Genomic DNA, 68,367 nt, shown 5'->3' on the forward strand with positions numbered 1-68,367 from the left:
CCAACAATTTTGAAAGGAGGCCACCCAAGGATCATTCCTGTGAAGTTTGATGTAATTCCGTCCAGTTGTTTTCAAGGAGAAGATTGTTTTAGAAATTGTTGACGGACGTACGACACGACACAAGACGGACGGCGCACGACGGACATACACGGTCACAAAGCTCACCATGAGTCTTTATAATGGTAATGATCAATATTTTAGTACTTTTCTTTAAAGAAAATAAAAACGTGAATGGAATGTTAACAAATTACTGAGTGCATGCCTCTCAAAGCCTATGTAAAAGTAAATATTAAATACGCCCGCAAGGAATAGCATTATTCTGTTGTATTTCAATGTTGGTTAAATGACTTATCACGTAATTCTTTGCAATTAATTCTTACGTCAATCTGAATTGTGTCAAGTTGATACCGAAATCAGAAAAGCGTTTCTTCGCAAGTGTCCAAGTCCAAGTCCAAGTCAATTCATGACCTTTTTGATTCTCCATAGATATACCGTTAAATGCACTATCACATTTCCAAGCAGGTTTAAATAAAACAGAAAGATAATTAAAGTACATGTGTAAAAGAAAAAAGTAGGCTGCAGAAGCAAAAATATTATACTGAACCAAAAGAAACTTATTCCATCTCAATTGTAATCTAGACTGCTGGCTGGAACTAGGCTTCACTTGACAAGTAGCGCAATGAATAAATATATAATCGTTTAAGAAATATTTTACCAATCATTTGTATTGCTAATTGTTTAAGAAATAATATATCTCATTTAGTGATTTGTCACCGAATAAATCATTGTTTGGAGTTCAGATGCGAAGGAAGGGTTGCGCCCTCGTGATATAATAATACGCATCTGAACGAAAAACAATGATTTTATTCAAGAGCATATCACTAAATGAGATATTTTTTCGATCACGATACGTTACCAAGGACTTTAAAATCGTAGAAGGTATTCATTAAATATTTGCCCGTTTTCAATCAGTTTCTTTTCCAGAGCGCCGCTATGCCGTTTGACGCTATGACGTAATAAGTGTGACGTCAGAACATACCGAAACTAGCTAATCTCTTGCAGAAAAGTAAACATTTTACAAAATTCTGTAGAATGAACAAAATAAAAATCGTAATTCAAAAATCATACACAAATCTAACAAATACATTTCTTACCTCAATCGAGCAAAATCTACCAAGAATTTCGTCTGACAGTCAAAAATGTTGTGTACTATGCATATCTAGTCCAGTCTATTAGTAGGGTTATGTCCCTCCAATTTGGATTTTCACGGGACTCACGACATAGCCGTGAACTCATGCGATTTCGATTTTCACAGGAATCACGACATAGCCGTGCAATCTGATTACTTTGGCGCGGATGTGAATTGGACAATTTAAGGCCCGTTATAATGTGTTTGGGTATAAAATATAAATTAGTGTTTTGAAAATATCAACTTCCTTCTAACTGAACCAAATTAAATAAAATTGCATGGACATTAAAGTTTTGAAATACAGAAACCATGAGAGGTGTTGTATGCGTAAAATTTGCCATTTACCTCAATAACTCAAACATTTACAAAACCTGCATTTAAACTACAGATATATTGAGGCCCGTGTGTCAGTCTGTGACACTTCTTGAATGATATGCTATATACTCTTTTCAAAACATTGAGTGCAAATGAAGCTTTCGTTTCGTCTATTTATGATTACACAAATCGGAATACCTTTAAAATCCTTCATCCCACGGAAATTAGAGCTGTAGTCTCTAATTGTTGCAAGATAGCACAACCTTGTAAGTAGAGCCTCAGGACTAGGGAACGTTTTTAAGGCTTATTACAGCACCTTTGTTTAGTAAAATGGACACGAGGAAATCAGTACTGAACAAAGTAAAAAGTGATATAAAGCCTGAGACTGTGTGAAGGTGAAATCAGTAAATAAGTGTTTTAAGATGATTGGATTAAGCTCTCCATATCATGAAATGTCTGTTAACAGTGACGACGATGACGAGTTTAATGAGGACGACGTCCCTTTAGCTGTCCTTTTTTATCAGTTTCGAAACACTTTTGAGGACTTCTAGTCTTTCAAACAAGTTTTGCCAATAGAGGTTGACTCCGATCAGTGGGAATGTAATTTAGTGGAGTCATTTCAGAAACTTCTAATAGTTCACAAGATTATGTTGATGAGAGTGACTCAGCTAAATGCATGCATTTTTCTAACTATAACTAAAAACTGGCATGGGTATCTTCTACAAATCTAACTGACAAAGAATCTTTACCGGTATTCCAACTGATGTCTGGTCATGGAAAAGCGGTATATTTTTAATTTGCAACAATATAAATGTGTGCTTTCGTGTTCCCGTAAATCCAAATTATAACGCATGCACTGAGAATTTTATTTTTAAATTAGTAATTCGATCTCCTGCGAACATGCCATAATTGAGTTAAACATTCATTTCGACAGCATTTCGTCTATTTTATACACTGTGTGCATTAGCTTAGACTCTTGAATCGTTTCATTTTTATGTGTGGTTATATATAATTTATAACAAATGAAAAACCTTTCAAAAGACAAATACATGTTTGTAGAATCTTTCCTGCATTAAATATGACAATTGAAAACTGATCCCAGTAATACAGCCAATCTGATGTAAGTCAAATAAGACTGTTCCAAACGGTGTCAAGATTTCTATTATGTTCGGGCACAAAAAAATATTTAGCTAAATTGTTTTGTGATTAAATTAGGCAGTTGTAGACTGTCCTCATAATCATTTTATCGAACTACATATTCCCATTGCATGTTATAACAAGTACATGTTTTAGGTAATTTACACTTGCAACGTGATAATTTTGAATAGAAATGAGGTTTCCTTATGGAACCAACAGACACAAAATGTGTAATGTCAATCATTTAGGACTGTCCAAAAAGGTGTCTCAAGATCTGTATCATATTCGAGCACGAAAAGATAATTAGTGAAAATATTGTGAAATTAAATCACACAATTGCAGGTCGTCTTCTTAATAATTCTATTGAACTTAATCACATTGTCTACAGCAGCAAGTGCATGTTTTAGGTATTTTTCATAATGCAACGTTATAACTTTGAATAGTAAGGAGGTTTCCAAAACGGCACAAAATGTGTGAAAATTTAAAATTTAAGAGTCATTGTGGAATTTCAGATGTACTCGCCGGTTCTTACAGATGATGAAGTAATTTAAAGTTTCAATAAACGTTCTGTATTCATCATCAGTTACAAACAACATCTTACAATTAGGAATAGAAATGATTTGTTAAATATTTCTTACACGATTATACAATTATACATTGCACTCCTGGTCATGTGAAGCCTTCACCCGGTAGTCTAGATTACAACGGATATGGGATAAGGTCTGTTCCTCTAAATTTGTTAACCGCTGAACCGGACAAAACGAACACTTGATCCAAAAGACGTACTTTAAGAGGGACTTTACTAAATCATAGGCATTCAGTACATTTGTTTGGCCAATAATGTAACAGGTTGATAATTTTGTAACCAAAATGAACTTCAAATTAACAGACAGTTTTCATGAATAAACAATCTAGATAAGGTATTTTAAATGAAGCATATTGATATATAAACTTTGTACGATACTGTAAGATATTTTAATGACAACATTTATTGATAGTGAATTAGATATAATTTGGAAATTTTTAAGACAGTTACCTGCCAGGATATCTGACGTTTTTCGTCACAGTGCCTTTTCCCACTTTCTTTTTCTTTTGTATTTTATGAAGACATCCTACAAAATGAGGTATAAAAACAATGCTATAGGATGCTAAAAACATATAACGCTTTATAGGACACTTATTAAGAGGTTATATTTGTTATCAACTGTCTTTAAAATGGCCGACAAGGATTTCAACCTTTAGTCAAACTTCCAAAACTTCCAATGCCTCTATTAATATCAGTTGCTACTTCTTTACAAGAATCTAGGCAACTTCCACACTGCGGCTATACTTATGGTATTCTTGATAATGATTTCACCAACAATGACCTCAAAGTTTGTCAGAATTTGAATTGTCTTAGATGACAGAATTACAAAATATTAGTTTCTAGTTTCTGGAACAGCATAAAAAAAAAAACACAAACAAAAAACAAACCCCCCCCCCCCCCCCCCCGACTTTCAAGTACTTTAAACTACTAATTATGCAATAATTATATCATGTCACTAATACAGGTTTTCTCATGGAACGGTCCATATTTATATGTTTATTTTTTTTACTGGCGCTCTACTGAAAATAAACAACCAAGACCATTGAATTTTCTTTAGCTTATGTTAAAAATCTTCTCTGTATATATGAGGTGGTGCCAAGGACAGTGGAATAAAATAATACATAGTAACATTTACATTTGGAACTGACCTTGAACTTTATGATATAAATAAAATTATTTAAAAAAAACGGACTTGGAAATGGACACAATCTGCCAAGCTCCATAATTACAAAAAGTATGTCTGACTCAAATAGTGTAGTTGTATTTTCTTACTGTAGTGCTCATCTTGATTTTGACATTAGGTATGTTAGAATCATTGAAGAAATTGACAAAAGTGACTCTGAAGCAGATGGTAACAGGGTAAATAAAGTTATAGTCCCACATCTAGGCCAGTGTTAAATTATTTTGGAATTCCAATAAACAATTACAGTTATGTGCATCAAAGACAGGCCCTAGAGTCAAATACAATCAGTATGAAACCTGATACTTATAGTAATATTGATAGTTATATTTCTCAAGGAGATTGTGAAGTTTTAAGACCTAGTAACATCTGTGCTTAACTAGACATCTGGAATCAACGCACCAAGGTATATTTCCTTACTGGATCATTGAGATTGAAGGCACTGGAGTACTATACAAATACTAAAATAATGGAGCACTATGATTTGCTTGTAACCAGACTTAACCAGAGGTTTTGTGGTGGGAATCAAAGGTCAAAATTATTGTCCATATAAGAGACTCGTTCTAGACTCCAATAAGAAAGTGCGTCCATGTTTGCAGATGATGGCTAGCAGATGATTAGAAAGGCTTACCCTTAACTGGATCCTACTGCAGAACTTATGACACTCCATAAAATTCATCGAGGTGTTTACTAGAAATGTATTATGGAAAACTGCAAAACCGTTGTACAGGCAGTTGAAATAATTGAAATGTATGGATGTATAATGGTCACTCATATGCGAAATGTACCTCCGCCTTCCTGCACCACAGCACTAGCGTATAATGTGCGTGCTCTGAGATTGCAAACAAGCTTGTATTCACACTGGCCATAGCTTTCGCAGAAGCGGTGGTTCCAACGTTGCGGCAGTGGAGGACTCGTCGTAGAAGCGGTGGATAAATATGACCGGTTGACTAGATTATGGTAAGTTTTCTAGTGAGATTTAGATATGATGTAAAATGTGGTAAGCATTTTATTATACAATTGATATTGTTACTTGATACTTTGTACATATTTAGGGAAAATGAAGTTAAAGAAATCTTTCATGCGTTCATATCAACAATAATAATTGAGGTGTATTTGGTACTAAGGAATATGTTATTTCTTGGCATTAGATATAGTAACATAATTATGGTTCAAAACATTAAGCTTATTTTTCGGAAGTGCAAATCAATAGTATATTTTTACTCAACATTCAGTTTCTATTGCTGTCTAATATCAAAGTGATTTCATGGACCTACACCAATCAGAATCCCGGTAAAAGTGCTGTTTAGTCCATTAAAGGAACAAGATACACCGTACTGCGTTGTAATTGTGCCCACTGCACAGGCGTTGGCCGAGCATCTATGCGATAGGACTCGTATGTTGTTGATTCAAAGACATTGTCTGACGGGAACTTCAACAAAAAGACCAGTCAAGTATAGAGTCTCCAGCCTATAGGAGTTTGAGCTAATAGAAAATTGTTAGTTTGAAACATTTAGTGATTTGCCAGATCCCTGAAATTGTCTAGCTCATAATTAAAATCATTAACAAATCATTGGTACACGAATCATTTAGGCAAGGTAGCCAGAGGAAAATTCTATATATGAGATATTTGGTCTCACCAGCTCTACATCGTTTGTCAGCTAGTCTAAGACATAGTCACCTTAGCGATTGGACCCAAACCATTGTTCAAGATACTAAAGGCGTAGGCATTTCCCTGGGTCATATAACCAGTATCCTGACAATATTGTAATACTTTTTTATACCTTTAAATTGCTGTTTACAGTGTATTCCACGAGGCCGTGTCTACACTGTTTCTCTTTTGGCTAAGTCTGTTTCAAAGTTGTTTTTTCCCCTTTTATCATTAAATGTTATTCGTATGATATAACATTATAGTAACAGTACTTCCTAGTAATTTCTTCACTTTTGTCAAAATACTTTTTGTTCGCAATAGTTATATTTCACTACAAATTTAATGTTTTAATAATTTCTAGGTTACAAAAAGTTACATTCTCTGTAACTTGAAAAACTATATTGTACTTTGAAATTATGGTCTTACTGCTAACCCCGCGATTCCATGTATATTGTGTTTCTCATGTGGCTTTACAAACTTCGTAAGATCTTGGGTCATGGTAATTTTCCAAATGTATTTGAAAAGATTATCAAACGTTTTATTAAAAGAGGTTACGACCCAACTGTTTTGAGACATACCGCATGTTTAGTATTCAACCCGTTTACAGTTGGACACTACGCTTCCCTCTTTGATTACGTCTGACGGAAGAGGGGGAGGACTCTATGATGAGCAGTTTTTAAATCCTACCAGGACTGAACTGTTTTGATATTTGTCTTCTGGCCTGTTTCGTCGGGCCCTTAAGGGTGTTTCTCTTGTTGCTCTGTCTTCTGAAAAGACATTGAGTACATACGTTTTTGGTTCTTAAGGTTTGCTTTTTATATATTTATATACGAGCATTTTTGTGTTTTACATGCCATGCCTTTTTGTTTCCATTACGTGTGTTAGAGATTCACCTGGAGGGGATTACTTTTATTTACACTGTCCCATGTCTTTGGAACATGGTAGGGGTTAGAGTGAGGTTTGGTGCGCACCATAAACCGGTTTAAGCTCCCCAGTGGTGTTTTTGCCACTGACCGTTCCAAGGCGGTGTCCCACTGTGTTCCTTTGTTTGTTCGTTTTGTCCTTGTGTGTTGACTTAGTGTGCGCACGTGTGTGTATGCTTATTGTTCGTCTTGTCCTTATGTGTTGGCTTTGAGTGTGTGTGTGTGTGTGTGTGTGTGTGTTGTTCGTTTTGTCCTGATGTGTAAGCTTTGAATGTGTGTGTGTGTGGTGCACGCGTTTGCGTGCTGGGGGGTTCGTTTTGAGGAGGCTGCGCTTTTGGTGCGTGGCATTCCCTGTTTGATATTTTTCTTTGTTTTTAGTCCGTTTCAAGAAGGTTTTAAATCTTTTTATCATTAAATGTTTATCGTATGTACAACATAAAAGAAGTAGTACTTTCCTTTTTGTACTTTACTTTTGTAAAACAATTGGTTCCTGTTCGAAAAAGTTTCACTACAAAATCACGGTTTCAGTAACTACTAGACTACAAAGGGTAATATTTTCTGAAACTCGAAATAATTTTTTATACCTTTAAACTGTTGTATTACATCGTATCTCACACTGTGTTTCTCTTGTGGTTTTTCTTTTTTTCCTTTTATCATTAAATTTAATCGTATGATACAACATTATAGTAACTGTACTTCCTAGTAATTTTTTCACTTTTGTCAAAATAAGATTTGTTCACAAACTTCTCTACAAAATTAAGGTTTATATAAATGCTAGATTACAAAAAGTAATATTCATTGTAACTCTAAAAACTACTTGTACCTTTTATTGTTGTCTAACAGCACACCCCACGAGACCATGTATTGTGTATGTTTCTGTTACAGCACAGTCTGTTTCAAGATATCTTTTTATCTTCAATTGTTATTTTTTATAGAACATTATATACGTTGTACTTTCTATTAGAACTTAACTTTTGTCATTTATTACTTTTTATTGTTCGCAAAAGGTGTACTTCATCACAAAATTAAGGCTTCAATAATTACTAGATTATATAAAGTAATATTCTCTGTAACCCGAAAAAAAATTGTCTTACAGCATTAACTACGAGGCCATGTTTTTTTGTTCTTTTTCTTGTTGTTGTTGTTTTTCTTGTGTGGCTCATTCTGCTGTTTCAAGCGGATTTCTTTTTTATTATCAAAAGTTAATCATATATTCTGGTGGTTTTAGCCCCTGAAAAAAGTTTATGAGGGCCGGAATGTTAATGCTTGGAGACAAAGACTTAAGTTTAAACATCCCTGGTTCATCTGGGTGCTGTCTGCAAATAATATAAGACCATTATATGCAAATTATAGAGGTCAAAAGGTCATGCGTTAAAACTGATATTTTCACATAATTTTCGGCACTGATGTAATGATTAATAAATATTTTCACATAATACAGGATTTGATTTACAATTAAAAGTTTAAATAAACCATACACTTGTATCAAATTAATAAATTATGACTCACACTCGAAAACGCATTGTATGCTCATATATAAAGGTTAAAGGTCATATGGTATATATACAGAACAAAATAGTTAACAGCATTTGATAATTTTCCAATATCTTTGCAAGTTCTGTAAATACAATTTTGAAATTTTACATACAATTAGAACAAAGTGTTGTTAATAACATAGTAAAATTTCCAAAATATTAAATGACGCCAACATATGATATTATTCAATTTACTAACTCACCCCATTAGTAAATAAATCAAAAAATTACATAAAAGCTGTGTTTTAGTAAACAAGTGAATACCATTTGCAAGATACTAATATATTTTTCTAGCGAATGGTTTAATATGACACGAATGGTGAATGCTGCTTTTTGAAAAAGCAAGCTAACGAAGTTATTTCATTATCTTCCTAAGATACGTTTTCGTCTTTAGTATGTACATGCACATTATAAACATTTTTGTTTACTTTTTAAGACCTGTCAAAACTTGGTTGAAATCGTAAAACGAATGAATATTATATCTGAAGTCGTGTTTTGGTTTTGTTGAAAGTTCGGCATTTTATCAATAATATATTGTTCTGAGTGTACCCTACTTTTCAAGAAGTATTTTATGTTATTTTTTGAAGAAATTTGCAAACAAATGTGGGGGTGGGGGGCACTTAGCTATTTTGTTCTCTATGTATTAGTTATATAAAACTTTAGAAAAGCTTTAATTTTACAGATTAAAATCGTCCCAATAAATCTTTATGTAATATTTGCATACATATTATCATGAAATACTGTAGAAGCTCACCTTCTGGCAAGATATATTGTAAAGTTTTAATGTTTCTTTTCGTTGCTTTATTAGCTCGACTTTTCGAAGAAAAAGTAGAGCTATTGCACTAGCGTCGGAGTCGGTTTCGCCTTTGGTTAAAGTTTTTGATAAAGTCAAATATCTCTGTTACTATCAAAGCTATTGACTTGAAACTTAAGCTAATTATTTACTATAAAAGTTTACACTAGGAGAAGCAATTCCCATAAGTCTGTTTGAATTCTGAAGGAGTTCTGACCCTTTCTGACTAAGAATGTTGGTTAAAGTTTTTGATAAAGTCATATATCTGCCTCTTTTTGACTAAGAATTTTGGTTAAAGTTTTTGATAAAGTCATATATCTCCGTTACTATCAAAGCTATTGACTTGAAACTTTAAATAGATATTTACTATCAAAGTCTACACCAGGAGAAACAAATTCCTTAACTCTTATTTGATTTTATACAGAGTTATGCCCCTTGTTAACTTAGATATTTTTAACTTAGATTTTTTTATTAAAGTTTTATTAAGTTTTTAGTGGCAAAGCTCTAATTCAGAGTCAAGCAATGAGAAAAGTCGAGTGCGCCGTCTTACGGGCAGCTCTGACTTGTTTTAATTCGGGATGTGACTTCTTAACCAAATATTTCTGATTTCTTGTTAAGATAATTTCCTTTATCTAACTAATGCAATCAGTTTGATCATACAGATGCTTCTCAGTTTAAATGTCACAAATATTTGTTAAAGGTCGCAGTAAGTGCTATGAAGTATAAATAAACATGATCATATTGCCAACTGAAAAGACACATAACCTTGCATATAAAAGAGTATTATTTATCGACTTCAACAATGCTTACTTTTATTGATAATCCATTCAATCACATTAATATTTGAAAGAACAGAAAGAATTGACAATGAATTATTCTTTTCTCTTTTCAGAAGAGAAGTTATATTATTTCATTCTATGATAAAAATTCGCCATGTATCCGAAACAAGGCTTTAACACAAATAAGCGCATATTCTTTAGAAAGATTTAGGATATAGGCTTGTTTAGTTATGTAAGCTATATAAACTTGAATACATTTACCACGCAGAATAGAAACGATTTCGATGTACAATTTGTTGTCTAACCTTCTATAATTGCATTTAACGGAAGATATTTCTTAAAGTGGCACATTAAAACGTTTAATGTAAAGAGCATTGTTGGCTTAATATGACAAAAAAGGTATAAACTGGTATAGACAGTTTCCTGAACATTGTATCTCCTCTCATTATGTGAAATCAAATGTCAACTTGATACCTTGAATAATTTTTCACTTATGTTCAGGACAAGCATAACTTAGTATGATAAAAGAATGTGGTTTGTTGGTGTACAATTCCTTAAATTGTTCTCTTTAAGAAACAATCCCTTTAATCATTTCTTGAAAAATCTTTTAAAATGTATTAAATGGGGGTAATTTAAAAGTGACAAGCTGTGGACCTATAAGAGTTATGTTTTCTTTTACAATAAATGTATCTATCCCTGCATGCAGTTTATAGAAACTTCTTTTCCCATTTGCAATGTTCAGGACAAATAAATTTGATAAAGGGAGATAACTGGAAAAAGTAAGTCCTACGTAGAGATGGCAACACTTCCTGTCAAAGTTCCTTGTCATGATGTGAAAAAGTTCCAAAAAATCCCTAAGGTAATTTTGGAGTTGTCCTAACACAAATATTAATTAAAGGAAGATTATAATGAAGAAAGCAATGTTAAGTTATGGTTCTTGTACACGAGAACGTCTCTTAATGTCCTCTAATTTTGTATGCAGATTGAATAATTCTCTTCAGCACTTTTAGAGTGATAGCCTGGACAACTCAATTAGATAAAATAAGATAAGTCGAAAAGGTTCTTGTACACGGCCGTTTCCCTTAATATCACATATTTTTGTCTTTGTACGCAGTTTCCGTCGCACGTTTACGCCAAAAGCGACTAAGGATGATCAAAGTAGATGATTGGTAAAATAAAACAATATACTGTTACCAATGCCATCCGTCTAGGGGCATTTTTTTACAAACCGCATGCAAATACAGCATTGGGGGCATATGTATATAATGATAACAATATGTATTATATAATTAATGAAGAGGTATGTACTGTATGGCCATACGTATATAAATTATAACTATATATACGATATAATTCATGAAAAGGTATGTACTTTAAATTTATCTGGAAATCTATAATTGCTGAATGCTTTCAAATGTTAATATCTGCATTTTAAAGAACGAATGTGATTTTATTTTTATATTGGTAAGAAATAAGAAATGAAAATGTAATTAAATAATATTATAATTGTATTATATTTAAGGATAGTAATTAATATTGAGAAACAAGTGCATTAGTCCAGAACTAATGAAATGCAATATATTAGTATGGTACTAATGAATAAAACAACAGCGAAAGCTAATACCAGTGTTGGTCAATGCAGATCTACACTGCATATTAACGTATTGTATTGCAGTCATAACAACGGTGTGTTACCTATATTTACAATAAAGTTGTGACTTGCGTCTGTGTTCATATTCTGAAAATGTAATATTGTTAATAGTTTATATATATATATATATATCTATCAGAACCAATCGTAATTTCATTTTTGAATTAGTTCTTAAACTGATGAAAAACACAATTTGTTATACTATATGATATAAAAGGGAAACAATATCATCTACAAACAAAAAGGAAACTTAATTTGGGTGCATGTGGCCTTGACCTTTGCACATGTCATATTGTTTATAATGGTGAATATTTAAGTGGCGTCGGTGGAATATACCAACAAAAATTGCAAACCGATATATGTATTATGTAAGGATGATGTCGGCTGTACGTGGGAGTCGCTAAAAATTGTACATGTACTTGTAAACTCATGTTTACAGAACAATATTCAGTATTGTCAAATTATTCGTTTATGTGAAGTAAGTAGAATAGCAGCATAGGGCAATGAGCTCATATAAACTTTCGGAGCAATGTAACTGCGTTCCTATATGAAAACACATCTAGGTTATCGGTATATAACACAACATATACTTGTTTTGATATAAAAGTTTTAAAAAGGTGATGTTTCTTGTTTAATGTGGGTAGTTGACGAAGGTCCCCGCCTGTAATGGATGGAACAACTTATTTCCAGCGGAGCCAACGACAGGTGTGATATTTACCTTCGCAGCCTCCAGTCTAGGCTGATAGTGCTGGAAACAGTAACAGTGCTGAACACTTGTCGAGATATCAGCCGCGACCTTGAATTAAACCCGGACCACTGGAGTTGTAGCTCAGCCTGCTAACCACTGCGCCATTCACTATTTATCAATAGAGTGTTTTAATGAACAAAGGACATAATCTAATTAAATAACGTATGTACCAATAAGCTGCATCTGGCGAAAGAATGCACTTTAAAGTAATTTACATCAATAATTATAATTCAAAAGTCATTTAGGGATGCTTGTTAACTAAGAACTGAAAAACTTAATGCTCATTCTGTAACTTTGAAAAGTTTGTCAATCTTAAATGGTAGACAGTCATTGCTCAAAGTATGGTAAATTGTGGAAGGGGGATTTTATTCATTAAAATTATGTGAAAGCGACTTGTAATAAGAACTCACAAATATAAAAAGAAATCGAATTATACCTGTGTTATGCAGTACATTTTTTCAAAAGTAAATATTAGTATCGGTACATAAGTTACCATGAAAGCATGCTGAAATTAAACAAGAGCGCCGCCTTGCGGGTGCAGATGCTCATCTGATTGATTTTGGTCTCAAAGTCTGTATAATGGAAATTTTGTCATACCCATGATATTTTAAGTCTAAAAGGGGTCGTAATTCTTGCAAAAAAAAAAACAACCAACCATTTAGAGTTACTGTACTTGTTGTGCAGTCAGCTGCAAATGGCGAATAACTGCTCCACGTTTTAAAACAATAGCTTTGACTGTTAATGAGAAAAGTTGACCTAAACGCAAAACTTAAGCAAGAAATCTGATAATTTCTAAGTTCAAAAGGGGTCATAATTCTTGCAAAAATCAGGATGGAGTTTTGTTTCTCGCTTTACAGAGTTCGTTTTTGATGATTAACAAAGGTTGCAAGTTTTAAAGTAATAGCCTATATAGTTTAGGAGAAAACCTGACCTAAACACGAAACTTGAACAAGAAATCTAACATTTTCTATGTCCAAAAGGGGCAATGTTTCTTGTTAATATACAGAGTCAACTTTTTATGGTTAACAAGTGTTACAAGTTTTAAAGCAATAGCTTTGATAGTTTAGGAGAAAATTGACCTAAACATAAAACCTAAATAAGAAATATGATATTTTTTAGCCCAAAGGGGCCATAATTCTTGCAGAATGGAGTTATGTTTCTTGCTGTGCAGAGCCAGCTATTAATGGTGGACAAGTGTTGCAAGTTTTAATGTAATAGCTTTGATAGTTGAGGAAAAAAGCTGACCTAAACATAAAACTTACTTAACCAGGCAACGCCAACGCAAAAGCCGATGACGATCAAGTGATGACAATAATTTTTCAAAAAAATTAGATAAGCTAAAAAGGAACCCTATATTCTATAACAATGCTTAAGATAGCTGTGTTAAATTATATACAAAATATACAGACAAAGAGAATATACACCTATCAAAGATCATATGTTGTAGTGTACATGATATATATTAATGATAACGTAAGTGTCAAGGAGCTGAGGTCTGATTTATCAAGTACATACTACTGTTTGCAGGTCAAATTGCCCTTTCGTTTTTTCTTAAGTCGACAGACTTGTACCTTTACGTCACAAAAGCAGCGATGCTGAAGCTACTTTTGGATCTCGTCTATACAGGTAACTCCGCCTTTCCGATACGAGTAAAAATATTGAATAAACTTGTTTACATCGGCTGTATCACCGAGAAATGATGATTTAAATACTCATAAATACTGTTGGAGCGGGTGTTTAACCGGATTGTAACAGATGTATCAGATCTATTCATTTAGAATTTAAATGAGTCTTGCCACAATGCACACTACATTTAGGTAGCGTGGATATGAAAAAAGGGCAATCTCTTTTACATTACAGGCCATTTTCTGCCTAAATTTCAGTAACTTTTGCTGCAGAATTTTCTTTTAAATAATGTATCTCGTATTAAGTTTTCACTATAATTATAAAACGTGCCTGACTAGCTCATCATTGATTGAAGGGCATAAGTTCGAATCCCGGAACCGACCATGCCTCTTTTGTTGAAGAAAGTCGGCAATTTCTTACGAAATATGTGAGTTTTAGTCTAATTTGACGCGATCCTAGGAAACAGTTACGAGTTATTTTCTCCACTCGAAAGAAAATGTCCACGCTAGATTTGGCTAATATAAGATAAATTCAAATAAAACTAATATGTATCAAAATGAAGTCAAAATAATTGTACTTAATAGTTTAATATCGTTTATTTTTTGTCTAATCGATATTCCCTTTACGTAGACAACGTAAAATATCAAAATGTAAAATCGGGCTTCCCCGAGGTTTCATTATTTAGACTAATCAAAAGGGGGATTCAATTCCTCATTAATCTATGTAAAAGTTATCATAATTCCCCTTAACACGATTAATCATGATAAAGAAGGAGTAACAACCGTTTTGTACTAAGCCCGCTAATTGAGAAGTGAAATCAACGGTTTTCCCTTGATTTCACTTCTCATTTCGCGGGCTTAGTGTAAAACGGTTATTACACTTTCTTTATTTCATATAAGTTGCCATCTTTTTGCGATAAGCCCGCGATTTCGTAATTTCTTCCGATCAGTCGAAAGTGCTTTCATTCCGACAGCTCTTGTTTTAATTAGTCTCTTATCGGTACTGTTGTGTACACTGTATGTTGAGGACGACACCAGTTATAACACATGCTTTAAGTGTTTTAATACGTATATTAACGCTTCAAGTAAAGCACAATCAATTTTAAGTGTGATGAAATTATATAATTACATACAACTTGCAAGAATGAGTTAGTTGTAATATCCTTAGGTATATTAAAAAATGTTTACATCAGAACTTTCGCTCAACTTAAAATGTGCCTTGAATACACTTGCGTAATCTTTTTCTGACAGAGTGAAGTTCAAGAAGAAGAAAGAAATGCTTCTATGTTCCTAAATATCTGCTTAAAAAAGCATGTCTAATTCAAACTATGTTTTAATTGCTTTTATGTTTAAAAGTTGATATCAGGATTGAAAAATAAGATATTCAAATCCGTAAATGATGTGTCAGAATATTGTCAAATAAGTGTTTATTGGTTGGACATTTTCGTTTACACATGAATAGAAAAAAATCAAGATCAAATATGACCAAATGTGAGTAAAATTAAAAAGAAATATATCAACAAGTATTCTTTAATTAAATACCTAAGTAATCATAATCAAACTACAATATTTTTTTTGATTTGGCTGTACTTTGTTAATATCTTCCTAGGACTATGTTTGACGATTATTCTTCCTCATACGACACATTACTAAACAATGTTATTATGACCACTTCATTTAGGTAGGCTCAGAACTATTGCCATTGAAACATTAAAATTAATTCACAATAAGTCTCTAGAAAATTTAAGATCTCTAAAGAATGTTAAAGATTCTTCTTGTAATTTCAGGTATGTAAATATGTTAGTAGTTCCCAGAGTGAAGACTGTCAGGTATGGCAAAAAAACAACAACAACAACTTAGGTTTGAGGCTGTCAGGGTGTGGAACATGCTGCCAAATGAAATCAAGACAACAGTCTGCCAAATGAAATCAAGACCATTGATAACTACAGAGTGTTTGTCAGACTGGTCCGCACCTGAACTGGCCTCAAATGCAAATGTGCCATATGTTTATAGTTCCGCTTTAGTTGCTTCCCCTGTGTGTCTTAGTTTTTTCTTACTTTAATTTGTTTAAGTTCTTTTTGTGCTTTGCTTGCTTTGTCATCTGTAATGCATGCATTTTGATGATATCAGCGCTTTTAATGTACTTCTTAATTTCTGTGTGTGTGTAATCCTTGTTTTCGTTTTAGCTTTAGTTTTAGATGCTGTATGCTGGTGATGCAAATGTCTTCGTCAGCTATGCTTTAAGTTGTTTTTACGTTGCTTTAACATGTATGTACTTTCTTCAGTTATGTTGTTTTAATATGAATTTTGTAATTTGTGACTTTTCTTATTTGCTCAGTGTCAGTGTATGTGATAATTTGTGATCTGTTCTTATTTGCTTAATATCAAATGTGTTTTATTTGCTTTAAGGTATTAGATCACTAATAGTAATGTTTACAAAATGGCCTTTGCTTGGTATATTCTGAAAGGTAACCGTGTTTTGCACTATTCTGCAATTTTTAAACAACTTTTACCATGCCGTTTTTTATAAATTTTGTATAACTTATGGTATCTCTTCGAGCTCAAGTAGAGACAAATTTCAAAGTGATAGCCACTATCCAAAACGTTTGCAGAGAACTCATTTTACCATTAATTATAATAAAAGAAACATCAAACTATTGGTAAACAATTATAAAACACAAAATAAATATATCAATATCATTTTTTTCTATGGTGCCTCAAGTTAACGGATTTAATGAGACAGAATTCATACTTCAACATTAAAAAAAAAGGTCGAATGCTGTGTTTCTGTTTTGAATTTTGCTTACTCCATTTAAAAATAACCTTAGGGCAGAAGTAAAACCTACCTAAATTTAATATATAATCTAAGAGTGAAAGCAAAATAGAGAACTTTCACCGCATGTAACTCAATATTTTTAAAGATGTGTAACTCTACCCCTTCTGTTTTAGTAGTAAATTCACTTTGAACACCAAGAAATAGCTTATAAGATTCATCTTTTTCCATTTTTGTACAAGAAATTAATAATAAGTCTTAAAAGAAGTAAAAACTTACTAGAAAAAAAGGAAAATAAGAAGAAAAAAATTTGGTCCCAGTAGGGCTTGAACCTACGCCCCCCTAAGAATTGCAGTAAAAGTAGGTTTATGGTAGGAGTTGAATACTCTTCAAAAAGGAGGTTCTCTATTAGTGATCTAATACCTTAAGGTGCTTCAACATGTATTCAATTTCTTACTGCTCTTTTATTTACTTGTGTTTGTCGGACAATAGTATTATATCTTCCTGTATCTTGTATCTTAATTATAATAAACACTCATATTTACCATTTGCAAACAAACACCTAACAAAGCGTCCATACCTAATTCTTAAAAGAAGCAATGATTGGCATAAAATGAAAACATGCATAATAACAATATTCATAAACACGCTTTAACGAAGCTCATATGAAACACTCATATATACATGTAACATTTAACATAACTGATGATCGACAAACGATAAAATTATTAGTTGTGATATGCAATATTCATAAACAGGACCTAACAAAGCTCATATTGAGCACCCATGAACAACACACAACAGAAGTAATGACTGGAAAGAGATGAAAATTATGAATAACATCAACGAAGATAATACAAGGAACTCATCACGGAGTAATCAATGATAAAATAAAACAAATGTATTATAAACAGGAAATGTAATTAAATACATTGGTACAATTAAGCAAAAAGAACACTTACATAAGTTCAAAAAAAAGCATTAAACATTCAAAATTATTTATGATTTTCAAATGTTTTAATGATTCACACATTACCAAACTGTGAATACTGGACAGGTCATAATTCTAACAAGCAGTCGTCGGGTGTTGATGAATTTGAAATACTTCCGAACAAATGATGTAAACATAGAAAGTTCAAGATAAACTAAACCAATAATTGAAAAAAGTATTATTAAATACGAAAAGGTACTTATAACTAACACTTTACGAAACCCTTATAACACTCTCGCAAAGAACACACGTATATTCAACAGAACTAATTATTGAAAAAAAAAGATGATAAAATGCATAACAGAACTACCTGAATATTAATATAAATCATTCATCAGCAGCATTTCACGAATATCATGAAAAAAACAAAAACAGTTGTACAAAATGCTACTGATGGACGCCTGTACAATATATAATATAAACTGATAAATTCTGCTAAAATAAAACAAAAAAAAACTTTCAACAAGCTTAATATTAAGCATACATAAACACAACTGAACTAATAATTAAGTCTTACGTTGGATTCTTATGAACTTGTTTATATTCATGGAAAACTTAATGGTATCAAGATTTATTCGTGAATATCTACAATTAATTAGCATCATTTGTTTGACAGTGTTTGATATTTGCTGTGAATTGATCAAGTCGTAGCAACTAGATATCCTAAACAATTCCTTTCTTATAGTCTGTTTCATAAGCAATTTGTCTAATGGCATATATAATTGCATCTATGAATCACTCCATAGTGACAAGAGCTTGCAACCGTGATAAACTATACAATCATGTGATTAACTGTGTATTGAATACCTAATATCATATATTGGTGTTCATTTACTTTATTGATAACTGTTGGAGTACACAGAATCTCGTTAAAAGAAAAGAAAAAAAAGTTGGAAAAAATTGTTTGCCAAACAAGTCTCTGAAATAAGCTTCCAATCATTTTTTAATGATCTCGATTATGAACTAGAGATGGTATTTTTACTATTCAAACAGATTCAACCCATACTATCAAAGTTGAAACTATTCATTTTATATTGATTTTTCTGAGTTACAAATACAGCGAAGAACATTTTATCTCTATGCGGGCTTGAAAAATGATTTGTCACCCAGGTCATTCACACTGAAAAGCAAGTCTTACTGTACAGTAGAAAAATATCCATGACTGTTCAGTGATAAACTACAACTATAATCTATTAACTAACTACTATAATCTTCTATAAAACGGTATAATGCTTGCCAATTTACCCACGCTTGACGGACGCATAGAAACATATGTAATCAACAATGGTGGTTAAATCCATGGAACATTATGATAGAATATTAACATGTTTTGTAAGTCAATCTATTAGTATATGGTAAACAAATATTAGACGATTGTTAATATTGCCACCCTACAGGTGTATGTTTTAATGTTAATAGACAGTTGTCTGCATAAAGAGTCTGTTATAGATCAGAGTGTGTCGTATCGGCTTTAGACTGCAAAACCTTGGCGAAAACAACAGATTGATGATCTTTTTCTTTGTCATTGTGAAAGCATGTTTTTAAAAAATATTTAAGAAAAGACAATACAACAATTTATCCAGCGCTCGTTTTCCTACTTCATTTCGTAGCGCACCGTTAAAATTAACTACAGGCCTAACGGAAACAATTTGCATTGTTGTGGCGAATACAAACCTATCACATAAAATGGATGTTGAAAAAATTGACATGCTTGAAAAATCAGGGTTGATTTACTGTAACCGGAGAACAAGTATGAAAAGTATCGAGTTTAGTTGTTTACTTGAACAATGTTTTTGCTAAAGCTTCAAAAACAAAAATCTAGGCGAGTAGGTCATGGTAAATATTTTTTACTGAAATCTGTTAAAAAAGTATACAGGTGCTCCAAATCTCTCTGTAGCTTCGTAAAAGTAGGTCAGATGGTCAGGGTTAAGAATATTAAAGATCATTTTTGAAATATCTATCAAAAGTTATACAAACGGTCCAAATTTCTATACTGTACCTTTGCTGTAACTTTAAAAGCAAGAAAGTAGGTCAGTAGATCACAATTAAAGACTATTCAAGATCAGTATCGAAATCTGTATCAAAAATTATACAGGTGGTCCAAATTTCTATTAAACATTATACTTGTGGTCTAAAAGTCTTTGTCATTGCTTCAAAAATAAGTAAATCTTAGTAAAACAAGGAACCACCAGGGTGTGGCCTATATTGACCCAAGGATCACGATCTGAACAATCCTGGTAAAGAAAAAATACTACTACATGATGCTACATAGAAATATCAAAGCTCTAGGTCATATGGCTTTGGACAAGAAGATTTGTGCTCAGGTGAGCTTAAATCTGCAACAATTATTTCAGCTCTTTAAATTCGTATTTCATAACAAATGGTGTTTTTATTTATATTTTTTTCAATTATTTTTCACTCGGTCACATTACTGATGCAAACACTACACATTGCTTGGGTGTCTGCATTTGCTATGTCTATTCACTTGAGGTTCTGTATGATGGTGGTCAATTTTGAGTTCAAGCTTTTCATTTCCTCTTGCATATCTCTCATTTCTTTCTTCAGTTCCCTTATTTCTTTAGCAGTCTCATCCTGTTTAGAAGAAATTAAAACATGTGAGTGATCTTGATATATCTGAAAGTTGAAGTTAATGATGAATACAAATGTTCTTTTTGGTAATAATGGAAAAAAAAGATTGTAACTTTTCATAATTATCCATGCTTCCCGGTTTCTGAAAACCTCTAAACTAACAACTTGCTAATGCGACATTTCGATTTACATACATTATTTACTTCCTTCAGACAAAGAATACTTATAAGGTCAAATAAGTATTTAATTGTGCACCAGTCACTTACAAAACACGAGTCGCTAAAAAAGACTATAGCTATTTTCTAATTTTGAGCATAATACTGGAAACACTGTTATTTAAAACAGATAATTTAAAGAGAATTGAATGACCAAACTAAGAAGCACATGTTTCTAGAATACAGTCAGTATACAAGTGAACCTCACTGCCTCAAAGTCCAAGGGACAGAATGTTTTACTTCGAGATGACTGGAAAATCATATGTTGCCGGTGCTTTTTGCGAAATGTGTTGCCATAGCCTCCAATATACTATCGTAACGAAGATGTTTACTTACAGGGTAAACTTCTCCTGAATAGTTAAAATAGGTTTGCCTGACGGCAAGTGACCGCCTACGATAATCAAAAGCCATCAATTTGACCACCGTTTCTCATAACAGTATACAACAATGGTAAAGAAAAAACAAACAAGGAAGCAGAAGCTTAATAGGAGACTTTTAAGACATAGTTTACAGTAAAAATTAGATTAAAACTAATACAGGAAAGTGCTCATTTGTTTCATATGCACCGATCAACCGATTTAAACAGTTTAATTTATAACTAAACATCATTGTTACAGTTGCTTCGAGGAGATTTACCTGAATTAAACATTTTCGCTTTCGTACACAGATATTCCAAACATAAATTTAGTCGTAGCTACTGATATTTTATGTAGAAAACGAAGGGACACTATTATTCCGTATATATTTCAAAAAAGAATAGAAGAAGACTTGTTCAAAGTGTTCCATTATTTTCAATATTAATGTGATCAGCATTTAAAGGCATATTGGTAGAGTGACAATTAGCTGATAAGTGGCTTATTTAAAGACTTACCCAACCACGAAACCTAACAAGCTGAGTCATATACCAAAATGTTCGGCATAGTCTGAAGTTTATCAAAATGCCGGGCTATTAGATGGCAACTTGTGGCGTTTTGAGAAATCCAAGATGGCCGCCAAGATGGCCGCCGAAATCTCAAAAGACACCTATCTGTCTATATAGACAATATAACGCTACAATTTATTAACTTTTATTTGTTCTTTTGATATAATTAATAGAAATACACATAGTACATTAAATTAAAGACATATTAACATCAAAGTTAGAAATAATATATGATTTGTGACAATTTTAAGCCGAAAATATGGGAAAATTTGGGGTAGGGGGTAGTATTTATTTAGATATTTTCTTTAATTTCAGTCAAACATTATTTTTTTTTAAAATTCAAATGCTAGTTAAGACACAGGCAATTGCAAATAATAACAATTGTATTGAAAAAATACATTTATATGATTATAAGGTGATTTATATGTGGCTGGTGTAATCTAAAATGAATCTCATCTAAGGTAAAATTTTGCAAAATGCAAATATATGGTTTGCTGCTCAATGCTACATGTATATCGCAAATCACTATGCATTATGCATAAATGCAACAGTTAACTTAATACTATAATGCATCATTTAGTGTAAGAAAGTAAATAATGAAACAATGCTTTTAAAATGACTCCCTGTTTATGTATGCAAAAGCGTGACTTGTGGCGATTAACTATTACCTATTGTAATAATGGGTTGCATGAACACAATAGCCGTGGAGGTAGGGCTTTAACTTTACATTATAGCAAATGTAAGTTAATATGGCACCCCACAAACACAATCTTCCATGTACCTTTTCTCTATATCTTTAATGATTAAGATAGGATAGAAAAAGAGGACTTTACCAGCCAGTAACAGGACATGGGCAATAAAAGCGGATAACAAACTAACATACAGAAACAAATTGAGGCGAAGCCAAGATTTTTTCTTTGTGTTAACAGTTTTCGTAACCTATGCCCCATTATCAGCTTGTAAAATCCTAATTAGCCCTTACCATGCTAAATTTCTATAATGGACTGGTCCATCTTAAGATGTGGACAGTATCATTTATCATTTGAAAGGATGTTTACTGAAAATTTTCTGACTGGATAGCGAACAGTGCAGACCATGATCGGACTGCACGGATGTAGTCTACACTGGCCGCAAAGACAAAATCAATCGTGTCCAGCATGGTAGGGGTTAAAAATGCTTTAGCTGTTGCATGACACTGAGAAAGAACATAACTCTTAAGTGAAACTGTGATTTATATATCATCCTCATCATCACTACAAATGTTTGCCAGCATTGTAAAGAGATTTTGGCATATACTTTGACTGTCCAATGACCCTTCACACTGACATGCTGATGTGCAAGTTTGTTCATTTGAGGAACAAACACAATCATCCTTGCACTGATTATCACACGTGCACACCATGTCATTGAGGAGCTCTGGGGGAGACATTGGTTGTGACATTAATTGGGGAGTGTACAATCCAGATCCAGACTTAGTGTACCCAAAATCTAATGGATCAGGCAAATCAACATAAGGTGTTAATGCATTTCTCCAAATGTAGAGTTGGTACACGCATCTCAACAAATGTAACAAGAAGCTGTTACTTGTGGGAGGCAGTTTTCTTGGCTTTACCTTGCCAGCTTGAACAAGAAACCGTCTAAGTAAGTTCAAAGACAGACATTTGTCATGACCATAAAGAAGTCCGACGAAATAGGTAGCTGCCGATATTTGTGTTTGGTTAATTTCGGTTGTTTCTCCAAGACTGGCAAGCCCCGAAAGATTGGCAGCATGTTGACAGAGAATATTATACGCCTTTTTCTTTCCAATGCCATAGAAGGCGGAACATGTGTCGCAGCCTGTCATGCAATAGACAGTCAGCAGGATAGATCTGTTAGCTGGTAGCAATTTTGAATGTATTGTATGTACTTTGATGTACCTTGTATTATCAGAGTGCATGCCCTTAGTGCCTGTTCTAAAGTACAACTCTGACAATCCAAGGCAACTATAATCGTGAACAAGTAGTACCAGGACATCTGTGTCGGGACTGAATAAGACAGCATTCTTTGCACCTTCAGAGGCGGCATGTACAAGATGCAGCAACATCCTAGTATCAGCCTCTTCCTGTGTGGAGAAAAGGGATTTGTCATACGCTACATACGCATTTGTCATTCTAAGTACTTTGTCATAGAGACCACCTGAGACAAAGACCTCTACTCCATCAAGAAGAAGGACATGAGAATTAGCAGCAACATACATTGTAAATAGCTTCGTTAGTTCAGATTTGGACCTGCTACTAGTCAGGACACGTTTCCAATCTCCAATGACCATGTTGGGCTGGATTGAGACAGGGGCAATCGATAATACATTTTCACCACGTTTTTCTTGAGTTTGCATCTTCAAGCTGTTCTCATCATACCTGTCAAAAACAACATGTACATTTAAAACACCTGCACTCAGTCTTAGGATGTGATCCCAAAATGCTTCAGCCATTTGCTGGTAAGTGGCTTTTGACATCCTTGGTTGCAACATCTGTATAATGGCCATACCATCAAACACAACAGAATCAATATGTGATATGTCAGAACAATTCCTGATAACATTTTCAGGTCTGGCAAGATTTTCTAACTTCTGCATGAAATCTGATTTTTTGGTTGAACACATCGTACCATCATCTGCAAACAAACTTAAGGGAGCTGGGGCATTCTCGAAGGAAACAACACGTTCCAATGGAACCTTCTTGTATGCATTGATGGCAAGTAATCTGAGGTACATCTCTTCGCCATTGATGTTAAGGGTCTTGTTTTTTAGTTTTACTAATGCCTTTGTGGCTCCCATTGTCTTTACCTTTGTTCGAGGCATTGGATCAAAGAATTTTTTCTTCGGTGGCTGTTCGCCTTTCACCTGAAATCGGTCACGTACAAAATTGTGCAACATCGTTTCACCAGTAATGTGACACCCCAATAGGCTTGCAGCAATCTCTTGTGGGGCTGGCACACCGGTGGCCATGTTTGTAAGGGTAGATGGGGGTGAAGTCAGACAAACGGGTCAATGAAGGTATCCTCTTCAAAGAGCTTAAGCATTTGATCAACAGACTCATTGTATGCTTTCCTATGGTAAGGAGTATCTGTGTGATGTTTCCCAGGGTCATGGTGTGATGGTTTCTGCCCTGATTGAAACTCCATTGCATACTTGGCTGTTAATGGTCTTGATAGGAACCATCGCATCAAAGCACTGTCATTGTGTGTTATTCCAACTATTCCACCTGATGATTTCAGACTTTATTTCTGAGTGACCTCCAATACGTAATCAATCCAAACACAATTAAACGTGCCATCTGTGAGTTTTGCTACGAACTTGCCTTTCTGAAAACTATATAACAGAGTATCTGGCAGACGGTTCATGTTCATCACCATGTAAGGCATGTACCGTGCATACACAGTGCGGTTCGAACAAAAGAGAAACGGCAACAATATGGTCTTACTGTACATATAGGTATCCCAGAGTGCATGCCTTGAAGCTGCAAGGTAGAGTTTGAGGGGCAAAGAAACATGAGTCAAGTAATCATCTCAGAACTGAAATAGTGGTGAATTGAGCCTACCTTCAGCACGAAACATTTTCAAAAGTGGGCTGATTGTCACCTCGATCTGGTTGCCGATTTCAGCCAACACTGTGTCAGATCCATTTGATCTAATGTTGAGAAGCTTAAACTTCTCAAAAAGAGACAGCGGGATAGTGTGGCCATAGTCCTCTGCCCATCTGAAAAAATTAATCAACAGGCGCCTGTTTAGCACTTCGTCAACCATAAGCAATGCTCGAAGTGCCCGATCAAAGTCTTTGCCTGACAGTATATGATCAGCGGTGTTTCGAGCAAAAACGTCTGACTCAACCAATAAGTGTTTCAGCCCTGCATCACCATAGATAAATCCGATACCACCAAAAGGACTCATCAGAAAATGCATTCCGCCCTCAATTGGTACAACACCTTCAAATTCCTCAGGTCTAGACCACACAATTTCCAGAGCTTTGGTCAACAAACCCATATCAAATATTACTGGACACACAGATTGACCCAATGCATTTACTTGCTCTTTTGTGCGTTTAAGTGTTGTGTAAACCGTGTTTGGATCATTTGGAAGTGCCATGATGATTGGATTATACACAATTTCAGATGGTTCTTGAACTGAATCAGGAAATGCATGTGTTTGAAAAACAGTCCACGGCGGACATTCAGTGGTTACTAATCGATTAATGTTATACATTAACTCATTTGTGCGTATCTTCTGAGTTTCGGCGGGCTCGGATGGTTTGAGTTCGCTGATCTCAACTGGAGATAATGGTGGAATTGGCCTGCTTGTAGGTTTCTTGTACACCAGAGTATTTGATAGTCCAACACCTGCAACATTAATGCTTTATTAACAAATATGTTATTACAATGAATTTACTGTCGCTATCGAATTAATCTTATCGTTTATTGATCACCTAAATAGTATCAATTTCATATGCTCACATTGCTAATGTCAAGGAAGCTTGCAATATAATTATGCAGTTACTTACATGAATATCAAACATCCTATATTATGAAATGAACATGTTCTTTTACTGTCATGTCATTTTAAAAACATTGCTACTTATTATTACTTATTATATCAATATTCTTGTATAATAATAATAATAAGACTCATCATCATTATTATAAAATATAACTGTTCTTCTTATTATTATATTATATCGATAATAGTAAAACTAAAATATTACTCTACGTGTTATTTTATTATACCTGGTAGACTTGATAGATTGATTGACCGTTCTGACACTCTAGGTATGCGCTCTGATGCACACCGGTTGCTTCCAGTTACCAGGATACTTGTCATGGCATGTGTAGACTGTTTCCCACTAAGCATTGCTTCGTTGTGGTCCCAGTTGTCCGCTGCAACTACGATTAGGTCATCATCAGGTCTTTCTTCCCGTGACATATGAGCAGGGATAATTGCACCTTTATAAAAAGATCATGATTACACTCCAGCCAAACATGATTACACCTTAAAGAATTTTCAATGATTATTGTTATTGTTGCTGTAAAATTTCATTTGTATTTAAATAAGTATTGTATAATTATAATGTTATATAAGGAGAGAATTTCAAATAAGCTCAGAGTTTCCTACTCAATCCTGTATACCTTTGTTATATATAATGTACATATTTTACATGAATTGTGATTAATAAATATTGTTTACACCAAATAATTATTAGACTAAGTACATTGTATATTATTAAAATGGCTGTCATCCGTTCACGGAAAGCACTTTTATATGAAAGGCAGTCTGCAGGTATTTAATAAGTGGTCGGTTTGACCACCTGTGAATAATGACCACCATTACAAAACATGTCTGCAAAGACCACCATTTTTAACTCTTGTCAGACCATTATAACATGTTGATAAAGACCAAACATTTATGAAACCATTGGTGATCTTTAAATAGAGATTTAACTGTAACTGATATTTGACATGAGATTTATTATTATATATACCTGAAAATGTCTTCTTCTGCATGGATGATGCATGTAATGCTGCAGATGTTAAGAACTGTCTATATTCGTTGTAAGACAATGTGTATCCGTGACTGTGTAAATCCTCTATCAGTTTCTTACTCCCGAATGAGTGGTGGAGATATATGGATAATCCGAGGTGTTTGGGAGTTATCACATGTTTAACTAGATATGTGATATCTGAGCACACAGATACTATTCTCTGGTCTGGATCATTATGACTATCTTCTAGTTTTGAATCAGAGGCTACCCAATTTACAAATTGGAACAATAAAGGATCTAAGAATTTGACCTGTTCGTTAATGTTGATCTCATCTTCAGAAAAGTACATATTGTCAAGGCCATGTGATTGCTGAATTCGTCTTCTCAATATAACAGCTGCTTCATACAAAACTGTGTTTTCATTTGCATTTTCATCTATGAATACACTGGATAGGCATTCTTCAATATCATTCTGTTCGGCTGCCGACTGAAAAGACTTCTGTAACTTGACATACTTTGCTAACGCTTCATCAACATCAATCTCTCGTGAACAAACGAGGTCGGTGGTACCTTCCCGTTGAATAAACATAAGTTCCGGCCAAACTTTTCCAAAGGCAACTTTTAATCTGTTAGTGCGCATCATCGAAACTCCAATTTCCATTCCGTGTTTTTCAAAAAGTTCAATCATTCTCGATTTTAAATCAGTCAATTCAAGTACACTTCGTTTTGTTTCAATCTCAATATGTTACTCATTTTTTAACTGTGTACATACTTTTTCTAAAATGCTCTGGTCAAGAACTTTATCAGTATTTAGGCTAGGCAAATTCAGCAGATACTTAGACAAGCAATTTTTGTTTTTACTGCCCCTATGATATCTAGCCTCCACAGACACCAAATCTCCTTTACAACTTAACAATCTTGAGTGTAAGTTCATGTCATTTTTTGATGAAGATATATTTAACAGTTGTGAATACATTTTAGAATTTTCATCAATTGATCCTTCAACCGTTGACCATTTAGAACGATGTTTGGTGCTACACTTGCACCCACATATGAAACAATTTTCTTTCCAATTAAACTGATCTGACTGTGACCTGGTATACTTTGGTGGTGTCGCAAGATCACTATTTGACGTAGAGGCACCATTTTCTACATCTGGTTTGGAATTAAATGGTTTTATATATATAAATTTTGTTCGACAGTTTTTATGATATGACAATTTTACATCACCATTTCTAATGTTGTCTTCATTTGCGACAATATTTTGTGATATTTCATTATTTTGTTCCTTGCAAATAGATAGCAATGTATCAAACTTAAGTGGGTTTAGTGTTTGTTTGCCAGTTGAAGTAAACTGCTTTTGACAAAAGCAGCAATAGTCTGAAGAAAATGTAAGTTTTCGTTTCTTTTCCATGGTAGTTGGCCTCCCCACACAAACTGCAAATTAAATGGGATAAATCTGAAGAGCATCATTTTATGCTAACACCGTTTCAATTTACCTAATATGCAGAATTAATCATGCACATAAATATGTGCCAAACATCATTTCTGTATTATCTAGAATAACCCTGAACATAGGAGCTACTTGTCTAACTTAAACATCTCACCACATGCATTTTAGAAACAACATTATAGATCTAAGACTAATAAGTGCATGTAAACAACATTCAATGATGACACTGCAAATTTGAATATAAATCTATTCTAAACAAAATTCCCTTAAATATTGATCCTTATATACATTTATGCATATATAATGTGTAAAACCACCATAACTTACATTTGGACTAGTATTTTGGTTTGTGGCAAACATTTAAAACTTTTTTCTACATTTTCAAATTTTCCCTCCATAAAACTTCAGGTGTTATAGTAAACATGGTTCCGTAAAATAAGTCCTACCAGTAAAAAGTACCCCTTGAAATTAATCCTACTGTATTTTTCAATGGAGTTGATAGGTTTAATAGATTTAAAACGTAATGACAGAATGTAACTTACCGGTAGATAATTGGTTTCACTTTTCATACTGCTTTTATTCTGTTTGAATAGTTAAAATATCATCAATCTGAAATGTCCGGTGTTTGACGGCGCGCATAGCTTTAAAGAGATCTATTTAAAGCAGAACAATGTTTACCAAGAATATTTCTAGGTTTTTGTTAAAATTAAATTTAAAACATATCATTATCTAAATGACAAACATGTAAATTTATAAGGACTATTCTACTGTGGCTGCTACATCGGTAAAAATTATACCTAAGATTCATTTTAGATTACCCCACCCACCTTTAATTGTTCACAATTCTTTATTACTCTGCATATCTTCACGCAACTGTTATCATTTGCAGTTGCTTTTATCTTAACTTACATCTAAGTAAACAATAAGTGACATCTGATTGAAAAATAACACAACCTCATTGAAAATACCACCCCCTACCCCCCAATTTCATCCAAAATTTTGACTATAAAAGTCAAAATTCAAATATAAATAATCAATTGGGTGCTGAAAAGTGATCAAATAATACAAATCATGTGTACTCATATCAATTATATTAAAAGAACAAATAAAAGTGAATAAACAGTTGTGTTATTCTGTCTATATAGACAGATAGGTGTCTTTTGAGATCTCGGCGGCCATCTTGGCGGCCATCTTGGATTTTTCAAAACGCCACAAGTTGCCATCTAATAGCCCGGCATTTTGATTAACTTCAGACTATGCCGAACATTTCGATATATGACTCAGCTTGTTAGGTTTTATGGTTGGGTCCAAAACAATTGGACCTGATTGTCACCCTACCATATGAACTAGTCTGCAACAACTGTTGGATTTATGAACCGAAACCAATGCAAAGTTGAGAAATTATTACTTTAACAGTGCCAGTATCGAGCACACAAATCAATGCTCATTTTACGTATCGCTGACGTTTTAAATATTTATAAATATAAGTTACTGTTTACATACGCTATGAGTAAGTTGTTTAATCTTTTCAAACAGTATAGTGATCTATAAAAGTAAAATTTGATTTAATGTTTTGTTTTTCTTTAAAGTAAAGACAAATGGCTTTTATATCATCATTAATCACCACGTGTTTTTTTTTCCAGATTCATAACATATCTTCAATTCCAGAAATAATATCTATTCAGATTTAATGTTTATCTAAAATTATCCTGAAAATATTAAATGTTTATACTTCCGCAACACTGAAGTGTTCATTGTGACGACCATGGGACGACCAACCCCTAGTTTAATATCAACGGAGTCCCAAATATTCAATATTTAAGATGCAAAAATGGGAAATTACAATTAATTCAATAATTATCGTTTCCTTTATTGTGAACAATATTGTGAATTTTTTTCATCCGGGCAATTTCTGTCGGATTGGTGTGAGAGTTTGATTACCCCAGTGCAAAAAAAGTGCCCAAAGAACGAACCAAACAATTACAGAGCAATTTCGATAATGAATTGTCTGAGTAAATTGTTCATGAAAATCCTTAGTAACCGTCTTACATTCTGGGCAGAAAGTAACTGTGTAATAGATGAATCTCAGGCAGGATTTAGGCGAGGCTATTCCACTGTAGACAATATATTTAATTTGCAAGCTATAATACAAAAGTACTTATCGAAAAGGAAAGGACGTGTTTATGTTTTCTTCATTGATTATATGAAAGCATATGACAACTGTATACATACTCAGCTTAAGAATAGTTTAGTACGTAAAGGTATTGTTGAAAATAGTAAACTTTTGTTAGTATTTAAATCAATGTACGGCCAGCTGAAATCTTGTATTAAAACAAATGGCGGTATCACAGACTTTTTCACGTGCGAAATTGGTACAAAATAAGGCTGTGTTAGTTCGACAATTATTTTCTCACTTTTTATCAATGACTTATCAACTTTCTTAAAATCGAAATGTGGAACTGGATTTTTTATTACAAATGACATACCGGATGTATTTGCACTGATGTTCGCAGACGACGTGTCAACGGTTGCAGAAACTGTTTTAAAACTTCAGCATAAGATTAATGCCGTCAGTGACTTTTTCGATGAAACAGGGATGAAACTAAACTTAGAAAAATAAAAAATAATGGTTTTTCGAAAAGGTGGTTATTTAAGACGAAACGAGAAATGGACATAAAAAGGGAGAGAAGTCGAAGTTTTCTCTTGGTACAAGTATCTCGGTTCATTTTTACACCGAAACTTTGTTGGTCCAAAACCCAAGAAACTTTGGCCTTACAAGCGAATAAAGCTGTAAACGCAATATTTAAATGTGAAAAACACTTTGGTTATTTAAACCATAAAGACGCATTTAAATTATTTGATGCAACAGTTAAACCGATTTTAACATACTCAGCAGAGATATGGGGATATCAACAATGTTCAGTTATCGAACAAGTACAAGTCCATTTTTGTAAACGACTAGCGTGCTTGAACCAAAATGTTGCAAATTTCTTTGCCCTTAGTGGATGTGGACGATATCCGTTGTTAGTAACTTACATTTCAAAATATGTCAAATACTGCACTAAATTATTACATATGCCAAGAGAGAGGTACCCCAAACAGTGCTATTTCATGCTTAAACGTTTAGATGAAATTGGTCGCATACCATGGGCAACTTATATAAAACGTTTACTATACCGGTATGGATTTGGTTATGTGTGGATCGCAAACGACGTTGGCGACCCGTCGGTTTTCCTACAAGTTTTTAGAAACAGACTTAGGGATTGTGCTTACCAGTCGTTATCCTCGGAAATTAACAATTCGTCGAAATCGTTGTCTTATAAACTGTATAAGAGTGCTCTTAACCCGGAGAAATACCTATCTCTACCACTCACGTATATGCAAAAACATATGTTGTCGAATTTTAGATGTTCTAGTCATGCTCTTATGATAGAAAAAGGAAGACATCTAAAAATTGATAGGAATTATAGATTTTGTCCACACTTATGGCAAGCCAATTGTCCAATAATTATGTGAACCCTAGTTCACGGTCGAAAACTAGGATTAACGATCGATAAACTAGGTTTTTCGAACGTAAAACTAGGTTTTTCGAATAATAACATATATTTTCTAGCGAAAACATAGGATAACGCATAGACTAGCTCCTAGACTATGATATTATCTTTTTTACATTTTTATGATTAAATGTAGTGAACTGAGCCAGTCTATATTCTATGTCCAATATCATAGTCTAGTACAATCCGAAAATTCACAAACCTCTTTTTAGGTTTGTTATCAATCAATGTCAAGAACTGACCACAGCCTAACTGATAGAGATCAGTGGTTTACTGCCACATGTTTATGTAACTCATTGATAACATCTGGTAGCAGGGATTTACAACTGCAGGGGTCAGCTGAGTTAAAATTTTAACAGAAATGAATTTCATTTGTCTGTACTTGGTACTTGAAGTTGGATTGGAAAATCTGAAAGATACACATTTCCTATGGCTTGTCATAAAATAGACATATGGAATTACCCCCACCCTGAACTGCTAGCGGAAAAGTTAGCATTAGTGATATTTGTAAGGTAAAAGATGGAATGCACATATATAGTGGTATCACCTCTTGGTGCATAAAGGAATATCCAGGTTCAGGGCTGAATAAATGCATATTAAAGAGTTGTATTTGAAGGACAGTGAAACACAAGTAGAGACACATAAATCTGCTATCTTGCTCAGAGAATATTCGGACAGAATGCTTTCATTTCTTCTTATCATGTATTCTGTTAGATGGTATATGGCTTTTCTGAATCTAATGCAGGTGTCACATTAATTGGATGAGTTTTTAGCTTTAAAAATCTGTATGTAAATACATGAAAGCACATTTTGTTCTTCAAAATTGGTATTTCTGCAGAAGATAGAAAAGTCTCATAGTTAGAAATACATTTAAGCTTATAATTATTGTAAGTTTCTTATTTGTGCAAATTTCGTATGTTGCATACTATATTCTTCAGTTAACTCCAAATAGTTATGTACTTCTTTACAAATCAAGAAAGCCCCAGACTTGTATAATCTTTGGTAAAGATTAGCAGAGCTAAATGTTGTTAAAATAAAAAATTAATTGATAACTATGTAAAAAAATATAATGTTAAATAGAGATATTTGGTTTCATAATGTTAATGGTGTTGAAAAGGTAACTCTACATATTAACATTCAATTACATATCTCTTATAAGGTACTGCATTTGTTCAATTAATCGCCAGTCTTTTTGCTATTTAGTTGATAAAAGTACAGTTTCTTGGAAGGCTTGTTCAATTTACTAGATACTTCATTTTAACTTCAAAAATGCTTAATACTCTATATACAAGTAAGCATCTGATGTTTGGCATAAAATATATAGCATTAGGAAGTTATCTTTATACCTCTGCCCTTTCATTTGAAAAATGCCACATGCCAAATGCAAAATATTTAATGCCAAATGCTAAATCTTAAACATTGAGTCATACTTGTCAAATGCGAAGGCAAAACAGTACTATGGAAGGACAGTGCGCCATGCTAATTACCAAATGCTAAATGACAAATAAGTTACTAAGGTAATAGAGTATTAGCGTTAAAAAATTGGTATTTAGCATTAAGATATTGGCATTTAGCATTAAAACTGACATTCGGCAATTAGCATGGCGCACCGGCCCTCCATTCAAAGCGGAATGATTACATGTATTGCCCGATGTTGGCATGACATGGTAGAACATGCAAGTGCTTCAAATCAAACTCAAAAGACATGATCCTTATTTCATAAAATCAACGGACAATTAGCCCACCCGCTTAGCTCAGTAGGTAAGAGCGTTGGTCTACGGATCGCGGGGTCGTGAGTTCGATCCTCGGGCGGGGCGTATGTTCTCCATGACTATTTGATGAAAGACATTGTGTCTGAAATCATTAGTCATCCACCTCTGATTCATGTCGGGAAGTTGGCAGTTACTTGCGGAGAACAGGTTTGTACTGGTACAGAATACAGGAACACTGGTTAGGTTAACTGCCTGCCGTTATGACTGAACTACTGTTGAAAAACGGCGTTAAACCCAAAACAAACAAACAATCAGTGGACAATTAGCATTATCTTTCAGCAATAAACATTAGGTATTTGAAATTTTCGCATTTATTATGAAAGAGAGAATATCGTATTTACCTATTAGCATGAGATATCTGGCAATTAGAATGGTGCACCATATATGCATCGACCTTGAATAGTTTTGTTATTTATCAATCTTTGTTAAGAACATTAACCATCTTTTTTTTCTTGTTTGGTGCTGCAGTGACTGCAGTACGGTGCTTGGCCACTGAATAGAAATAATTTTTGCTAACACTTGTGTTTCTTTAAATTTTGGTACAGCTTTCTCATAATTTTGTCTATACACATGAGTTTAGACTACTTAGTACAAAAATGTCTGTGAAAATTCCTACACAAACTATTAACTGGCTTTCCGATGGGACAACAAGTCTAAGTTTTATAAACACCTTTGAACAGTTTTATTACTCAAAGCAGTTTCTTTATCGTTTGAATAAACTTGAACTCAACATATCTTTTAAAATATGCTTTTGATAATGACATGCTGTAAGAAACTTTTAAAATCCATTCTTCAGTTTCAGAAATATACTGATTATAATATTATTGTTAATAAAAATATTTGCAAGAGGAACCATCAAGATTTCAAACAAGAGGACCATGATGGTTCTGAATCGCTCACCTCTTCCCACATGACCCAGTTTTGAGTATGACGTCGTTTTTTCTATTATTTGACCTACTGACCTAGTTTTTGAGCTCATGTGACCCAGTTTTAAACTTGACCTAGATATTATCAAGATAAAAATTCTGACCAATTTTCAAGAAGATCCATTGAAAAATATGGTCTCCAGAGAGGTCACAAGGTTTTTCTATTATTTGACCTATTGACATAGTTTTCAAAGATACGTGACCCTGTTTTGAACTTTATCTAGATATCATCAAGTGAACATTCTCACTAATTTTCATGAAGATCTCATGAAAAATATGGCCTCTAGAGAGGTCACAAGGTTTTTCTATTTTTATACCTACTGGCCTAGTTTTTGACCGCATGTGACCCAGTTTCGAAATTAACCTAGATATCATCAAGATGAACATTCAGATCAATTTTTATGAAGATCCATTGAAAAATATGGCCTCTAGAGAGGTCAAAAGATTTTAATAATTTCAGACCTACTGATCTAGTTTTTGACCGCAGTTGACCCAGTTTCAAACTTGGCCTAGATATCATCAAGATGAACATTCAGACCAACTTTCATATAGATCCCATGAAAAGTATGGCCTCTAGAGAGGTACCAAGGTTTTTTTATTATTTGACCTACTGACCTAGTTTTTTAAGGCACATGACCCAGTTTCAAACTTGACCTAGATATCATCAAGTTGAACATTCTGACTAATTTTTATGGAGATCCATTCACAAGTATGGCCTCTAGAGAGGTCACAAGGTTTTTCTATTTTAGACCTACTGACCTAGTTTTTGACCGCACATGACACTGTTTCAAACTTGACCTAGATATCATCAAGATGAACATTCAGACCAACTTTCATACAGATCCCATGAAAAATATGGCCTTTAGAGAGGTCACAATGTTTTTCTATCATTTGACCTACTGACCTAGTTTTTGACGGCACGTGACCCACTTTCGAAATTGACCTAGATATCATCAAGATGAACATTCAGATCAACTTTCATACAGATCCCATGAAAAATATGGCCTCTAGAGAGGTCACAAGGTTTTTCTATTATTTGACCTACTGACCTAGTTTTTGAAGCACATGATCCAGTTTCGAACTTGACCTAGATATCATCAAGAATAACATTCTGACCAATTTTCATGAAGATCTCATGAAATATATGGCCTCTAGAGAGGTCACAAGGTTTTTCTATTTTTAGACCTACTGACCTAGTTTTTGACCGCACATAACCCAGTTTCGAATTTGACCTAGATATCATCAAGATAAACATTCAGACCAACTTTCATACAGATCCCATGAGAAATGTGGCCTATAGAGAGGTCACAAGGTTTTTCTATTATTTGACCTACTGACCTAGTTTTTGACGGCACGTGACCCCGTTTCAAACTTGACCTAGATATTATCAAGATGAACGTTCTGACCAATTTTCATGAAGATCTTATGAAATATATGGCCTCTAGTGAGGTCACAATGTTTTTCTATTTTTAGACCTACTGACCTAGTTTTTGACGGCACGTGACCAAGTTTCGAACTTGACCTAGATATCATCAAGTTGAACATTCTGACCAATTTTCATGAAGATCTTATGAAATATATGGCCTCTTGAGAGGTCACAAGGTTTTTCTATTTTTAGACCTACTGACCTAGTTTTTGAAGGCCCGTGACCCAGTTTCGAACTTAACCTAGATATCATCAAGATAAACATTCTGACCAACTTTCATAAAGATCCCATGAAAAATGTGACCTCTAGAGTGGTCACAAGCAAAAGTTTACGGACGCACGCACGCACGGACGGACGACGGACGACGGACACCGCGCGATCACAAAAGCTCACCTTGTCACTTTGTGTCAGGTGAGCTAAAAAGCAAAGTGGTTTATTCTAGATGAAAATGGTTCTTAAGACAGATTTATGATCCGCAGCATAACACTTGACCACTAGCATGATGTACCAAATTATCCATGGGTAATCTAATAGCCATAGGTGCCAATCATCCCTCAGAGAGCATTTCGGATTGTACTAGACTGATAATTTCAACATCATTCCTCTGTGAAAATCTCTTAAATAGACTGGCTTTTGTCTCTATGAAATTCAATTCGTCAAAAAAGGAAAAAATGTGGAAATATATTATTATCAGTCTACTGGCTAGTCTAGATAACGCCGTGAACCATAGTTCACGCTCGTAAATGTAGGTTCACGATTGTAAACCCTAGTTTACGGTCGTAAACCATAGTTTACGAACGTGAACCGAGGTTTACGAGCGTAAACATAGGATAACGATCGTAAACATAGGATAACGACCGAAACTCATAGTTCAATCGAGAAACCTAGTTTATCAAACGTAAACCATGGTTTACGGTCGATATATTAGGATTATAGAATCAACAATGAATTTCGGGCGTGAACATGGGTTTACGGTCATGAACCTATGTTTACGACCGTGAACCATAGTTTACGGACCTGAACCTATATTTTCGAGCGTGAACCTATGTTTACGGACGTGAACTTGGGTTTACAAGCGTGAACTTAGGTTTACGTTCGATAAACCAGGTTTTTCAAACGTAAAACCAGGTTTTTCAAATACTAACCTATTTTTTCGAGCGAAAACATAGGATAACGTCGTAAACCATAGTTCACGCTCGTAAACGTAGGTTCACGTTCGTAAACCCAAGTTTACGGTCGTAAACATAGGATAACGACCGCAATTCATAGTTCAATCGAGAAACCTAGTTTATCGAACGTAAACCATGGTTTACGATTGATATACTAGGATTATGAAATCAACTATCAATTTCGGCCGTAAATCTATGTGTACGGTCGTGAATCTATATTTACGAGCGTGAACCTAGGTTTACGGCCGTGAACTACAGTTTACCTTCGTAAAACCGTGTTTATCGATTTGTAACAATATGGCAAGCCAATTGTCCAATAATTAGGTGAACCCTAGTTCACGGTCGAAAAACTAGGATTAACGATCGATAAACTAGGTTTTTCGAACGTAAAACTAGGTCTTTCGAATAATAACCCTTATTTTCGAGCGAAAACATAGGATAACGCCGTGAACTATAGTTCACGCTCGTTAATATGGGTTCACGATTGTAAACCCCAGATCACGGTCGTAAACATAGGTTCACGTTCGTTAACTAAGGTTTACGAGCGTGAACCGGGGTTTACGAGCGTAAACATAGGATAATGATCGTAAACATAGGATAACGACCGAAACTCATAGTTCAATCGAGAAACCTAGTTTATCAAACGTAAACCATGGTTTACGGTCGATATATTAGGATTATAGAATCAACAATGAATTTCGGGCGTGAACATGGGTTTATGGCCATGAACCTATGTTTACGGACGTGCACCTATGTTTACGACCGTGAACCATAGTTTACGGACCTGAACCTATATTTTCGAGCGCGAACCTATGTTTACGAAGGTGAACTTAGGTTTACGTTCGATAAAACCAGGTTTTTCAAACGTAAAATCAGGTTTTTTAAATACTAACCTATTTTTTTCGAGCGAAAACATAGGATAACGTCGTAAACCATAGTTCACGCTCGTAAACGTAGGTTCACGTTCGTAAATCTAAGTTTACGGTCGTAAACATAGGATAACGACCGAAATTCATAGTTCAATCGAGAAACCTAGTTTATCGAACGTAAACCTGGGTTCACGAGCGTAAACTATGGTTTACGCCCGTTATCTGATGTTTTCACTCGAAAATATAGGTTAGTATTTGAAAAACCTAGTTTATCGATCGTTAATCCTAGTTTTTCGACCGTGAACCGGGGTTCACGTAATTATTGGACAATTGGCTTGCCATACACACTGCCATAGTATGAACATTTACACTATTGAAAACGAGATTCATTTTCTCTTAATTTGTCCGCTGTACCATACATTAAGAGAAAGATACGAGAATGGACATCTTCGATAATTTGTGTACAGGTGTTTATAAGAATAATGAGTGACTGTGAAACGGACAGTATTTTCTCACTTTCGAGATTCTTAGTTAACGCTTTCGACTGAAGGAAGTCGAAAATATCAGACTTAAATATGTAACTTTTACATCTTACAGACATAAGCACATGTGTACAGACTGAATAGTGTTAACGGAACCTGCTTTAAATAAACTATGTTTAAAAGAATACTAATACAAACTCCTTAAGCTGTGTTAGACAAAGCTTAAAAATGATTTACGTGAACAGTTATCATTATTATTAAAATGTTAAATAATGCGTTACCTATGTGATTATTGATGTAATATTTGACATTTTTCAAAATAAATACAAAGTTACTAATTCTAGTAAATTACTGTAACTTCTGTATCGATTATGTGTATTTCAAGTATAAAAGGTCCTACTCAGTCTCTCAACACATTTCTGTCAAAATCCATAAGATACGTCAACAGTCTACAAAGAATAGTTTTTGAGTGTTTACCTTTTCATTCGCAATATGATAAAACTTTGGTAAATTTCTTCCAATATTCAAATAGTATATCTAGAATGTTAAAGAATACATTTAATTATAATGTCATTACATTGTACAAAAACTAATGCCATATTGATTGTATTTTGGGACGGTGGCCTTGTATTACAAATTAACCAATATTGTATTGTATTGTATTGTAATAAATACATACATGGGCATTGAATTCCTGATGCCGACAATTGTTAAAGTCTTATTAGAGAAATGGCCTTTCGAGTAATCAAATAAAACCAAAGATAACAGTTCAAGTACAGTATCAGAATGATGCGCACCTGCTTCTAGCCCCTGATCCTGTTGTTGAATGTGAATAATTGAATGAGGCATTGGATTTAAAACTAAGGCATATATTTTGATTTGGTTATATCGAATCATTAACTACATAAAATACGTACTGTCCCAGAAGCTAATGCCGCTTTTATATCCTTTTCAGTTAATTTCCATGATTTTCCAATCTTCTTCTGCAGCCAGTTCTGTTTACTTGGCTGTAAAATCTCAACAAAATTGTCGTTCTCACTTTCGTCTCCCCTTGGATGTGTCTCTCTGTCATTCTCATTTCGATCGCAGCGTAAAGCGCTTGAAATTTTGCTAAATATCCAAGACACTGAAAGGCTCTCCAATTCCAAAGCAAATCTAACCTGAAATTGAACGATATGAGATATAGCTTGCCGAAAGTATTGTAGCATTCTAGGGAAGAAGTGTATAAATATATTAGCTTCTGTTTCCTTGAATTGTTTCAATATTTTCTAGAGTACTTTCTAAGATAATAATTGTGAAATATGTTCAATCGATCCTTATGTTTTGTAAGTTCAAAAATGACGATAACTTGCAAGAACCACATAGATTAGAGTATCATAAAAGATTCCCTCAAGGCGAATCTCTAACTCACGCGATGGCAAAAGAAGGCATTGTTTTGAAATACCTTCTCGCTGAGGTGTCTTTAAATTACCATTAATTCTAACTGAATCTGAATTACGATCGTATGTCTCAACACTTTTTTCTCAACCAGATAATATGACATAAAACATTATATTTCTATTATTTCAATATGTCACGCATTCTTTCTCAGTTTGAATCTTAAACATATTACATTTGAACTCGGTTCTTTCTATAGACAACGATTAATCTTTGAACAACCGCCGTTGTTTGCACTGAATGCGTTATTTATTTCGTTTATATATCTAGCAAATACCCATTGTTGCCATTTCACATGTATAACACGGAACAGTATTTTAGGTGTAACTATATTTTTATTTATTAAGATACATTTTGTTTCTGCATTAGAGAATTGTATTTCGCATATACGCACTAAACGTAAAAACACGTTAATTACAATTCGGGCATTCGCTGAATCAACATTATTTTGTTTCTAGAAATGCCTTCCATTCTATATAACTTGTATATTTCATTTCTTCTATACTTATTTAAGAACACATATTGCGTAAACAAATGTGTTATATGCATCAATCAACAAAAAAATATTAAGATCATCAATTCGAAAGAAAATCGACATTAATCATGTTAATGATAGAGTGAAAGATTTTCATCTCTTACCATTTGTAGCAGTTTATCTTTTGTGTGTCTTTGATGTTGTAGAAAATGGATAAACTTGTTGGTCTGTTTGGCATAATTTTAGCAAAAAGAAATTTTTAAAAATATTTTATTGCCTACATATTCTTATAACAAATTATGAACACTTTGGAAAAAACTCCAAATAACATGTGGCTCGGTTTCGATGTTAGGCTTGTAAATGCGTTTGATGTGCTCAGTGCATCAGGAAGTTCTTCTTTTACTGTTTGCCGAAGACATGACTCAATAATACATTACCATACACACTTACTTGCATTTCCTTCTTGGCGAGACCGGCTTCTTTTTGGAATTCTTGTATGTTATCTACAGCTAGACCAACCTAAAATAACACAGGCACAAATATCAAAAAGCACAATACACGGTCGAATTTATCAGGTCTATGACACTGGACCACATACGCTTAATGACATGAACACGTAATTTTACCAGCTGACAAAACAGAACCGACAATTTTCTTTATCAATGTGAATGCATATTAAATTACTTTTAGAAAATTATTAGATATTTTGTTCATTGTACGATTTTGGAAAATTGACATAATTTAGTGAGTCATCTCATATCTTTTTTGAGTAATATAACGTTTACAAGTCTCATAGTGTGTCTTACACTAGCTTTTAAGACATTATTGCTGTAAAGACGCAATAACTTAATTTAAACCCGTGTAACATTTGTAGTAGAAAATTCAACTCAATCAATAATCCAGTTTCTTAGATACTGAGGAGACTTGTGACAATTGGTTATATTCGGCGCCTCGTGTTATCCGACGACAGCCGAATACATTTCCCAGATCAAGCCACTGTTATAATGACCCTTTTATTATAAACGTCCAGCTTCTTGTTATTTAGCAAAAGATGACGAAGTACTCTCCTTAAAGTGCTTTTTTTTTCGATCGAGTCCTATTTAAAGAACCTGTTCAGGTCAAATATTTTAATTAATGAACGTAGTGCGGTCGTATGCAAAACACAGTTTTCTGTACAATACGGAATGGTTTGTTTTGTACTTGTGAAATACAAGCCATATTTTTACAGAATTTATGAAGACATTATTTTATTCATAAATAATAACATATTTTAGCATGAAAGCATGCATGGTGTGTTTCCAGTTCGAGATTTCCATCGGGATTTCTCTCCAAGAAAAATGGTCAGCTTGTACAAGATGAAAATGTAAGTAAAACTGGAGATCAGAGGCGGATTCTATGCTTTCAAAGGTAATTCGCAGCATTGCAATTTTTGTTTCTTTGGACTCGTGAAATCACAGAAGTTTTAAGAAGATGTTCTGAAAATAGTCTTGCACCAGGCATTAAAATTTTTTATGTTTTTTTCTCAAAGCACTTGATGTTAAACCTCTGCCTGAGAATAGTAGACGGCCTGTTCTTCCGTCTTTCCCCGAACTGATTTTCCCGATGGTCGTTATCAAATTACAGGGGGCATGCATGTTATTAGGATCATTTGAAATCAATATAGATATTCTCAAATATAAATGTTCATCCTCGAATAAATGTACAGAAAGTTATAATTTTAGTCAAGCAATTGTTACCACTTGTCCGAAAATGGTTATCCAGAAACTGGTTAAGTAGGAAACATGTGAATTCTCTAGCTTGCAAATGGCCATTGGGAAAAGGGAGATTATTGTTCTTAAACGGAATTATGCTTTCATACTTGGTTGAGAAACATATAAAAATACTGTTTATAACTGAAATAATATGGTAGCATAGAAAGTAATTTCAAATAATGGACGATTTTTGGTGCGTAAAACGGTACATATAGATAGCTACAAGTTCTCAAGTAAAAGTACCATGAATGGGCTAAAGGTGCATATCAAAATAAATTTGCTTTACATTGTCAGTCGACTAAATGGTTGAGTCCAAAAGCATGACGTTGGTTTGCAATAGCAACAAACAAAACATTGGTGGATGTTGATATTTATTGCCTGTCTCTGCCTCTGGTCAGAATGTATAATGATGTAATGGAATTACTCGCAGGTAAGGTGTTGCTTACAAGTAAACAGGTTTATCTATAAACATTCCAGGATGTCTTAGACCCGTGAGGACATTGTGATACAGTATACGGCGGCATATAAAAATATAACTTTGCACAAAACATTACAAATATAAGCTTCGCTTCTATATCATTTGACTTCATGCACAACGATAAATTAAACGACTTTTTTATATATCTCAAGAATTTTAAGAATATAGTAATTAAAGCTATTCATTGTTCTACAGTCCGACAGAAAGATACCTATCCAAAAAGAAATTCATTGTAATTTATAGCTGAATAATATGGTTTTGTGCATTTTGACATTATTTAAGGCGCATGCGGGACATTCGGTAGGACCAATAACCTTCCAAAAAACGAATATCCAACAGGGAAAGCCAAGTTCCAAAAACGCAATCTCTCTTAAACACATCACACACACAGATACGCACACACACACACGCACGCACACACACACACACACACACACACACACACACACACGCGCGCGCGCACACGCATATATGTGTGTATTTTTGTGTTGTATTGTGTGTCCATATCGTTCTGTGATTATGTTGTTTGTACAGCGCTTTTAAACGTTTATTCTATAGATGATATAGAGAGCGCTATAAAAACATGGTAAATAATCATGATAATAATAATGATAAAAATAATAATGAAAATTGGTCAGAATGTTTGTCTTGATAACCTCAGGGTCAAGTTCAAATCTAGGTCATGTGGGGTCAAAACCTTGATCACCAGGTCAAATCAAACGAAAAGCTTGTGAACACTCAAGACAACAAATTTATGACTCAATTTTTATTAAACTTGGTCAGAATGTTTGTCTTGATAATTTCTAGACCAACTTCGAAACGGGGTAATGTGAGGTCAAAAACTGGGTCACTAGGCCAGATCAAAGGAAGATCTTTTTAACATTCTAGAGTCCGCAGAGTATGTTTGAAACTAATGAGAATTGGTCGGATTGTTTGTCTTGATGACCTCTAGGTTTTATCTGAATCTGGGTCATGTGGGATCAAAAACTAGGTTATCCGGACAAATTAAAGGAAAAGCTTGATAACACTCTAGAGGCCACGTTGATGACCGTATCCTCATGAAGCTTAGTTGAAATGTTTATCTTGATCATCTGTAGTCCAAGTTCGAATCTGGGTTATATGGGGTCAAAAACTAGGTCACCTGATAAAATCAAAGAAAAACCTTGTGTATGCAATAGGGGCTGCATTTTTCTTTGATATACATGAAAATTGGTCAGAATGTCTGTCTGCGTGAACTCTTGGAAGAATTTTTATCTTGTACACGTGGAGTCAAATACTAGGTCATCAGGTCAAATTTAAGAAAAAGCTTGTTTACATTTGGGCCACATTTTTCATTCTTCATAAAACTTGGTCAGAATATTTGTTATTATAAAGACTTGGACAATTCCGAATCTGGGTTATGTGGGGTTAAAAACTAGGTCACTAGATCAAATTAAAGGCAAAGCTTGTAAACACTCTAGTGGCCACTTCTTTCCCACTTTTCCCTCGTATATTCCCGAAACTTTGTCAGAATGTTTTAAACAATCTTAAACAAAAACGAACCTAGTTCAAGTTGGGTTAAAAAGTAGGTCACTAGGTCAAATAGAAGTAAATGCTTGTTAACACTCAAGATGACACATTTTTGGTCCAATCTTAATGAAAATTGGTCTGAATATATGTATCCGTGAAATCACTGGGTCAAACATGTTTACACTGTTATGGCGTGTTACTCAGGTGAGCGACTTAGGGTAATCTTGGCCCTCTTGTTAAAATAACTTTTCAACGGAAGGCAAAATGCCGCCACTGTTTCATATATCTAGCTTATAGTTTCAAGAATTACGGGAATATTCGAGTGTTTGCAGTGTTTCTCATGAACTGTTATAAACCGATGCAAAGCTTTATTCTTGTAAACATTGATAAATTTAGATCGAGACGCGACATAACAGTATTTTATGTTTGTTTTTGGGTTTAACGCCGTTTTTCAACAGTATTTTAGTTATGCAACGGCGAGCAGTTAACCTCACCAGCGTTCCTGGATTCTGTACCAGTACAAACTTTTTCTCCGCAAGTAATTGCCGACTTCTACATGAATCAGAGGTGGAGGACGAATGATTTCAGGCACAATGTCTTTTATCAAATCGCCACAGACAACATACGCCTCGCCCAGGGCTCGAACTCACGACCCCGAGATCCGTTGATCTGCGCTCTCCCTATTGAGCTAAGCGGGCCGACTAACAGTATTTTAGACGCTATCATCACTTCGGCAGCTAACCAGAAACTGCGTAGTTCAATTTATAGACTTGTCCACCGATAAGGGAAATCATATGATTTACTTTGCCTTATTTGGGTAAGAACCACTATCGTACTGAATACCATTACCGTTCCATTATTAAAAGTACAAAAACAACCAAACTATAGGTAGCGTACAGTATTCTGTCGTTTAGAAGTCAAAACAAAACAATAACATAAAATTAAGTCAGTACACTATGTTTACGATTTAGTCAGTGATTCCTTGTTGGCCGAGCGGTTACGGTATCGAATTATTCATTTTCGTCGAGTTTGCATTACATACTTTGTATCAGTCTTTTTACTGGTTTCTAATTGATTGTTTCGTTTCTTATTTTCGTTTAAAATTGATATATTATTAAATAAATCGATCCTGAAATTATGGTCGAGCAATGCTTTTATTAAACTGAAGTATAAGATTGTTATAAAACTTATAAAACTAACACGTACAGCTTTAAAAATATCACAGGAAAACTTAAACAACATTAGATCATATTAAAAGTGGAGTGTATTTAAACATAATTAAGTGTCAATTGTGACATATATAATTTTAGTGAACATCTTAGAACTAGATTTACTAACCCGTTTTGTCTTATTTGAATCGTATTGAAGAAAATCAAATCAAAGACAGTTTTAAAGAAAAATTCAACGAGTCTTGAAATCGAACTCACGACGAAAAAGTATAATACGAATACCGTAACCGCTCGGCCAACGAGAAATCACTGACTGCAGCGTTAACGTGCTTAGTGCACTGACTTCTTTTTATGTTATTGTTTGTTTGTGTATAGTTTAAAATGTCATAATCTTGTGCGATACCTATATGTGTGCGCTCTATTGACAATCATGTTAGGTGTTATTTTCTCTCATTGTCACTTGATGTTTGCAAGGTGCTTGCTGACGGGAATTCCGTTTTTTTTTATAAACCTGGAAAGTTTAACCCTTATTAGAAGTTGTAGACGAATGTTTTTATCTTAAAATTATTAGGAACACAACAGAATTTGATGAAAAATACACTGTTAGAACATCGAATATGCAGCATATACTAGATGAATATAGCAATATTTTGATTTTTTAAATTTGACATCACGATGTGTGGGCTAGTCGCTTTAATGCTATTTAAAATAGTTTAAATAAAGATAATTGCTCAGAATTACGTACTTCAAAAATAAAAGCTATACAATATTCGCGGTAACTGACAGTAACATCATGACGTCGATGACGTTATTTTAAGGCAATAATATTTCTGCGATAATTAATTCATTATTTAAACATTATATAATTATTAAACATCAGCTCAGACGCAGGTAAATGATCTTTTTCTTCAGAATAATAAATATACAAACACATTAAGTTGTCGTAAATGTTGTCGTAAATCGTCACGTTAGCTTCCGATTGGTGATGCACACATACAAATGTTAAGGTATACTACCTCCTTAACAACTCTTGAACTATGGAAATGGACACATTTTACAGGGGCCATTATTGATGAAAATGAATGCTATATTTTTTTTAATTAAAGATCCTCCTCTGTTTCACTTCATTTAGTTTTTAATTTGTTTGAATGCATGTATACATACATTATCTAGTAAATATCTTACGGGCAGTTTAGTAGTAGGTGCTGAGACATCATGCTTCATGCTTACGACATGTAAGGCTATAAGTTGAAATTGTTTCATCAGTAATCGGGAAGTCATAATATGTCCATAGTAGTGACAGAACTGTAATGTAACTGATACAGCTACACTCACACGATAAGTTCTCAGGACGAAGATTAATTTAAATTTTAATATTGTGCATTAATTTACACATTGTGACTGTCGTATCAAGAAACTTTAGCATTGACCAATTCCGATAGTGTTATGTATAGTGATGCACATGATAGACTGGTTAAACCTAGACTTCTTTCGAAAAAACAAGTAGCTTCGGCCTGACTAGTAAACTTTACCAAGTGAATGACACAAGCGCAGAAAATGTTCTGTTGTGTCGGTGACATTAAAAGTATCTAACTGGTTTAGTTAAAGAGACAAACTAAAGTTTTGCGTTTATTTGTAAGTAAATGTACGTTTTTACTGACCATCAAGCAACATTAGCATCGAATTTTGAAGAAAGCTATAATAGACTAAATTAGACCACTAGATCATATGTGATACCTGCTGTTTTTACAATTGTACATGTCAGAAGACCAGTTGCATGAAGGTAGTACAATAACTGTATTGAGAGTTGTAAGGTCTAAAATGAACCGACATATGATCTAAACTGAAACAAACGTCAGAGAAATCAAAAACGTAACATTCATAATATTTTGTACGATGGAATGATTTTGTATCTATATAAAAAGATGAACAAAGACTTAATTTTATGTAATTAAACCATCGGTAGACTAATAGAATCACCGTTTTCAAGAGTCCATCTTATACACGACAACGCCTGTGCCAGTGCTAGGTTATTAGGTCTTTTTTTTGGCTTCTGAAAAGGTGGAAGTGGTAAACTATCCTCCTTAGTCACCTGACCCGAGTCCCTGTGATATTGTTTATTTCCATTCCAAGGCATAAAGAGAATTTTTTCTGGAAGGAAAAATAAGTCCAGAAATTCTCTTGGAGGCGCCATTTATCAGTGTCTAATACAGATCCAAAAAGAAGACTATTTATCTGCTTTTCGCTGTTGGATAAAAAGGATACCAATGTATGTTTCGGTAAAGGGGGATACTTTAAAGATTTGTAATGAAAATAATTTGGAAAAACGAGCACTTAAGAAATCCATAGACAGTGACCGAACTATTTGCCGGACCCTCGTATGGTAAATTTGAAATGTTTGTCGGACACATCCAGCACTGTTTTAGTGTACATGTATTAGAAGTCGCAATTAGACTACAGTGTCAAAAGTATCTTGTCACACTTTTAATAAGTTCATTTTCAATATCTTACACAGGCAGGCAGGCTGTCGTTCGTACATACATACATACATACATACATACATTTGTACATACATACATTAATACATACATACCAATGTTGAATTCCATGTTTCTGTTCACAAAGGAAAAAGTATACAGAAATGCTATTTTTTTTTAATTAATTTAGAATTGTTCTTACAGTTCTATTATGTCACAGTAAGCTGACGGAAAAAGATCATGTTTTCTAAATCTGGAAACATAAATTGCAAAATTAATACTTTTATTTATTACAATTTATATTATAACTAATACCATGTTGGAATGGAACTTGTTAACTAAATACATATCTGAAAATCTGATAGCTGTTAGTTACTTACTTTAGTTTTTAGAAACATACTCTTGCAATGTGCAATATCTGAAATTAATGTATATTTGTGTGGATACTCACTGCGTTTATTGTTTCCAATGTCCAGACATTGACCTGTCTTTGCGTTGGTAATGTCATTTAATGTTTATGCTACCGTTACAAGGAATAAAAAAGAAACAGATTCAACATGATCCTAATGTATTAAACAAAACTCAAGTGCCACCAGACAACAGGCTGCCCATATTTACCCACCATTTGACACTGAATGGAATTAATTTTTATATACTCTGCGAGTCCTAGTTACCATATAAGACCACGTATTCATCTTGATATGGTCTAGAAGTTGTAGTATTATTACTGAAGTGCAACTTCAATGTCAGTCTTGTTTGAATAATGTCTTTTACTTTACCATTCCAAACAATGATCGATCTAATTTTGTTGTTATTGTCAAAAGTCATATGGATGTATGGAAAAGTGTCCCAGTGTTTCGTAATAGTATTGAATGAAAAGCATTTTCATCAAAAGAATATGATGTTGTATCAGCAAAGCAAGCAACAGCTATCAATATGTCAATTAAGCTGTTCCGGAATAATGCAGATATTTGTTCATTTTGGTCATCTTTCAACCAGCTATTAGTGGAACTGACTACACTATCACTTCATGCCAATCGTGCAAGCATAAGACTCATTACTTACTGTTGTTATACAGAAGTGGCAAGGAGAGTCATATATACCTGTCACTGTAGACCAGGCTCCATAAACCTATGGATGTGTAAGAGCAGAGCTTGCACACAGGGACTAGCTTATACATATAATGGGTGTTATGTATAATACCAAGAATGGGTGTTATGTATAGATAAATGAATTATTTGAAAACAAATAGGTGCCCAGATGAAACGCAATGTTCAGTGCTTATGAATGCTTAACCAACGTAAAATACGAAAATACATTCATGCATTAGATAAATCATGTACGCAGTGTTAGATAGATAACTCATTAATATTTGAAGAGTTACGTAGAAATTTAACTTTTTTTCATGCACCCCCTGGCAGTGATACATCATATTTCTGTGGACTCGTTAAAAATCTGCAATTTTCAGAGCCAGTGCAAAACTCTCATCGAAGGTCTTTGATATAGACAACTGTCTGATCATGATGATGAAGTATAAAATACAGCAAATATCCTTTTTGAAAACTGTATGGTCAAGACAATGTAAGTGTCGACAGTGCTGTTAATGCTATGTTTCGCAGGTCTTCAGGTCCTGAACACACGTTCTCGACCAGTAATTCCTGCTCATTTCACACAAGAAGAGCTCATAATGAATCAAGCTATTATTCCCATTCCAGACCTTCTTGCCCCTAACAGACATGGGATGGAAGGTGGCAGATGCCACACGTGAGCTAGTTCTTCAAACCCTTTACCATTTTTCAAGCTTGTATGAGGTATATTGCTTGCAAGTTTACATCTTGATGTAATATCCTCATATGTAAATGCAGAAGGACAGGACTTGGCTCTTGTGTACATATATATGTGAATGCGATTAAGCATTACGAGCTGTATGAACTCGAAGAAGTAAATTAACAAATGAAATGGGACTGTTAAAGCATACCTTAATGCTTCTAATATTTCAATATTTATTATTGTTTAATAATTATATCATAAACAGTATAAGATTTTAACATAAAATTATAGTTCTATACACAATATAGCTTTGCAATTATTACCAGCTTGAATTGTTTGATAATCATTTTATTTCGGCGACAATCGTCATGTTAAAATGTGTTTTAATTACTTACTCATTAGTGAAGCTACTTATCTTTGAAATGTACTGTTTATTTAGTCTATATCCATGCTACGCATTACTTTGATAAAGAACTCTCATGTTTTTGGGTAACTGTGATGCTATTACATATTTGATTTCAAAATATCTTAATTTTGCGGTTATTTTCTTTTCCGCCATTTTGACAAATATGACATTATTGGTCAGTTGGTCAGCATATATTTTGAATTCAGCATACCCAAATAATGCTAAATAGTATACTGGACCAAATACTAAAATACCTGTACTTATCACAATCTTTGAAATGTGGACTACACTATGAAGGCAAGGGTTGTAAATAACGTGAAGACATAACACATAGCTTACAGCGTCATATAAAATACATTACGTGCATTTATTATTCTACATCGGTGTATTATAACCGGCAAATGCCGTCATTATTCATGTAAGAAATGGTAGGAGAAATCATACCCGGCACGTTTCGTAAAATTGGTCACGATGATAGTTTTCAATAACATAAGACGACACAAGAAAACGCAGGCTGTAATACATTGTATAATAGATTGAAAACTTAATATTAGAAGAAACAGGTGTGCTGGTAAATGATGGTGTCATAGAAATTCAATAATTGATAGATCTAATAAATATGTTCATGTCTCGTACACTTTAGCAGAATGGAGACAGACAAAGGTAGTCACGAATTGCAAGAAACGGTATCAGAAAGCGTAACGTATGGCGTAATAGAAAAAGATCGATATCAGCGATTTTCTGCAGTGGGCAATCAACTTAATAAGGTGTAATAAAACCTAAATTAATAATAAAGGAGGACGGGGGATAGTAAGAGTAGTAGTATCAAAGTGATAACGTAATATTAGAGTATCATTTGGGCACGTAATGAAAGATTCATAACGAAAGCACTCAGTACGCCAAAGAAACCTAACTGCTCCTGTAAAACAACAATAGTGATATATGGCGTCAGGAGTAGGGTAACACATGTTATAGGAAACAAATAATGATATACAGTTATTGTTCCACAACAAATACTAGCAGATAGATAACGATGACCTTCAACATAAATGAAAACCTCATATCAATCAGATTGATTATGCGTAACTAAGGACAAACAGTCTGCAAGATGTAGTATAGTAAGTCTTCAACTTACTACTTATAGAGATAAAACTTGATGAATGATAGTTGCCACCAAAAGCACGACAATATAACAGAAAGCGTAAAATAAGGACATCATATAAATTACATAAATGTATAGTAAAAGCTTTGCTGATTTACATACCATTAGATTTACACCAACAATCGTCATGAATAGCATGAAGATGTAGAAAAAGAAGTGACTAATGACATTATAGTGGAGTTTCTCATCAAGAAATATTGAAGTATAGTCCAGCTCGCCTATCATCATTGCTGTAGTCTTAACCAAGGATATCCAAAAGGTGCTGAACTGTTCCTGTATCAGAAGGCTATGTATAAGCTTCTCAATCACAGTTTAACATTAAAACATATATCTCAAAGTAAAAAGTAAGTAAATAAAAAACTGATATTAAACATTCAGTACCATTTCACAAATCTAATTGCTCTTAATAAGTAAGCAGTTCAAAGAACATGCCTGACGTTAAATTATTATAACATTGGACAGTTTAAGATTAATTATACGACAACGAAATTCATACCAAAGAAAAAATTAGCAAGTTATTTCTCTTAGATTAGTGTAATATACTTTAATATGTATAACCAGGTATAACGAGTCACTTTAGTAATATGCAAATGTATATTATCACGGTGATACATCGTACTGCGGATATAACCGGTCCAGTGAGCCAAAATAAACAAGAAGATCTAGGTATTTAAATTTCAAATCCGTATTTTATGCTTTTTTCATAAAAGCCGTTTACATTTTTACTTCTGCAAATAGCTAGGGTGTACAGACAATGCATTTGGAACATTTAAAGCACATTGTCATAGCCAAAAAAAGAAATTAACTGTGTACAATTCGGATGCTCACCGCTGATTTGAGCACACTTGCAACGTTTCTTTCTTTTAGAAACGTAATTGCATCAGTTATCAAAAATGTGAATCGTACAATTTGTTCATTGTAACCTTAAATCACTCCATGCCAAATACTGGAGCTTTCCGTGTTCACCTCGCAGTGAAATTCATCATGAATTACACGCGTAGACTGTACAGGGTATAGTTCCTCTTGTCTGTATGCTGTAAGGGGGATAGTTTTTATCTGTACGGAGTATAGGTTAGAAGTACATATCTGTAACGGATGGGAATGTTTATTCTTACTCGAACTTGCAAAAATTGTATCATAATTATAGTACATACTTATATTTTCAGTTGTTTCTTTTATGTTTGCTTTAGGCTAAAACGTTCTTACAAATATGATACATTAAAAATGGAATTTAAATTAGAAATGAATTGTTCTATTGTTTCATTGGTTATGGTTTAACTTATAATTAAGTTAGATTTGGGCAAGAATTTTATCAGTTATCGTATTGAAAAAAAATCATTGCAGACAAATTCTAAAAGAGATGCACTTCTAATCATAATTACAATGAAAAAGTTACACTGCTAATGTGTGATAAAATTCTTAAGTTTTCTATTTTTACAGTTGCTGAAATAAACTTTTATTATTTTATTATCCTTTGTCTTTTTTTGGTGAAAAATATTCAGATTTTTCCTTAAAAGTGGGATAGAAGAGTGTTTTCAAATGTATTAACTTCCCTTGAAACAATATATAATGAATATAATTTAAAAAATGTGTTTTATCTAATGGCAAGTTTACTTGAAAACTCAGGCATTTGATGAGTTGTCATTGTTGTCAAGACTTTCAGGCTTCTTTATTACATGATGATAAAACATTTTGATTATAATTTAGTAACTACATTTCTATTGCCTATGGCATTGTGGAAGATCTATGGTACACAGCAAGAGCCTCATTCATCACCCCTAAGTTATGTGCTTAAATATTTTCATGGAATAAAGCTGTTTGCAATTTCTAAAATGTATGAGTAAGATGAGAGTGATAGTCTGTAATATACTAGTATGCCTTAGCCATTGTGCAAGATTTAATTAGAGTAAATAGGATTCTTTCCAGCAAATGCAACACAACAGCTGCTTATTCTATGTAGACATTTATGAATCGGAATATTTTCTTCAAAAGAATGTTGTTAGGAATTTAAACCAGATTTTAGAAATAATCAAAAATACTAACTCAAGAGTCATAACTATTCTGCAAAAACAAAACTTCAAGTGGGTATCTTCACTAACTGATTAACATGCAATGTGAAATGTAATGCACAATCTGAAGAGCCATAACTGGACATCAAGTGCACATATTTACATGATAACATGTCAACACAGTGCAGATCAAGGACAAATGTAAATGCATAATTCAAAAACAAAATTGATTTGACATCTAAAACATTTTTATTCTTATACGGTCTATTTTTCAAAATAAATGCAGTGGAAAAGATATGAATGTAAGTACTAAAATATTATAAGTACTTTTATCAGAAAGACCCCTAAATGTTTGCAGCATGCATCTTTTGACAATTCATTGTATAATGTATCACAATTTTATGCAGATATACATACATGACTATTAATGAAAAAAGAAGAATTAGCACATCAATAATACTTAGAAATGAAACGAGGTTTCATAAAGTAATGTCCCATCGTTTTTTTCAAGCTTCATATTTTGGCTCAACATTTGTACATTCTTAAAAGTTAAAATGGAAATATACTGGTCATGATCTCTCGCAAAACCTACGAAATTTTAGACTCTAAGATTGATTGGGAAAACAACGTGATCTCTGTATTTATCAGTATTGCTAATTCAATTAACAAGTTTGGTTTAGATATTGTTTTAAACTGACATACACCTATCAGAAACATAACACCTGTCCTACTTTAACCGACCATATGAGCTGCAATTAATAGTCTAGAAGTGACGACAAAATCCTGTAAAACATCAAAAAAAGTGTATGGTTAAATATTGTGTTAACAGCATTAACTTTAAGTAATCATATTGAATGAAACCCTCAGTACATCTCAACTTTTTTCGTCCATACACCGTACAGGATATTTCTGAAAACGGTCTATACCCCGTACTGCAAATGTCTATACACCGTACATTCGTGTCAAAATTCATTTGGATGATACAAAAAAACTGTTATAGTCAAATATCCAGGATTTTCCGTATGAACATTGAATAGAAAATTAAAGAGAATTGCCGATTCAGAATTTCGATTAATCGTCATTTACTGATCTACTTTACTAAAAAATGCACAAAAATAAAGATTCGACAGTGAGCAAACGGAACATCAGCCTATTTATAAACTCCCTTGTGCACGTTGCCAGCTGTATGGATGTATTTTGGGGCATAGGAATCAGTCCACTTTTGATAAAATTCGCCGTTTACATATTTCTTATTTTTAATGTGTTGAAATAATGTTAAATCTTACCAGTGGTAATGCAGATTTTCAAAACATGACATTATTTACAGCTCAATAACTAGCTATATCCGCTGTACGATGTATAACCGTGATTAGTATCAGAAATAGTTTCAAATTAGTAAGGTTGAAATAGATATAAACACAAATACGGAAATAACCTAATACCTGAGTAATGTAAAATAGATAGTATATTATAATCATCCAGGATATATTCGAAATAAAAATATCATAATCTGGAAAGTCTTTAAAGTATAAATGTTAACATTGAACTATATTGCGTCACCTGTATTTTTATGGAGTATTTGCGCAAGACCTTATCATAAAACATTAAATTATAAACTTTGCTCAAACTTCGTTCGAGGTGTAAAGTATAGGCAGATAATAATTAATACATATAGCCTACTTGTATGTGGATATATCAATACTAAACAATAACACAATGGAACTCAAAATATCTTTAATCACTCTTTTATCTTACCTGATTTTGAAGCAGGCAATGAAAGGTCACGGCAAACGCGACAATTAGAAGAAAAAAGACAAGAAAGAACTTCATGAACACCTTGCCGACCCGGTAAAGCATAACAACATAAATTCCAATCCAATCAAATTTCTGGATAAGTAGTAAAAGATTTATCCATGCCAGGAAAACTGATATTGTGCCGCAAGTCCATTGCCATTGCTGAAATATATTTATCACACATATGTCTAATCATATACATAAATAACCATAAATGAATTGTAAAATTTCAAATAAACCAGACCTGACAAGTGCAATGCTCTAGTTACTGAACGATTCTAAATCACTGTAGAACGTTTTTTCGTCCTTAATAGACGTAATATTTAGTGCTTAAATGTATGTCAGCACTATTCAAACCAGTTCGAAGCTGTTAAATGATGTTGACAATACTCTTTTAGTGATTTGACCTAGTAACGTTGTTTAATACCTCAGGCAACCCAGTTGAAAACTTGAAACTTGACACAATTTTATGAAGATGAAGTAAAGAATATTGCCTATATTCTGAAATCAATGATTTTCTATAGTTTGACTTTTCAGTTATTTGGCGTAGATATTATAAAGACAACTATTCTGACAATGTTTTATGAAGATGCGATTGATAATGTAACTTCTAGAATGAGGACATCGTTTTTCTCTATGATTGGACCTAATGACCTAGTATCTGACCTCAGCTCAATCAGTTTCAATCTTGACCTAGAAGTCACAGAAGCAAACATTCTAAATGTTTATGAAGATCAAGTATAAGTAGATTAGATTTAGTAGAGTATTTTTCTAGAGTGCTAACAAGGTTTATCTGTGATTCGACCCGATGACCTAGCCTTTGACCTCAGGTTAGCAAGTTTTCAAACAGTTGAACATTGTAAACTTTAAAACCATTTCTAAGTACCATAGAGACGAACATTCTGACAAATATTTGTGAGAGTCAAAGAAAAAATGTGTCCTCTAGACTGTAAACAATGTTTTTCTATGATTTGACCTAGTGACATAGTTTTGACCTCATGTAAACCATTTTCAAATTTGACTTAGATGTCATAGAGACAAACAGTAGATAGAATAGTGACTCAAATAATTGACCCAGTGACCTAGTTTTCGGACATAAGATTACCAAGCAACAAATTCGTCCGATATTTTATTAAAATAAACATTCTCACCAAGTTGCAGATCTGGCAGAAATTTGACCTCTAGAATGCAAACAATCAAATTATTGACGATGGACGACGGACAACGCACGCCACCCGACTTATGATGGACACAAGAGTCACCACAATAGCTCACCTTGCGCACTTTGTGATAAGGTGAGCTAAAAACTATACGCAATGTTAATTATTATAATTTCAATATTAAACGTTTTCTACAAAAGAGCTAGTAAATAAATTTAACATACAGGCCTATATCCGATATCAGTACAGCCACTGGTATTCACCACAAAAAGAATGGAAAAAATGCACACTATCCAATCCAATACATTTTCTTTTTCCATGAAATATAGCAACACATTGCATGAGAACATCAGTTTCATTTCTACTATCTGAAATAAATAAATAATTATTTATTAATAAACACATCGGTTTCCTAGACGCCCATTACGAGTGCTTAAGCGGGTGGCTTCGAATAACTTGTTGCTCATAACTGCAGACTTTAGACCTATCGCATAAGTTTTTTTAAGGTAACATTCTATAGAGGAAATGTGGTTCTACTAATATGCTTGTCGGTGTTACTAATAACGTTCATGTTTATATGCACCTACAATATTCTTGAACCATTTTTTATAAGTAGAAAGTATTATCTGGTAATTGTTATCCTGGCTGTGTTTAAAACAGTTATAATTAGATAATTAAATACATAAAAAATAAAGAGATAAATATATATCATAGACGAAAAACATTTCAGCTGTGTATAATCCAATATTCATCAAAGAACAAAAGTACTCTTTATATAAATGACGCAACACGCTTTAAATCGTGGCGCACGGTGATTGAGTCATCGTGCGCTACACATTTAGCACACTTTATACTTAGCTACTGCATGGTTTTTCCGTACCAGTCCTTTGCAAAGCTTACAAATTTACATTTACTCTGTAGTTAATCAAGGATTAATGCTATTACCGTAGATTTAGACGGGTATAACTCACATTTGGATTCCAGTCCTTCAATCGCACTAGCAAGAAATCCCAATGTCGATTATACCCGTTTAAACGCGCAAACATTGACATTCGATCCTTATATTTACATTTTACAGTAGCTTATTAGCGTGTTACAAAAGTACGTGTTTTCCTTTCCATGAGTATCAGAAAATTAAAGAAAATATAACAGTTTATCGATCTGTTCAACAAGAGCCAGAAAGACTCACCTACGTTCAATTGTTTTTCGCTTTCAGATAAAAAATATAGAGTTCCTGCTTTTTTCTTAAATCCAAGAAATAAACAATTTAACCGTGTGAATTCAATTTTGATCTTGACCATCGGAAAAGTTAATTCAACTTTAATTAAAAGTTAGTTTTGAAATGTTGGTGTCCTGTTATGAAAACGACGCCATTTTTTCATGTTTTGTTCTGTGAATGACGCCAAATCGCGCATGGTATCATGCGAAAAGTGATGCCCTTGATATTATTACACAAATGTTGTCTAAACAAAAAGGAAACGTTTTGTTTTTCTTCTTTCTATACAAAACAAAGTTAATGTATATATAGTACCGGTAACGTTCTTAATGGAAAAGATATTGTGATATATATTTTATTTACATTTCAATATTTTAATGTGAGCTGTGAGCAGGGTAAATATAATGTTGCCACACCATCCTGTAACTCTGTATAAAATGCCAGTGAAAATATTTTGTTTTACAAGACGACATGTTCCTTTGAAACATACATCATCAAATGCACTTGCACAATATAGGCTGCGCAGGATTTGTCCTGTTCAATTCACAAAGATCGTGAAAGTATTTTCATGAATTATTTTACCTTGCAAAACACTGCGAAAAAAGAGTTAATATACGGGAGTGTACGGGATCCTGTATATTACCCGTATACGGGAAGAAATACGGGAAAACTAAAATACGGGCGTGTACGGGGCTTGTATATTTAAAAGTCCGTATACTAATAAAATACGGATTTCCGTATACTATGAAATACGGAATTCTTAGTATACGATACCCCGTATATTATTGAAATACGGGAAATTCTAAAAAGGGTTATTCTGATCGTATACAACACCGTATATTCCCGTATATGTCTGGTGTACGGGAATACATAAATCCGTATATTACGAAAATACGGGACGTATATTTCCCGTATATGTTTCATATACAATCCCGTATATGTCCCGTATATTCTGGATATACGGGATATGTATAGTTTGTATATTTCGAAAATACAGGGATTAAATTTCCCGTATATTCTTTGTATATACTCCGTATATTTCCCGTATATGCCGGAATTACGGGATTTAAATAATTGTATATTTCGAAAATACGGAAAGTATATGTCCCGATATGTTTCATATACAACCCCGTATATTTCCCGTATATTCTGGATATACGGGATATGTAATAGTTTGTATATTTCGAAAATACAGGGATTAAATTCCCGTATATTCTTCGTATACAACTCCGTATATTTCCCGTATATGCCGGAAATACGGGATTTAAATATTTTGTATATTTCGAAAATACGGCACGTATATGTCCCGTATATGCTTGGTGTACAACTCCGTATATTTCCCGTATATGCCAGAAATACGGGATTTAAATAATTTGTATATTTTAAAAATACGGGACTTATATTTCCCGTATATTCTTTGTATACAACTCCGTATATTTCCCGTATATTCTGGATATACGGGGTATGTATAGTTTGTATATTTTGAAAATACAGGGATTAAATTTCCCGTATATTCTTCGTATACAACTCCGTATATTTCCCGTATATGCCGGAAATACGGGATTTAAATAATTTGTATATTTCGAAAATACGGGACGTATATGTCCGTATATGCTTGGTATACAACTCCGTATATTTCCCGTATATGCCGGAAATACGGGGTTTAAATAATTTATATATTTCAAAAATACGGGATGCAATCAATGAAAGTTATATTCTCCGTCCATTTCAAAGGTTAAACGATTTGCATGTTTTCGAACTTGTACGTGTATGTAGAATGAATGCCAATATTGAAAGAAAGAAATGTTTAATACTAATACGACATGAACTGAAAAAGCATTCACGGACCAAAACAGGTATAAATTTAAAATCAAACATGAATGAATCCATCATTTCATCTAGCGCGTTCCGATTTATTTTAACATTTATCTAAATAGCCGATTGAGAAAAGAAAAGGATTAATCAAATTCATCCCTATTTGTTTGTAGTGATAAATACATCCGTGGATCATCGCCATTGTAAAAAATCTAATGCAAGCATAGATTAAACTCTTTTTCTGCACATTCCAACGCTGTGCATACAATGCAAATATTTATAGAAAAAAAGAGGAACTAATCCATTTATATTTTGTACTGAAAAAGTATATAAGACATGTATTGATACTTTACTTATGAAATCAATTCTAATATTTTTACAGACGAAAAATAATCGATATAATGTGTCTGCGTCCAAAGATTCGAACAAACGCCTTTCGTTCGATTTAATACAGTATCGTCTGCTACCGACCGAGTAGGTCGTTTTTTGTGTTTTTTGTTGGATTAACGTTGCGCTGACACACTATTGGTCCTTTAGCGACTTTCCTGTTTTCTTGGTGGAGGAATACCCCAGGTGCCCTAACGTGCATTATTTCATCGTGACGAGCGAGCACCTGCTTAATGTCTTCCTCACAAGGAGAATTTTAACACTCTGAGTGAGGCTTGAACCCGCATCGGTGATGGACAACTGGTTTGAAGACATGGATCTAAACCACTCGACCACGGAAACCCACTCCAGGTGGGTCGAATCTTTAAACCAACATGTAGATAACATAGCATTTTGGTAATAAAGAAAGCACATAATCTACCGAAGTCATTCAGTTTAATATAATTCAAAGAGCTATAAAATATGTATTTTATACCTTTTTGTTCAATGTTCACTTTCAACTGTTACTTAATTATAAAATTATAAATCATTAAGCGAAAAATATTTTCATATCCGTTGACTTTTGTTTCGAAGTAATTCTGCAGATGTTCTATGTATAGTACGGTGGCATAGCGAGGACATAGGAAATATTTTACTTTTTCTGTGTGCACGTGTTAGCTACCACGTGCGTATGTGGTAATTCACACGTGCGCGGGTGATAACTATCACGTGCGCAAGTGACAGCACGTTATACTACCATGTGCCCATGTGATAACTAACACGTGCGCACGTGTTAGCTGATCAATGAAAAAGCGTGAAAGATCTGCAATTTTTCTAAATGGATGTCTTTCATAAGGAAGTGTTATTTATAGTTAGCTGTAATTTACGACGTAAGTGTTTCTTGTTTTTGATAAAAGGCTGATATCTCATGCGAACGTGTTAGCTAAGATAGTTATTACGTGCGCACGTGTTAATCAACACATTCGCACGTGGTATCTAACATGTGCGAATGTGGTGCTAACACGTGTGCACGTGATAAATAAAATGTTTCCTATGTCCCCTCTATTCCACTGTAGTATACACTGTGGCAGACTATTTTATTTCTCGTGGATGTAGGGTCCTTTAGTATTGACCTAGCACATGTGAATATTTCGTATATTTCCATAAATTCATTTCAATGTCCAAACATAAAATAGCGATACAAATATTACATAATATAATTCTTAGCTGATTATACTATCGCATGTGCAGGTAGCTGGGCGGCAAAGCGTTTAGCTGCCAATATCAGGGTAGTGGGTTCGAGTTTTGGCCAACCTTTTCCCCTAAATTTATTTTGCAAACTTTCCACTTATTTGTCAAACGCACCGTGATATTTATGGTCCATTTATTAAAAGTTATCATATTCACCCGTTGTAAAAAAGTCAATTATTTAAAATATTCTAGACAAAAAGAAAGACACATTACCAGTCACAAGCGTACTAAAAAATAAATACTTTAAGAGAAAAAATAAAATTTATAAAGATAAAACAGGTAGCGATAACATCACATTACTTTACTTTAAAGCAATGATAACCGTGGTAACGTGGATGGCGTGACACTGATTGACTGTATAAAATACAAATATTGCTTAAAATTAACGAAAACGCTCGAAAAATATCGGCAAAGATTAATGAGTGTCTTTCATTAAATCAAATGATATAAGCATTTACACTGATTTACCCATCTCCACGAAAATAAACTGTACATATAATTTCTGCCGAACAGTTTCACTGCAACATTAATTGATAATAATTTAAATCAGATAGATAGCCCATGTACCCTAAGCCTGGTAATCCAGTCTGACAATTTCTAACATTTTTCTACTTGCAAATTGACAATATCAGAAACTCGATGAATGCCAATTAACACAAATTAGCGCAAATTAATTGGGATCTTTAATGCATAGAGTATTAGGTATCCAATCAGTTGGGAACACGCTTCGTCACGCTTCGCGCGTTCATATCGCGAAGCGATAACATCTGGCTCGATAATCTGTATATTGTATATTTCAGAGGGAAAGGAAGTCACGAGTAAGTACTTATTTGATTTATATGTTTTAACTTTTAATAAACTGACTTTTTCTGTGACAAACCAGACCATGAATTATATTTCAATTAATCGGAAACACGGGTTGCTTTTTATTGCTTTAACAAATTCAGAAGCGTCAAAAAGGTCAGTTTAATTTTGTAATCTTAATATAAAAAAGAAATTCAGAATAGCCGTTAAATAGTTCATTCATTCATTCATTCGATTGATCATTTCTAATCATTTAACTATTATTTCATTCATTCTTTCATCCGATAGTCTACAAGGATGTCAGTCACCAAATGTTGATGTTGCAAGTGTTTGAAAAAAAAAATATCGTGCAAAAATCATTTGATGAATACCATTGGGGTTAAACGAGATTAAAGTAGAAAGGACAAAAACAACTCCAGATAGAAGTTTTATTTCGTAGAAGCTAGGTAGCCGAGGCTAGCTTTAAGAATGAATAAGGCGGCACGCACGTTCATTCATTCATTCGATTAAAACTGGAATCTCGGAAAAGCATTAATAAAAGTTAATAATTACAATCTTTTATCTTTAGAAACTGGGTACCGGTAATCTGACAAAATAACGCTTTTTTCTAGATGGCACTTTTGCAAAAAATTACAACATCTCTTGCCTCTGTCTAGAGAGAAAATGTTTTTCTCTGCGAAAATATCTGTCAGTATGAAGAAATTAATACTATTACAGATTATTTTATCTCTACAGACTTTGTAAGTCTATGTAAGCGGTTGTCATGCGCATTTTTTTTTAAAGTATTATATAAAAAAAGGTTGGTAATAATAAAAATTTATATTATGTAGAATTTGATTATTAATCTGAAAGTTATAAGAATTTTATAGTGACCTAAAATACATACATACTATAGATCTTTTGCATTACCAATTTTTAGTAACATCTTTAAAACCGATAAAGCGGGAGAACAAATAATCCAATTTGTCGATTTCCGTCCAAAGTGTTGTTGTTGTAACACGGGGGTGGGGATGGGGTCAAAGAGCTATAAAAATAAATTTTATACTTCTTTGGTGGGGTGAATCGATAACTATATGCTTTGGTCATTATAATTTTTATCTGATGCATTTACAGGCAACGGTTTTACTAACGTGTACTTGAATGAAGTTTAAATTAATATTAAAGTGAAATGCGGAACAAGTCGAATATGTTATATAATACTTATTTATTTGTCAAATAAAAGTAATATTTAGTAATATGAATATGGTATCTAACATATTTAAAATCGTTACATATTATACATCTAAAACAAACATTTACTTTCAGGACCATACATGTACAAACAATAAGTAATTGTTCAGCTTATGTCTGTTATTTTAAATCGATTTTCAACGGACCATTTTGACATTTTACAAATTAAAGTTGATGATATTTACGATTGACTGTATTTTTTCAGTTCTCTGTTTTACTCCATTTTACGCTGTAATCTTCAAATATGACCACAAACGTCTTTTTTTTTCAGCAGGGCGCAAAATGATGTACTTAACAGGTTAACCATAAAACCATAAAATTTAAAGTACCTATCACTTGTAGTAAGTGGGTTAACATATTTTTATGACCCAGCTTGAAACAACACTGACCGATATTTCTTATCCCCAGCAATATTGTAATACACAATCAAATTTAAAGGGTGATTAAACATTTGACACAATTAAATTATCTTATTTTTAGTGTAACTGTATGCAATCTTGGGGTTAAAATAAATTTAAGAAATAACGCAATGTTTAAACGAATACTAAAAACAGGCACTGGCCTCCAGATCGTCCGACAAGAAAAGAAAAAAAAATATAATTGAGCCGTGCCATGAGAAAACCAACATAGTCTTAGTTTTCGACCAGCATGGATCGAGACCAACCTGCGCATCCGCGCAGTCTGCTCAGGATCCATGCTGTTCGCTAACAGTTTTTCTAATTCCAATAGGCTTTGAAAGCGAACAGCATGGATCCTGAACAAACTGCACGGATGCGCAGGTGGTCTCGATCCATGCTGGTCGCAAACCACTATGTTATGGTTTTTCTCATGGCACGGGATTATATTTTTTTAGATATATGGATATTAATGGTGTATAATTATGCTACGTATACTGACAGACTATAATGTTGCGGAAACACATGAGAATTAGATGTTTTAACTAATTTTTACAATAAAAATTGTATATTTAACGCGCATTAAACACTAAACCCGCCCTTGCGTTATAATTGGTAACAACAGTGGAAAACTTCTTTATTGCCGCTGCGGTCAGGGTTCGTTTCCCGGCGCGACCATCTTTATTTCTATATATGACATTTTTTAATAGTTTATAGAAACAAAATGATTCCTATTTAAAGTTTCATAATGTGACAACTTCAGCTTAAAAGGTATCCTTGATGAACTGATAATTGTGCTTTTTAATCGAACCTCCGTTCAATCTTTTACTCCGTAGATATTATATGTAGAATTATATCGTCAAGCATATCCTGTGCATTTAAGGAATATTGATTAAGGAATATTAAAGCCTGTTTGCCTGGGGTCTATATATTTCGAAAAAAAAAAACAAAACTGTGAGAACAATAAACATCTCGCGGGAAGGTCTGTCTTTGCATGTCTACCGTTTTTCTGTTACTCTAGCCAGGCCTGTTCACGTGCACGAATAGACATGCGCTCGTGCAAAACCAATCATTCTGAAAACAAAGTGGTCATTAATTTTATTAGGAATGAAATCGAGTATGTCTGTAAATTCGATCTTCAAACATTCAATCAAACTAGTACCATTTCGTTCATTTTACCACAGATTAGACATGTATACACTGTTACATCATTATTATCGAATATTCGGCAACTCTAATATGAAATAATGTAAATTATATTGATACCCTGATATTATTTATTATATTTTAGTTAGGTTAATCTATGAGATTTGGATAATTTTAAATCCAGATTTACAGATGCATTATATTTATTTGAACATGATAAAGAGATGGGACGTTTATGATGAATATTTTACTTGTCTAAGAATATTATACTGACCGCGAGATTGGAAATTCTGGAAACTCTTCAGATTGTTTAACCAAATATTAAAACGTTTAGAGGCAAATATATCGTTCAGAACTTGTTCAGTCACAAAGTTTAAAGAGATGTTTGAAATATTAAATTAAAAAAAAAAAAGCTTAACAACGCGACTGTTATGCATTCTCATCAGTCACGGATGTTCGTCAAAATCCCGGGGAACCACGGTAGACCTCTGGTATGCGAGAATGCTGTTATGTCACTCTGATATATTTTATCCAAACTGTACAAAAGATTTATTGTGCATTTTAAATAAGTTCTAACACGGAGGATTGCGTAATGGCGGAAAGGTTAAGGAACACTAATTTAGCATAGTTTACGTTAACACTAGCGTTGGTTTAAATTATACCGTGGCTGTAGTTTTGACATTTTGGTAGGAATAAAATGGGGAAGTGTTATTTAGATCCCATTACCGCACTTTATATGCTTTTGAAGTTTTCTCTCTTGAAAAAAGTCTCTATGTTATTACTGTATGTCAGTTTGAAGACAATCCATCAAAATGAGGTGAGGATTGACCGGACAACGTGTGACGGCACTATGAACACCATGCATTTTATATTAAATATAATTTGGGAGATAGATGTTAACGTAATATAACCATAAAAAGCAAATAAAACACTACATAGATAACTTGTATTAAATATCAACAGGCACGTTTGATGATATCTAATTTCTTTTCGCGACGAAATGAGTATGGGCGTTCTGACACTTTATGATGTCGTCATCCCTGCCCACATGTCATTTTATTCGTCATAATTTTCACATCATTTGATAGATATAATTATCAGTATCTATGAATTGCAAGAGTCCATTTTTTATAACTTTTAATGCGTGCATTTTTTTTATTCCAGGTTGACACAAGAGTTGTTTACTGGAATCAGAAAACGGGACGACTATTTATTTTCACGATAGAGAATATACTATGTGTGAAGTTTCTACTGTTTGATCAACAGATGCAGACGACAGCCCGGATGAGCCATTCGTTCTCAGTGACAAACGTAACAACAGATAAAAGATTATACTTATTGAGATCAGGAAACTGAATATTTCCATGTGGTTCATCATTTGTAACCTGCTACATATCGTGTTCCAGTACAGAACCAACATGCGTCTTTTTAAAGTACATCTTCGGACATTAGGAGGGGTGTACTGCTCTTTTTAGAAGACGGTAAATCGAATAACGAAAACATGTACAGACAATAGTAAAAGAAGTGATACTCAACTGATTTGTTGAGTCAACCGCGCAGAATTAAATGTGCGAATTGCTAGTTTTTCAATTAGAAATGAACATAATAATATTAAGAAATGCTTGATGCTATTGATTACTCACATTTTAATTCTGCTTATTTCATTTGGACAAGAAATGAAAATGATTCATAACCGTTTGAAAAACTGATTTAAAAAGTATTTAAGTTGAATAAAATGTTAGTTTAATCTGACATGTCTCCAATTAATAACAATATGATTTTTTCTCATACCCTGTCTTTGTCTTGCTTTTTTCTAACATACCGTATTCTGCTGTAGGTATCACCGACATTCATTTTGTCATCTTTCAGTGTGTGCCCATATACGAAATCAGTTCACATAAAAGAAAATATACGAGATTTGTATACTACACATGCATATACGGGAAAAGTCTTGTAATGTATTTTAGAAATACTGGTCCGTGAATTCCCCGAATACGAAAACCAATTCAGTCTAAATGTGACCAAATATGGATCTGTATTACTTGCATATCTTGCATAAACGGGGAAAAACCTGGCCCGTATATCAAAAACTACAGGTTCGTATATCCCCGTATATCAGATGCAAATACATTCCGTATATGACACAAGTACGGGATCCTACGAAAGACCCGTGGTGACATTTCAACTTCATTATTTCACGATTTCTGCTTCCTGATTTCACGATTTCCACTTCATGAATTCACGATTTCACGATTTCCACTTCATGAATTCACGATTTCACGAATTCACGATTTCACGAAAAAACTTCACGATTTCTTGATTTCACGATTTCATGATTTCACGATTTCTTGATTTCACGATTTCCACTTCATGAATTCACGATTTCACGATTTCTGCTTCCTGAATTCACGATTTCCACTTCTTGAATTCACGATTTCACGATTTCAACTTTATGAATTCACGATTTCCACTTCACGAATTCACGATTTCACGATTTCAACTTCATGAATTCACGATTTCCACTTCACGAATTCACGATTTCCACTTCATGACTTCACGATTTCACGATTTCAACTTCATGAATTCACGATTTCCACTTCACGAATTCACGATTTCCACTTCATGAATTCACGAATTCACGATTTCAACTTCACGAATTCACGATTTCACTATTTCAACTTCATGAATTCACGATTTCCACTTCATGAATTCACGATTTCAACTTCATGAATTCACGATTTCCACTTCACGAATTCACGATTTCCACTTCATGAATTCACGATTTCACGATTTCCACTTCACGAATTCACGATTTCATGATTTCAACTTCACGAATTCACGATTTCCACTTCAAGAATTCACGATTTCACGATTTCAACTTCATGAATTCACGATTTCAACTTCACGAATTCACGATTTCCACTTCATGAATTCACGATTTCACGATTTCCACTTCACGAATTCACGATTTCATGATTTCAACTTCACGAATTCACGATTTCCACTTCACGAATTCACGATTTCACGATTTCAACTTCACGAATACACGATTTCCACTTCACGAATTCACGATTTCACGATTTCCACTTCATGAATTCACGATTTCACGATTTCAACTTCATGAATTCACGATTTCCACTTCACGAATTCACGATTTCAACTTCATGAATTCACGATTTCACGATTTACACTTCACGAATTCACGATTTCACGATTTCCACTTCACGAATTCACGATTTCCACTTCACGAATTCACGATTTCACGATTTCAACTTCATGAATTCACGATTTCACCATCGTGAATTCGTGAAGTGGAAATCGAGAATTCGTGAAGTGGAAATCGTGAATTCATGAAGCGGAAATCGTGAAATCGTGAATTCATGAAGTGGAAATCGTGAAATCATGAAGCAGAAATCGTGAAATAATGAAGTTGAAATGTCACCACGGGTCTTTCGTAGGATCCGTATATTGCGTATACCATGCAAATACGGGACTAGTCCGTAGCCCGAATAGTAAAAAATACAGTTTCATATTTTCCCCGTATATGACACAAGTACGGGATCCGTATATTGCGTATACCATGCATATACGGGACTAGTCCGTAGCCCGTATATCAAAAAGTACAGTTTCGTATATGCCCCGTATATGACAAAAGTACGGGATCCGTATACTTAGTATATCATGCGTATACGGAAAAAATCCGAAGCCCGTATATTAGAAAATACAAGTCCGTATATGCCCCGTATATTAGATGCAATCACAGTCCGTATATGACAAAAATACGG

At 33.7% G+C, this 68,367-nt stretch overlaps 1 protein-coding gene across 1 annotated transcript; it reads right to left on the minus strand.

Moving 5' to 3' along the window:
• Positions 1-24,653: 24,653 nt before the first annotated feature.
• LOC128552071 (uncharacterized) lies at positions 24,654-27,542 on the minus strand. Its single transcript, XM_053533071.1, has 2 exons — positions 26,360-27,542; positions 24,654-25,975 (listed from the first exon to the last, which is right to left on the minus strand). The coding sequence occupies exons 1-2, from the start codon at positions 26,553-26,555 to the stop codon at positions 25,149-25,151; spliced, it is 1,023 nt and encodes a 340-aa protein (XP_053389046.1). The 5' UTR covers positions 26,556-27,542; the 3' UTR covers positions 24,654-25,148.
• Positions 27,543-68,367: the final 40,825 nt, after the last annotated feature.

This window comes from Mercenaria mercenaria, unplaced genomic scaffold, assembly GCF_021730395.1.
Source record: "Mercenaria mercenaria strain notata unplaced genomic scaffold, MADL_Memer_1 contig_2005, whole genome shotgun sequence".
In the NCBI taxonomy this organism is placed as follows: domain Eukaryota; kingdom Metazoa; phylum Mollusca; class Bivalvia; order Venerida; family Veneridae; genus Mercenaria; species Mercenaria mercenaria.

Coding starts and splice junctions, on each gene's coding strand:
- LOC128552071 (XM_053533071.1), bottom strand. CDS start 26,555: ATGTCACGGGAAGAAAGACCTGATGATGACCTAATCGTAGTTGCAGCG. Junction 25,976..26,359: donor CAATCTATCAAGTCTACCAG/GTATAATAAAAT, acceptor TTAATGTTGCAG/GTGTTGGACTATCAAATACT.